Source organism: Copadichromis virginalis, linkage group LG23 (genome assembly GCF_057382275.1).
Source record: "Copadichromis virginalis isolate Kocher_CV1m ecotype Utaka linkage group LG23, C_Virginalis_male_GT1.1, whole genome shotgun sequence".
In the NCBI taxonomy this organism is placed as follows: domain Eukaryota; kingdom Metazoa; phylum Chordata; class Actinopteri; order Cichliformes; family Cichlidae; genus Copadichromis; species Copadichromis virginalis.
The window spans coordinates 41,858,701-41,930,789 of NC_140639.1; the positions used below are offsets into that span (position 1 = coordinate 41,858,701).

The 72,089-nt window shown below is 38.5% G+C and overlaps 2 long non-coding RNA genes across 4 annotated transcripts; one reads left to right on the forward strand and one right to left on the reverse strand.

Moving 5' to 3' along the window:
• Nucleotides 1-13,449: 13,449 nt before the first annotated feature.
• On the reverse strand, nucleotides 13,450-16,871 carry LOC146681654 (uncharacterized). 3 transcript variants are annotated; one of them, XR_014918144.1, is made up of 5 exons: nucleotides 16,771-16,871; nucleotides 16,006-16,071; nucleotides 15,500-15,655; nucleotides 14,955-15,047; nucleotides 13,450-14,656 (listed from the first exon to the last, which is right to left on the reverse strand). It is a non-coding gene; the product is annotated as an uncharacterized LOC146681654 (long non-coding RNA). The 3 variants fall into 3 exon arrangements; XR_014918145.1 differs by lacking the exon at nucleotides 16,771-16,871 and adding an exon at nucleotides 16,615-16,735; XR_014918143.1 differs by lacking the exon at nucleotides 16,771-16,871 and having other exon boundaries at nucleotides 16,006-16,735.
• A 16,712-nt stretch (nucleotides 16,872-33,583) lies between these two features.
• Nucleotides 33,584-34,997, forward strand: LOC146681655 (uncharacterized). The gene is made up of 3 exons (XR_014918064.1): nucleotides 33,584-33,711; nucleotides 34,627-34,719; nucleotides 34,850-34,997. It is a non-coding gene; the product is annotated as an uncharacterized LOC146681655 (long non-coding RNA).
• The last annotated feature ends 37,092 nt before the right edge of the window (nucleotides 34,998-72,089 follow it).

Genomic DNA, 72,089 nt, shown 5'->3' on the forward strand with positions numbered 1-72,089 from the left:
TCTAAAAAATATTTTTTAAAAAAGCATTTTTAGGCCTGTTAATAAAATTTATTAATGTCTGCTCTTTTAATTTCTGAAAAAAATCAACTGGCGTGGTGTCCAATTGTGTGCCAAAATTGGACATTTTTGTACAACGTCTGGATATTCATGTATTGACAGGGCTGTAATTTTTCCACTGTTTCACTTTAGAAACATAAATCTTTGCACAGATGATGTTTATATGTTGGTTACTGAATTTCTGGAACCAAATGTGATCTGAGGTATATTTTTAAAAGGGTTATATGCTAAAAATTTAAAAATGAATTAGGTGAGGATAAAATCTACTTACTTCTTCTGTGTTCCAGTCTCAGTAACTTTGACACAGTAATATCTGCTTCAATATTTACACCTCTGATGAAATATCACAAGTGTTAGCTTTATTTTGATACCAAGATTGTAAGGACAGAGTTTGTAATTGCAGAGAAATAATCAATTAAATTTGGGCATTACATTTTCGAGCAGGAAGCTCAGAAACCCCCTTGGGGCTTAAGAGGTTGAAAAAAAAAACCAGTTTAAAGGCCCTTTCTGTTTGCCTTCCCTGCTCAGTCTACCATCACAGACGCTATCTTTAGAGGGGATATTTTAAGGAATGCCTGGAATTTAACATGCTCAACTGTAAGTGAGTCTAGCAGAGATCTGTTACATCTTTGTCCGTCTAAGGTTAGGGAAACATGATCCACCACTGATTTATCATTTATAGTCATTGTAAAGGATCTCCTTGTGGAATACTGGTGAGTAAAAGACAAAAAGTGAAAAACAATGACATACAGTGTTTTAATCAAACACTGTATGTGGATATACAATGTGGCAAAAAGAAACAGAAAACAAAGAATTTTTGAAGAGGATTTTAACATAGGCCAAAGTCAGTCACTGCTTAAATTATGACCTTTAAGCCCTACTTAAGCCCTAGTCAAGACAATCAGATATACATGCAGCAGACTATGGCTATAATACCACTTCAATATAAATTCTTATTTTCTGTTATAATCCACAGTCCAGAATTGTTTCCGTCTTTGTATCTGACCCTTACTTCATGTGTGTTTTCCTGCAAGTTTTTCTTTGTCCTTTTCCCACATAGTTCCTGTTTAATTTAGTAGGTTAGATCTTTATATGGCTTTTTTTTCTTTACTTTCTTTTTTCTCCCTTCTCCCATCCTCATTACTGTCTTGATTGAGTTCACCTCTGACTTACTATTCATCTCCCTTGGGTGTATATTTAGTCTGTGTTCTCCCTTGTTCTCTGCCATCTAACCTGCCTTCTATTTCTGTGTATTTTCATGGTCTGCCTTAGTTGGTTCCCCCTTTTGGTTCTTTACTGGATTTTGTTGCCTCCTGTATCAAAGTGCTTTTATTTTCACCACCTGGCTGTTATTTTCTATCTTGTATCAGCTGTTGGGTCAGTCGTCAAAACTTTGCCCTTAATAAGGAAAAGTTCTGTGCTCTTAAAACCATGTGATCAAACAACTACTGTGATCATTCTGTCTATCTAATGGGATGACCCTACAAAGTATTTTAAGCTGATCTGGCTGCAAAATTATTCCATTAACCTTTGAAAAATGGAAGTTGCTTAAATTAACGCCTTTAAATAAGAAAAAAAAAAAAACATGTCTTTTGTCCTGTCTTCCTCCCCTCACCCCTGCCCGGTCATGGCAGATGGCTGCCCCTTCCTGACTACAGTTCTGGTCGAGGTTCTTCCTGTCAAAAGGAGTTTATTCTTCTCACTTTCACCAAGTGCTTGCTCGTAGGGGGGTTTCTCTGTATTATTGTACCTTGCAATACACTTTGAGCTGCATGTTGAGGTGTTGTGATAAATCAGCACATGTGATAAATTCCATGATCCTCATGCTCACATGTGTTTAAAGAAAAGTTGTGCTGAACAAAAAACAACAAAAAAACCCAAAAACCATTTGGTACTCTCTAACTTTGAAATAATTGTTCTGTGAAGAAGTTAGTTACAGTATCATGGTCAGACCTGGGCAGCAGAGTGTGCCTAAATCATTCATGGCATTTGTTTTAACCTGCCTAGAGAACCAGATGGCTGGGATTTACCTTGTCAGATCATGTCAGGTATGGTGTCAATCACATGCATGTACAAAAGTAGCTGCCAAATGCTTCCCCTTAAATATACAGCACTGTGTGTGGTGAAGCCTTCACAACACAGAAAGCAAATCAAAAGAGGTTTATATCAGGATTTCAGCTGAATATAATTTCCTAAAGAAAGAAAAAAAAAAGAGAGATAAGATAGCAATGAATAACCGTATATTAATATTCTCTCCAGTACATCTTTGGCTTTTGATATATAGATTTAATAAAGGAAAATGTAAAGGAACAGTGGCTTTTTCCATCTCATCAGTGTATTTTATCAAAAGTGGTTTTTAAATTTTATGCATTCACCGTATGATTTATGGTTATAATAGCAGAGTGAATAGAAAGCTTTAACCACAGCTGTCCTTCATTTGTGCCACATGACTCCGAGTGTAACTTTTCTGTGGGCTAGAGCGTCGCTGCATCAGCAGGGCTGCTTAATTTAAAAAGGAGGTCGGAAAAAAAAATCTGAGCTTCCATTACTGTATATCCATTCTTTCGGTCGACATGATAGATCTCCCTGTTGTCCTCGTGTCACCCCTACAAGATGATGGTCCTGCACTGGATGCCTGAACCTGTTTTCCCCATGAACAAACTCTTGGCAAAGGGAAGAAGGTATTGATCCTTTGTTCCTTTTTAAGGCTAATTATCCACTCCACCGCCAGTTCCTGTTATCGATGTCCTGCTCTTCATCCCTGTTCATCACGCTGAGGGCTAACTCTTAAAAAAACACTTCTGATGGTCAGCTGCCCAGAGGAAAGAAGAAGGCTCTTCAGCCATTTCCGCACTGCAGCTATTGCCTCTGTTTACGTCTCGTATAACGTAATATCATGCTTAATATTGATGTGAAAATGCATGCTGACAAATCTGGTGAGTAATGAGCAGCCAGGCCTGCAGTTATAGAGTCTGTGTCTTAAAATGGGGGTTCTGACCTGCAATTAATGAAAAGAGAGCCAGCGGCTGTCACATTCATCATGACGTGCGCTTTTTGATCATTCTTAAATATATTTATATCCTGCTTTTGAAAAAAAAAATAGGCTGAACATAGTGCAATGTCATTGAGGAGAGACAATGGCATGATTGATTCAGGATGTCAAATAACCTCACAGCTATAAAGGCACATATGGTCAAAACGTCCTTGACACAACCTTTTTAGCAATAAATTGGCAAGAGCTTTCATAACAAACAGCTGCATTATTCACGGAAAAGGTGCGCTGTGAATTCCGACGTGACCCTGGCACGAGAGTGGACTGGACGCTGTTTATTGAAAGTCCAGCCGTGATAATGAAGGAACATTCATCTATTCCAATAGTTTGATAAAGCATAGCCAGAGCTCGCCAGCCACACTAATGGATTAGAATTTAATATGGGGCCTGTTTTTATTAAAACAAGTGTCCCTCAGGAAAATCCTTGGCAGAGGGTTGTTGTGGTAAACAACACCCGAAGACTGACGAGCTTTCTCTCATGTCACATCTCTACTTCCCTCAGTTTCTCTCTCTCCTTGCCTCCTCCCACCCAGCCAATGCTATGCAAGGGAAGTGATTGATTTGCTTTCTCTTGTGACTGATGATAAGCTACAAACTCATTAAGATGGCTGCCGCCACGTCCTAAGAGCATGTTGCACAAGATCCAAATCATACACACTCCATCCTCTTTATGCACAACTTCCTAAATTATTATTGAAGGGGGGTTATTTAACTGAACACCTGGCCTGTGGAATAAATAGCACCTTTAAAGTGGTGGATCGGGACGCACGTTCATAAGAATTAAAATGTTTTGATGCTTTTTGTGCTAGAAAGAGTACAGAACATAGATTAAATCCTCAGGGGGAAACGATGAGTGGAATCTCTGGGGACTGAGGGAGAATAGGTGGATGCTGATATCGCACATTTAGCAGATTTGCTAAATTCACAGAATTTTTACAGTGGCCAGTGATGTACCTATGGGGAACTCACTATGTGTTTGAAAAAACAGAAACAAGATAAAATAAATAACCCTACCTTCAAAAGAAGATTCTAACAAATAGGTATCTTGGTGGGAATGATAAGGGAATATGGCAGCTAATAAATTATCTAGTGAAAGTGACAGCATCTGGGGTTGGAAAACGAAGCTGCTGTCAAAGTGCCAAAACTGCAGTTCCTACAATGGCTACCTGAGGCCAATTCCGAAAGTAAATCAATCCACACAGAATCACATTTTAAAATGCACATCTTTACAGCTTGGGGTGTGGGTGCTTTGAACGATGGGTGTCTTGACACAAGCAGCTCTAGTCAATCAGCCAATTACCTAGTTCTCACCTCTGCTAACTTTCTCTGACAAATAATGTAGTTTTGTTTGTGTTGTTTAGACAATTCATAAAGTTCCTTTAGTTTAGTGTCCTGTACACTAATTAAAAGGGATGTGTCTCTATGCTTTGCACCTGAAGAGTTATTAGAAGCAGCTTGCTAGCATTAGCTGGTAACTTGGACCTTCCACCCTCTAGTCAATAGGTGTCAAACTCTGGCCCGCGATGCCATACCAAATTATTATTAGAGCTGGCCTACTGGTATTACACAGCTAATATATATATTGTTTAGTATTAAGCTTTGCTTGTTCCATATTCAGTTTTTCAGCAAAACTTGTTTGAGTCCATAAGAAGAGATTCATTCATAAATCTGGAGGAAGATTTTTTTTTCAATAAATATTAATGTTAGCCCGCGACCTTGTTCCAGTTTTGAATTTTGGCCCACTGTGTATTTGAGTTTGACACCCCTGCTCTAGTCCAAAGTGTACCTAACCTGGCTGAAATGCTGATGTTTGGGTTTTAAAATGCCAAAACCAATGGAATTCTTTTTACAGGCCATGGTCTGTACACAGCCTAAAGGTCCTTTTACATACAACACAACTGTGATTTCAAATTTCTGGATTACTAAGTGTGGGGATTATAAACTTTTGTAGATCAATTCCAATTCAATCAATTTGAAACTTGAAAACTAAAAATCACAGGTGCAATCAAATCATATAAGTCTGGACTTGGAGGGTAAAGTAAGGTAGAATAGTTTATCAGTCAACAACGCCCTACTCTTTGATTAGCTTTGCTGTCAATTCATTGGTTAGGTTTAGTGAAAAATGTAGCTTTAAAGAGACAACAGAGGTTCCCTCTACAAACATGCACATGTGATGTGTTGGGACTGAAAGCAGTGTTTTCACAGCCTGATGCATCATGGCATTGTGATATAACCACCTTCATAAATGATAAACTGGTGAGTCAGTAAGTAAGTGGCTACAACATATCCTGTAGTTTACTGTTTGGATTGTTTTCCAGATCACCTTCAGCCCCAGTCTACTTTGCCAATTTAAACATGGAAACTAAAGCATAATCATTTCACTTGAACATAGCACTGACAATAGACCGACAAAAGAGTTTAAAATTGATACAGCAGACCTGAAATCACTATTCTGACACTCTTCCTGATCATCAGTTCAGTTGGAGATTCCAATATGCCATGCATCTTTCTTCTAGCTCCATACCCCTAGATTTTCATTTTCATTTTCAAACTTGTAGTCTTCCAGTGACATCCCTCTGGAGCTTTAGAAGGCTTTACACAACTTTGTTCACATACGCAGTAGTACTATAAAAGGACTTTAAACAGACTTTGATGTGTAAACTCAGATTAGTCAGGTCCCCATTTTACCTGAGTGGCTTATTCATATGGATGTAGCATGCACTGCTTTATTACAATGCAATTATGTTTTATCAATCAGCTCTAATTACAAAAAATTACAACACAAAATCAAAGGCTCTGCAGTTGTGCAATAATAAAATGCTCCCCAGGTTACCGTATCAGTGTCATCTCTTTGGACTTAGAGTGCTCTTGAGTAGAATATACTATAAGTCTGTGCTTCCATTAACATATGCAAATGTGATTAAGTCAAATTTAATCACACTAGGCATCATTCAACTCAGTATTCATTGTGTCCACCACTAAGTCGGCATCGGAATACACAGAAAGAACCACAGAATCCAAGTCATTTGGTAGACTTTCATCGGAGATGACATCAGTGTCAAAGGATTCGACATTCCCCATGGTTACTTTCCCTGATGTTACCTCTGCAGGTATATCCCGGGATCATGTGTCACCTCTTTTATGTAACACACCATTACTCCTGAACAGCCTGTTGAGGGAAGTAGCTACAGGCAAAATACTTTGAGACTCTTCTAACATTCTTTTCCCATTTGCACCAAGTCAAGCATGATTATTGAAATGGCATGGCAACTCACAAGGAAATGCAGCGATACAGACACAAAATGCCACTGTAGTGCACTAGTACATCTGAACCTGGACTACAAAGTATGCTTCAAAAGAAGAGAAACATAAAAAAAACAAATTGCACAATTTAATATTAATAGTGAACAGAAAATAACAACAAGAAAATCCACCAATTCAGCTAGTGCTGTTCCCATCATTAATTTTAACAAGTTACCACACTTGCCCTGCTCCATAAGGGTTATTTCTAATTACGTCTGTTTTTAAAAAAGTAATCTCCTTTTGCTCTATCTGTGGATATGGCCTTCCAGAAATGAACGTGTTCACTCATTCTCACTCTTGTATTCCCTTGGTGATGTAGCCAGCGAAGATTATCAAATATCTTCTTAGAAGCATTGGTCGAATAGCCCCTATTGTCAGAGACAATCCTGTGCTCGTCAGTTGAGTAAATTCATGCAAATCCTTCAAGAGTTTAGGACATCTGAATTCACTGTATTAAGGTAATTTATTGGGCACCACTCGACTTTGGCCTTACAGCTCTACAAGCAAACAAACCTGAATGGTGGTGAAAGCAAGTAGTAGCTTCAGCGAGATGCACTGCTGAAGTGGTAAATGCACAGCAAAAGCTTGGGAATATATCGACCCTGATTTGAATATTTCACAAAATACTTTGGACACTTGATAATAAAGACGTGACTTTCAACAGAGAAACAAGGTAACCTCCCCATGTAGCAGTGTTTCAGACTAATCTTCACTGCCTCCTGTGGAAATCTGTCAAGCAAATCACTAGTCATTTAAATTTTTCTATCAATTATAAGTCAAATCTCACTATAGGAGATATTTTAGTCTCTTTTGTGGTCACGAACAATATGCTAACAAGCTTTTTTCAAACTGCTTGGTGGCCCTGAACTTTTCTAGACTTTATCCAAAAGAGATCAGAATGCAAATGCACAGTCATGGCTCTTTTCTATGCAGTCTTTGTGGCGTCTGATTGGGCCTGATTGGGCCTAGAACATAATAGAAATTCACATGCCAGTGTACTGGCATTGTGTTTCTTGACTCCTCCCTGTTCTCTCCAAATATTCCCCTTCACCTGAATCTAACTGAATATTTCCAGCATCAGCTTTCTAAAGCTGATTTCTGTCTCCTATGGAGACAGGTCCAGAGCTGAAATTTCATTTCAAGTTAGTACATTTTTTCCAGCTTAGCTTTAAAGCTTTTTCCAAATTGCTGAACTTAATTTGAACACTTTTTTTCTTCTCTACTGCTATGCTGGCTGCTTTGAATGACTGCTTTGAGTTACCATGCCAGTGATTTAGCTAGCAGAAACAGCTGCTTGTATAATAAATGTGCACAAAACAGTGTACACTAAAACAAAAGTTTATCAAAACACTGAGTCATTGATTGGAATGGCAGGTTCATGTGTCCCAGCGTGACAGATTACAGCATAATATAACACAGTCTTTATAAGGTTTTTCATTGCTGAACATATAATTGTTTGCTTGAACAGATTGAAGCCCTAAGTATGGTAAAAAATACATCTCCTAGCTGAATCCCCCTCAGAGGCCTGTGGAAAGACGCAGATCTCTTATTGCACTGTGTAATTTAGGTAAATCAATGCTCAGAATCCCTAAATACCCAGTGATTGTGATTACTTGTGAAGTTTGCTGCTTTTTTTCCACTTGTGAACACCCACGTGTATCTCCATGTGTGGGAGCATATAAGACAGAGAGACAAGCAGGAAGATAGAGGAGGAAGGCATGCTGCTATATGCATGAAGACACTCCAGTAACGTTACTTACAGCATAAAAAAACCCCAAAACACCTGAATAATGACTGACCTTTACCCTTTACATCTGCTTCCTCCCTACCTCCCTACTGTCTTTGGATCAGTGCGTATATGGGTCTGCAGTTTCAGATCATCCCATAAGTGCTGTGTTTTAAAAGTGAAAGGGCTGGGTGGTATAATCTCACTCTGGTGGCTGCTGAACATTTGGATAGGTTAATATGGTCATAGGTGCACATATGGCTTCATGCTCATAGCACTGCACTCCAATAAGGCACGACTCTGCAGGAAATATTAGGCTACTATAGAACTAGCAAGGCAGGACTGTTTGCTACAGCAAATTCAAAGATGTTAGGCCAAACAAACACCATGGTGGAATTGTAGTATGGCCTTATAAGTTTCTAAAGGTCAACTAGATTACAACTAAGGGCTTCAGGCGTTCATTATCTTTTCAGTTAGATCTTTCCTTCCTTCACCAAATCTAGCCTTTGTGATCACACTCACTACATATTCTAAATGCATTTCAAAAATAATAAGACATCTGTTACAGTTAAAAAACTCGCTATGGCTTAATTGCTATGGGGCTTAATAACACATATTAATAGTCGTACAATTAAAGCTTAGATTAAAGGGGACATGAAACACTATGGATACAAAGGCTAATTTACACCACTCTGCCCTGCTCTCAAAAACTGACATAGATGTAATACTGTCTGTGAAGCACGATTTCAGAAATAAATGCTTAAAGTCAAAGTTTTTAATGCCATCTTGTGTCACTACTGAACGTTATGTCATTGGGTTGGTTGGTTGGTTGGTTATGATCAATAGACTTAAATGAGTTTATGTTAGCTAATTAGTAACAGAACCAATGAACCAACTTAACTATGAGCAACAAGGAGTTGCTCATAGTTAAGTAACATGGGACAAGACCTACTATATGCAAATTTCTGTACTTTACTGATCATTTGAAACCAGTAAAGAATTTATATTTCTCACTGCTCATCGGGGAAATGCAAATCATTAGATAATAAAGAAAACAGTGTTGATGCTATTGAAAAACCTACTGTGCACAGAAGTTCAAGGATTATGGCATGGTTAATCCTGATGCTAGATGAAATCCTCCACTGTAGTACAGACATCTGGTAGGAGCGCACTCTTCTACAGTAGTTTTGTTGTTCAGTGGTTGCTGGCAAACAGCCGCTGGGTGCTTTAGCTACTGTCACATCTGCAGGGTTTAACCTCTCACATCACACACGGTGAAGGTATGAAGAAGGAAAAAAATAAAGATTAGTGTTAAGTGTTAGTGCAAAAACATAATTATAGCATAAATTGGTGTCACCTTTTAGCTGAAATGCTATACTTGTCTTTCTCCCATAAGCATTTGTTTTAAATTTAATCTCCTTACATTTCACATAAACTTAATATGACCTCCTTTTAAATCAACTTCCAAACTGGGTCACAGCAGTAATATGCAAAATGGCAGAAAACACAACAGAGAGACTGAAAAAGCATTTAACAAACATTGTTGTGACCTGCATACACAGCCCGTTTTCAATATGTATTATGACTCAAGTCACCAGTGATCTTCAATGGCTGCAACAATGATGGTGAGTGACAGGCGACACATGTTGGGAGGGTTGGATATAATGCTCAGACCTTGACAGAATGAGTCTTTAAGGAAAATAAAAAACAGCTCCCCTAATACTGACATACATTCTTCACCTTCAGTGCCAGTTTCCTTCTACACTCACACCTGCTGAGTTTTTATCTGGGTTCATCGCTCACTGATAGTGAGTGACAAGTTTCAGTGGGGTAAGAGAGATACAAGCGGCAGCTGGAAATAGTGATTTGACAAATTTGAGGGCTAAATTCAGCAAATTTTATTCTGGTTTACTTTGATCAGATCAGTGGCAGACAGTGAGGAGTGACTCTCATGGGAAAACAAGATAAAAATCTCTGGGGAGTTTCACTAGACATTTTCTGTGTGTGTAGGTGTGTGTGTGTGTGTGTGTCTGTGTACATACTTGTCCCTTTTGACAAATGTCTGTCCATATATGTTTGATTATCTGCGCGCTTGACATGGTGCCACTTTGTCCACAAGAAGGCATATCTATAGTAAGAGTACATACTTGTAAATATGAGCAGTTTCTACAGCAGATGACTGACAGGGGAAAAAAACAGGTTGGTGCAAACATGTGATGCCACAATCATCTACCACGGCAGTCAAATCCAGCTTCCATTATCTCCTTCCTTTCCATGTGATTGTCTGCTTGTTGGTTCAGATCCCTGCTGGACTGTTTGTCATTCTCGCGAACGCCTCCGAGCACACAAAACAACAAACACGGCCAAAGAATTTCGCCTGAAAAACAGAATCGCTGAGGATTTGGTCTTTACTTTTAATGATGCCCATATTAGAGAGCTTGGTGGGAGTTTACCGTCACTGTCTCCTCTTGCCTCTGCCCAGGACTATTCCCTTGCATCAGACAGCCAGTGATGGATGGCTTAATTAAGGTGAAAGACAATGAGTGAGTGCTTTTCATTGTGTTTGGTCTCTGTGGTTTGTGAGAAAAAAAATGGATTACTCTTTTAAAAGCGGTCTCCTTGGGGAAATGTCACATATATCATTGAAACACATCTATCTGGACTGAGTGGAAAAAATGTATACATGTACATTTGTGGCATTAAAATATAACTGAAGTGTCTCTCTGAAACTACTTCTAAAATACTACATTAATTCATTAAAAAGGACATATTATGAATTTTTAACCTCATTTTGCCTATTTTTAGTATCTGTTTAAAATGTTCGCCTTTTGGTAAGTTGCTCTCTACTCTAAGTCTGGATCAAAGTAATCTCAAAATATCTCTCCAAACGTGGAAGCCAATCATCTTTGAACCAAGCTGTACGTTTCCAAGAGGAGGCAACTGATTGCACCAGAAACTTAGAAGATACCGCCTGACAAAAGCTATCATTTGGGACTAAATTTGAAGGATATGGCCAAGTTTAACTCTTAAGTCTAATTTCATTGAGAACCCTTATATATAGATGGAAAGATGGAGCAAATCAGTTGAGGGAACTGGCTGAAAAGGGGCACTGTAACTGCCTTTAAAAGTAAGTAAGTTGTAAGTTTCTAAAATTCTCATTCTACAATTAGTTATCACCCAGGTTTTTGGTTTTCTTCGTGCCATTTTGTCAGTCTGTAAACACAAAGGCTCGAACTGTTTTGAATGGATTTTGAACATTTTGTAGCTGCGTAGTGGGGGTCATATAACAATCCATTAAAATCTGGCTCACACACACCAAGGTCTTCAAGGCCAACTTAATGATTTATTGGCCTAAAAGTGACAAAAAAACCTTAGAACTTGTTACAAGTTTGGTGTCAACATATAGAAAGTCCTGTTTAAAGACTTAAAATAACATGTCACATTTGACATCTGACCTCTCTTTCAAGGTCAAGACATTACTCTGAAGGTCAGAGTGTCTGCCATTGCATGTATTGACAACACACTTAAGAAATAATATATATATAGATTCTAAATATTCTGTTACTTTGGTCCTCTGACCTCTTATTCAAGCCAAATAAGGTCAAACTATCACTAGATCATGCTTCATGAAATGTCTTATATCTTTAAAACTACTATGCTAAAAATTCTACTGCCTTTATTTGATATAACACTGATATATGGGGATTTAAAATATCACATTATAGTTTGCATTCGCATATATGTCACATTTGACCTCCGATCTTTTACGTCTTTTCAAGATGAGCCAAAAACGTGTTCTATCTCTATTCCATCTGCATAATATCATATAATAAGCTCAAGTTATTCGTGTCCAGTATTTACAAATCAATACCCATCATCCATTACCTACTACTACTTAATGTTTGTGTATGTCAGAGTCTAAGTAAAAATCTGTCATGCTGCCCTGATTTTTATTGCTCTACAAACTTCTTAAAGTATGTTTAAAAAGAACCAGTAAAAGCAAATGAATATATACAAAATTCAATACGATTCCCTGAAAATTAAATACTGCTCAGAGAGTGAGTGTTTGTTGGTTTTTGTTGGTTTTTGAATTGTTGACGTGTGTGTGAGAAGCCAATAAGGGATTGTTTACTTTATGTGGGTGGAAGGCTACAATTAAATATATGTGAAATTGTGACTCTGAGTGACACAATAGCAATTGCCAGTGATTACTACAATGAATAAAGGTAGGTTGTATTAAACTTGGATACATTTAACACAATGAGGAAAAAGATCCTGATTCAGACTGCTCTACGTGCATAGTTTTCGGCTTATTTCGTTCTACTAATTGGCCTTTATAATGCCAGTAAGAGTGGATATCCCCAATATGGTGCTGTGTGGCTAAGATGCCACACCCACTTATGAGGAGCAGCCAATCAAAAAAAGTTGCCTTAAACCACAGGAGAAGGAAGCTAAAACAGATTGTATCAGGCAGTGGATGTGCTGAAGATTGCACAAAAGCTCAGTATGAGAAAAAATAAGGATTATTTTGATCTGTGAATTGTGGAGAGCTACTCCTACAGAGAAGAAGAGTAAAAATGTGGAATTTGAAAGGACCACAATAGATTCCTTTACACTCAAAAAAATGAAACGTTGACTTTAATTAAAATTATTTTGTCAACAGGTTCCACGAAATTGAATTATGTTAGTTTAAAGCAAAAATCTTTAGTTCATCTAATTTAAAAAAAACTACTTAAGATTAACAAGACATATTTAAGACTAACTAAATCAAGTTATGTTGTATGAACATAGATGATATATTTTCAGGTTAGATAGTTTAGATTAGTTACTTCAACACATTTCTTATTTGTGGCAGTAAAATGTTAAATTTAAGTTAGATTAATTCAAATATTATATTTTCAGCCACCTTGTGCTTTATTAATTAGTTTTACCTAAATCTATTTTGTCAACAGGTTCCACACAAATGAATTAAGTACATCCAACTTATTTTTTAAAATTTATTTTATTGCCAACACATTCAGTGAGCATTTGTGTAAACCCAGTCCAAAATAAAACACAACAGCTCATTAGGGTTAGTAATTAACAGTATGTAGACAGATGCAACATCAAGACTTTAAATTAAATGTCTGTATCTACCAGAAATAGAAGAAAAAAAAAAAAAACGCATTGAAGATCACATAACACATTGATAAGATGACACTTGAGTTATGCACATGTGATGCTAGTAAGGTCTGTGAGTGTTTTTTTTCTTTTAGTGTCTAAAATGGATAGCAAAGTTGCTATTTGCAATGATTGCTTAGGGTCAGTCCAGTAACACAATGCCAATGAAGTGCTTTCCTTTAACAATGCAAAGTGAAGTGTCCACCTCAACAGCCACAATTTAAAAAAAAAAAAATTATGTAACAACAACAACAACAACAATAATAATAATAATAATAATAATAATAATAATAAATAGTCCACTGATATTAGCAATCAAAGAAAATTACATCACCATCCCAAATAAAACTTTAACAAAACATGCCAAGATTATGGTCTAACAATAAAACAGCTTGTCAGCGTTCAGTTTTTTTGCAACAGCACAGCAGTAACCATTTAACACTTGCCACTGTCAACATTTATTTTACCAGTGTTTGGGCAAAAAACTTCAGATGTAAACATTTTAACATGGAAACAATTGTTCGTCTTTAAAAGTCCACAAAATATACATTCATCCTGCATTCCCAACTTGGATGATCTGATATCCTCGTGTTGGTGTTGTTCCCAGACCATCATGAAAATGTTGTTCCAGGTTCAACATTGCAAGTGACCAATCACATTGTTGTGACGTTATTCTATTCCAAGCCATTTGTGCATTTATGAAATTCCAATGTTGCAAGGACAATATCAATTCTGCTTACTGTTTATTAAAGGGTTAGGGTTAGGGTCAGTTGATCGGCGGACAGAGGCGGTTTCACGCAGCTTAAGTACAGTTTTTTGTTTTACGCTGGTTTTTCCCGAAGTCGCAAAAGTATGACGTCACAACATTCTGATTGGTCACTTGCAATGTTGATCCTGGAACAACATTTAGTATGATGATCTGGGAACAACACCAACACGGGGATATCAGATCAACCTCCTAACTTACCCTTATTTTTAGTATGTATTGCAATTACCTTTACAATGCACACAATGTAACACAAACTGAATATGAACATATTTCCACCTCATAACAATATGCCTTGAACGCTAATATACACACCACCCTTCAACATTTCTGGTGCAGTATCATCTCTCAATTAAATCCTTTAAATCTCAATACTTTTGATTGTCTCTTAGCTTTCAGTCTTGAGGTTAACTGAGATTCAGTGCATATATCCCACCCATTAAGAGTGCACATGCAGAGGCCAGGTCTTCCAGGTCATGCAGGACACACTAGATGGTTATACCCACATCGGCTGGAGGAGTGCTGGCATCAGCTCTTTCGATGGTAAAGATAGCAAGGGTAATTTGTTCCAGCTCCCTCTGAACAGCTGTAGCTTAGACACAAAAACATAGAAAAATGGCATCCAGTTTTAAAAAAAAGAAAGAAAAAGGGCCAAAGCTACCCTTTAATGACGTAAACACAATATTAGGAACATGCACCCCAGTGCGCCACTATTTCAGACTACAGATTCAACGATAAATATAAATAGTTTGGGTATACAAGAAGATTTCCCAAAACATTTAAACAGGTTCCATGCAAATTACAACAACAACAACATTACAACATGCAACAACATTAGTTATTCAAAATTTGGTTTAATACAGATAAAAAACTAAACTAAAATTACCAACCAATTATTCTTTGAAGAGGATGCTTGGGTCTTCATTCAGGTAAAAAGGTAGTGCCCTGAGGACACACTCCCTCCCCTTTTCAATGGTTTCCTTCTGTAGAGAGTGGCAGAGATACAGGAAGAGAAAACAGAAATACTTTAGGATGACAGAAACTCACATTATACGCAAAATGAATGACATAGCCACTGCACAGATAGACATGTACACAAGACCAACTAATCATCACATGGACATGAATAGTTAACCTGTTGGGCAGGGTTTCCACCACATTATATATGTCCATAATGGAGGTAAAGACAAACTAATACATCATCTTTTTTGCATTCAAAACATAACATAAAAACATTCACTTCTGGTTTAACCTAAATCAAGGGATCAGATTTTACATATGTTTAGGTAATTTAAATTTTCCAACGTTTTGAGTACCAAACTTTGTCTTGCTTAATATAAATGTAAGTGCACTGTGCAGCTACCATACACTAGCTGTTTAAATTTGAAAATGATCTTATTAGCCATAATATTTTGCTACCAACAGAATAACGCACCTGTGTGGCTGGGGCCAAAGTTTGTCTAATTTTCTTCCCTGCAACGCCTCCTTTTTTCTTGAAGACTTTTATGAGCTGGTCAGTGTATTGGTCAAGTTGTGTAAAAAGCCTTGGAACATGTGCAGCAGTAGTAATCCTCACATATTCTGCTTCCACCTGAAAATATGTCAACAAACACAACATACTGTACTGTAAATATACATACTATATGTACACATATACAAACTAAAACTAATGTAGTAAGACCTCATTAAAGCTATAATTTTAACACAAACATTTACACAAAATGCTAATGGAGCCATTACAGCTTTTATTGTTATTTATCAAGTTCCAAAAAATATTGATCACAGCTGATCTGAAAAGAATTTCATGCCTCAGGCCCTTGAACTGCAACCTTTACCATGGTTCAGATGTGGAGACGAAATAACAGGGGCATGGGATGGGTCACAAAAGAAAACTTAACTTATAAAACAGTTTTGTTTTTAAAAGTATAACAGTTCACATACCACATACAAGCTCAGCAATACCACATACACCACATCAGTATAGGAGGGAGCAGGTAAAGGCAGGATCTGAGATTTATAAAGTAAAACAAGAAATTCATTACTTAATTTCAAGAAGCAAATTATTGTTTGAATTACAACTAAATAAAATACTACTCAGAAGAAAAGCAAGAGATTGACACTGCCATGTGCTAACTTTCTATAGAAGCAATTATCACCAGGTCTGTCGTCCTCCATTGTCTGTCCACTCATATGTCTTGAATAATTTTATTAAAAAAATTAAGTGTGTACTTTCACAAACTGTAATTTATAACTACATTGATATGTATAACTCCGCTAGGAAACATGCTGTATTTACAGACCATTTTTACATAATACAGATTACTGATAGAGCAGAACAATGGTGTCACAGTGGCTTTCGCCCTTGACTTTTTGGATTTTAAATGTCACTTTATGCTATCCTTGCTATCCTATTCGATATTTCCGACTCTCGGATTACAGAAAAGGAATCCCAAGAAAGCAAATGGAAAAATAACCCCTTGAAAGAATAACCCCATGAACCCCTGTAGCTAATCCCTTAATAAAACAAAAAACAATAAAAATGTTTCTTACACAGTCCACAAAATAAGCATGTCCAGGACCCAGTAAAACTAATGTAAAACAAGCACACGCAAACGATATAACATGTCTTGTAAGACAAACGCAAAATATAACCATGCTGGACATATAGATACTACACTACATAGTCAAAGAAAAAAGTGGTCTTACCTCTCAAAGAAACAGCAGCTTGGCGCCAAAACAGCCTTTTTCAGTTAAATTTGAAGTCTTGCGCATGAGCAGGCACAAGCCGTGAAACCTTGTTCTGCGCGGTTTCATTACAACTGTTTTTGCATTACTGCCACCTTGTGGATATACAAGGTATATCGATCCTCATTGACTTAACTTAAATGTTATGCGATCAAGTAACACATTAGTATTATGTACGTTGAATAATAGACACAATTACGTAGACTTGATTAGAAAAACATATGTTAACTTAACAAAAACATATATTTTAAGTAAAATGAAAATAAATAATTAATATACACTGAACAATCCACCTCATTCATTTTTTTGAGTGTAGGTTTACTCACAGTACAAAGACAAGGAGATTGATTTTATCTTTTCACTCTCGTATTTAATGTGTTCCTTTCAGAATTATAACAAACACCATCAAGCACCTTGTGCAAAGACGTACTTTTCATCACGATTGTCTAAGGAACACATTACCCGCACACAGCCAAGCACGTTATGCCCACACAACCTTTCAGTGCCATTATGTTCTGCCTCTATCCCCTTTCCACCCACTCACTCAAAAACACACTTAACTCTTTCCTGATCAGATAAGACTACTGATGCTACACAACCCAAAGATTCTATTTTGAAGGAATTCCGACCAAATTTCCCTTTGATCTGCTCTGACATGATATAGATCTGCTGATCCAAAAATAAATTTCATTTTAGAAATGATATGCTCCCTGATGATAAATCACAGCCCGAGAGGGAATTTAAAAAAAAAGTCCTCAACAGACATCAAAAGAGACTGAAATTGAATTTGATGTTAAAGAATGCATCTCATCATCTCCTTCCTACCTTTCAACACCAACACCAAAGTGAACACGACATCTTTGTTAATGCACATACAAATGAAGTTGACGTGGTCTAGAGTTCTGCAGGTGTTCTATAGGCCAACCTGGAATTCAGCATTGCTGTGGTTCACTTAACCAAAAACCAACAGGACTTTCTCTTCTAAAATTAAATGTTATACATTTGTTTTGTTCAGCAAGGTAATCTTTTCACGTTGACGCCACTTAACATTTGGCTATAAATAAATCCACGCACACATGACTTCAGTATCACCACCACTTAGTTTTACAGCAAATAGGAAACCTAACAATTCTTTTCTTAGAGGGACTGTAGTGATAAGTAAAAAATTGCAAATCCTTCCATTGGTCACAAAGAAAGTAAAGCAAAATCTTACTTTTGATCTCTGACTTCAAACGCTTGCAAACTAACCAAGTGAAATTTGAAAAAGTGGGATGCAAACTGAAAGTAACCATGTTCATCTTTGATATGGGATAGGGTCTTAGTACAGCAACATATAACCCCCACTTTCACCTAGTGACCGCAAACAAGATCTTGCAACCACTCAGCAACTGGTCAAGAAACACATATTTTTCACTAGCGATCTGTGGTTGCCAATTGGTCTCCCGGCCTGTGTGGGTAGGACTTTAACAATTGATTTCACAGTAACCACTTAACTAATAAAGGAAATACAATTTTATCTTGAACGACTGATGGTTGTCAGGAGGTCAGTCTTATCTTAATCAGACTTTAGGCCTGTGTGACTGTGGCATAACACACTATTTTCTTTCAGATAAATAATGATGCAGTATATGATGTATACCCAAAAAATAAAAAGACGTGCTCAAAAAATGAAGTACTTTATTGTACTGAACAGTTTATAAGGGGGTAATTCCTTCAAAATACTAAACCCTTGATTTGTAGCCTACCTTACATTCTTGGACATTTGTTCACAGTTTTGTACCTGAATGTTAAAGAAAGAAAAATAGAACTGACGCCCATTGATCATATTTGATACAATAGTTTTTGTAAATGTTTTAGACTTCTACATTATCAGTGGGATTTTTCTCCCAGCAAATATGATAAAAAACTTCAGTCTTGTTAGAAGTTTTAAAAATATTAATTAAAAAAAGGAATTTTCTGGCAATCATTTCAGAGTTTAGATTTTAAAATGTTAAAATATATTAGTCCATTTTATCATTCAAACTCTGAAAATGCACCGATGAGTTATATGCAGATGTAACATAGATAAAGTTTTAGTGTTAATAGAATTTGAAAAATGCTGCACAATCATTCATGGATGTGCCAGGACTCTATGAGGAAACTAGAGCAAAATTCATCAGCCGCAGGCTACAATAAAGAATCAGAAAATTCAGACTCTGGACTTCCTTGCTGTGAGGCAACAGCTGTGCTAATGCACAACTGAAACTTGTCACAATGTGTTAAAAGCTTTTCATTGAATTTAAATAAGGAAATGGTCAAAAAAAAACCTTTAGAAAAAATCCAAGAGGAAAATTAATATTTTACTGAATTTTATTGTGAATTTGGTTGAACACAACAGTGCATCTGAAAACCTGGAAGTATACTTAATATGTGCCTTTGTACTGCCTGGTTTGATTTCCATGTACCTTTCTGGCCTCAAAGGTGCATATAGTTACTTTAAGGCCCCTTAATTAGCCCTAGAGGGTACATTCATGTAGTTTATAATAGTAGGGGCAGAATGGACTTTTACTACACCCCTAAATCTAAACGTGTGTGAGAGTTGATCTTTTTTTTCTTGCCTTGAGAAGAAGAAAAAAAGCAAAAAAAAAAAAATGCAATAGTAATTTATCAGCTCTGAATGGAATTACACAAGACGTAATCTTATCGTTATTCTACAGATTTATGGTAATGAATCTGAGTAAAAGCTGTAATTAAAAGCTAACAAAATCTGTTATTGAAATCCAAGTATAAGCTCACTTAACAAATGTGTCCACAGTTGCTGAAAAGCATACATCTTTCCACTCTGCCTGTTGGTACAGCTTTCATGCACCACTTCTTTGTTTGCTGCAACATGCTTACATTGTTGTCTCTGGCCTAACCTTGATGTTACAAAGCAGCTTGCTGCACCCATATAAAAGCTCCTTAATAAACCTTGAAATCCACCAAATAAACACAGACACATACACACACGTTGATAAAGCACCATTGCCACTGGAGTTGCATACTGCAGCTATAAGAGTATATCGTTATTTACAGCCATAAAGCCTGGAGGGGAAGCTGCTGCAGGGGGAGGCATCCACTCACATGGGTACTGCCCAGCACAACCACAGCCTTGAGCTGTTGGATAGTGCACAGCACCAGAGTGCCTTGTTTAAGGGCAACACCATGGTAATTATCTAGCAAGGGAGAGGAGCAATTCAGCCCTTCCCTGTACTGCCCTACATTTTTCCATTTTTTACTCCGCAACCTCTTTCTTTACATTTTATCTGCCACTCTTCATCAACATCTTTTCTTTCCTCCCACTTTTTGCTCACATCTTTCCCCTTCTCCACTATTCCCTGCCCCTTTTTCTCCCTCTCAGCTTCCTTTTTTCCCTTTCCATCTGTATTATCCTTTAAATAATTCCCTCTGTATTGAGTCCGATTTCTACTTTTTTTTTCTTTTCCTCTATCTGAAGGCATAAGCCTTGAAGCTCTAGTTACTGGCAGCGCTTGTTTTCCGCCAGTGCTCCATCCTTCTCTTTTTTTTTTTTTTTTTTTTGTTTTTGCTTTTCCTCTGCTGTCAAGAGATTCTGCTGCTTTTTCTTCTTGGTGACTCTATGCGGGATTACAGTCCTCCCACGTTTGATCTGCTGCCAATAGACGCGTGCCGTGCTTGCTTGTCTCCTTCGGACTACGTATCTGACCATTTGTATCCACCTCTGTCCCCGTCATGTTGCTCCTCAGACTAACACCCACTACTGTAGCCAGACTTATATTTGTAAAAATGGGTTTTCTCTACACATGCAAGTATAAGTTCAATGTGACATTTGCAGCACTTGTTTGCTTCTCCATAAACAGATCTGCACTGTCTAGGCTGTGATGTTTAGAAGCATGAAAGGATACATATGGAATGAATATTGCAACACCTTCCTATCCTTTCATACTACACTATATGTACTGTATATGTACAATATGAATACTAGTTTCTAAGTTGCTAAGTTACCTGGAAATGTGAAGTAACCTCTTTTGAATTGCTTTTGTTTATGCCCCCAAGCAAGCCTCCAGAATCCTCTGTCATGTGTAAAATCCTTCTCATCATGGCAGTGGGGCTGTAAACATGCTGCCTTCTTGTTATACAGAATATAAAATAAGGGTAAAATAGTCCATCTATAAAAGTTTTACTATATAAAAACCTGGCAAGAATAATGGCTGAGGTTTTCTGCCTGCCCCCAACTCGTTCAAAATGCAGCATGGCCTTGAGCTGGGCCCATAACCCCAACTGCTCTTGTGGAGCTCCTCAGTGGAAAGCAGGTCAGACTGTGGTTGTACTGGGCAGCTTACAAGTGTGAATGTGTGCAAGGAGAGAGATAACTTCCACATTAAAATACCTTAATCCATAAAGTTTAAATAGTGACACAAAATGTGAGGTAAAAATGGAAACTAATTGGGTAAAATTCCACAAGACATGTGACGTAAGCATGAAACCTATATAAAACAGAATTACACGCTGATGGCATGTAATATCTTAAAATTAAATGAAAATGTTCAGAAAAACAACAAATTACCAATTACCTAACCAGGCTGAAACTGAAAATAAGTAGTATTAATATTTAAACATAAAATAAACTAAAACACAGGGCCTGAACACCAGTCACTTGGGTGGAAGTCTTGAACTTCATCAGTTCAACCAATACATTTCATATAAAAGTTTATGGATTCAAGCATTGTGGCCAAACCCCTTGAGACTTTTTGTATCCAGAAGTCTAATCAAGAGGCCTGAATGACAAGATGAAGTGCTGTTATCAGCAATTGCCAGCAAGCTTATTTAGCAAAGTCCATCAATTGATTCTGAGTGCATCACACGCACAACCTGTTAGAACAATTAACCACATAGCAAGCTATGTTATTTGTCAGGTAATTTCTTAAAATATGTCTGAAAAGGTACCAACAGCAAACACAGTCAAGAGGTCCAGAGTACGATTGGAATTACCTGTGAACAGGCGTACAGCATTCAAACACTCATGGCAGTTATGCCTTTAATTATAACTTTAAGCTTTAATGAAATCTACTCTGATAAGTTGTAGAAAACTTACCCCTTGTTTGGTTTCTGTGTAGATATAAAGCTTATGCATAATTTTAATAAGGAAGATCTGCAATCAGTCATCTGCCTGCTTTTCTGGATGTTAGTCTGCTTTTTTGTTCTCTATATCACTACTGCTGTCAATCTCAGTCATTACTCCACTCCAGAGTTCCCCAACCACTGGGTCATGTGGTACCGGGCCTTCAGAAAGGCGGAATAAAATTTTTTTAAATTTATTATCCGTCTAAAGATCCTTTATTTTGAAAAGCTGCTAGGCCAGGCGACATCAAAAATGCAACCCACAAGCTAGCAAAAATTTGTAAAAATGAGCAAAAATTGGTAAAAGACAAACGTCTTGCTAAGGCAAAGAAACCTTTTACTGTCAGTGGGGAATTGATCCTGCCGCTAAGGACATTTGCCATGAACTTCTAGGACAGGCTGCTGTTAAATAGATAGACATGGTCTATCTATAGACATCTATAGACACATTCCTCTTTCGGTTTGCACCATCACTTGAGGATATAGCAGAGGACATTGAGACACAGTTGCTGAAAAGGACTAATAAGTCACCATGGTACGCAATTCAGGTTGATGAGTCTACTGATATTGGCAACAAGGCAATACTATTTGTTTAATATATATATACGTGTATATATATATATATATATATATATATATATATATATATATATATATATATATATATATATATATATATATACAGTGGGGCAAAAAAGTATTTAGTCAGCCACCGATTGTGCAAGTTCCCCCACCTAAAATGATGACAGAGGTCAGTAATTTGCACCAGAGGTACACTTCAACTGTGAGAGACAGAATGTGAAAAAAAAATCCATGAATCCACATGGTAGGATTTGTAAAGAATTTATTCGTAAATCAGGGTGGAAAATAAGTATTTGGTCACCTCAAACAAGGAAAATCTCTGGCTCTCACAGACCTGTAACGTCTTCTGTAAGAAGCTTTTCTGTCCCCCACTCGTTACCTGTATGAATGGCACCTGTTTGAACTCATCATCTGTATAAAAGACACCTGTCCACAGCCTCAAACAGTCAGACTCCAAACTCCGCCATGGCCAAGACCAAAGAGCTTTCGAAGGACACCAGGAAAAGTATTGTAGACCTGCACCAGACTGGGAAGAGTGAATCTACAATAGGCAAGCAGCTTGGTGTGAAAAAATCAACTGTGGGAGCAATCATCAGAAAATGGAAGACATACAAGACCACTGATAATCTCCCTCGATCTGGGCTCCACGCAAGATCTCATCCCGTGGGGTCAAAATGATCATGAGAACGGTGAGCAAAGATCCCAGAACCACACGGGGGACCTGGTGAATGACCTGCAGAGAGCTGGGACCAAAGTAACAAAGGTCACCATCAGTAACACACTACAACGGCAGGGAATCAAATCCCGCAGTGCCAGACGTGTTCCGCTGCTGAAGCCAGTGCATGTCCAGGCCCGTCTGAAGTTTGCCAGAGAGCACATGGATGATACAGCAGAGGATTGGGAGAATGTCATGTGGTCAGATGAAACCAAAGTAGAACTTTTTGGTATAAACTCAACTCGTCGTGTTTGGATGAAGAAGAATACTGAGTTGCATCCCAAGAACACCATACCTACTGTGAAGCATGGGGGTGGAAACATCATGCTATGGGGCTGTTTTTCTGCCAAGGGGACAGGACGACTGATCCGTGTTAAGGACAGAATGAATGGGGCCATGTATCGTGAGATTTTGAGCCAAAACCTCCTTCCATCAGTGAGAACTTTGAAGATGAAACCAGGCTGGGTCTTCAGACATGACAATGATCCAAAACACACCGCCCGGGCAACAAAGGAGTGGCTCCGTAAGAAGCATTTGAAAGTCCTGGAGTGGCCTAGCCAGCCTCCAGACCTCAACCCCATAGAAAATCTGTGGCGGGAGTTGAAAGTCCGTGTTGCTCGGCGACAGCCCCAAAACATCACTGCTCTCGAGAAGATCTGCATGGAGGAATGGGCCAAAATACCAGCTACTGTGTGTGCAAACCTGGTAAAGACCTATAGTAAACGTTTGACCTCTGTTATTGCCAACAAAGGTTATGTTACAAAGTATTGAGTTGTATTTTTGTTATTGACCAAATACTTATTTTCCACCCTGATTTACGAATAAATTCTTTACAAATCCTACCATGTGGATTCATGGATTTTTTTTTTTCACATTCTGTCTCTCACAGTTGAAGTGTACCTCTGGTGCAAATTACTGACCTCTGTCATCATTTTAGGTGGGGGGACTTGCACAATCGGTGGCTGACTAAATACTTTTTTGCCCCACTGTATGTATGTATGTATGTATATATATATATATATATATATATATATACGTATATATATATATACGTATATATATATGTGTATGTGCACGAGGAGATATCAGGAGTATGTGCACGAGGAGATGTCATGTGCACTGTCACTGGATATTTCTGCACCAATGGTGTTTCCTGGCAAATCTCTGAATGATTACACATCAGGAAAACTGGATTGGTCCTTTTCTGTCGGCATCTGCAGGCACGGAGCTGCTAGCATGACTGGACGGATTTCTGGTTTAATTGCTCGGGTTCAGGAGGTTGCACCTGAATGTGAGTCTGCACATTGTGTCATTCACAGGGAAATGTTGGCTAACGAAAAAATGTTACCTGAGCTTAACAGTGTATTCAACAATGTCTTTAAAGTCATTAACCACATCGAAGCAAATGCCCTAAACTCCCGTTGTTTGGCTGTAGAGGCCAAAACAAATGTTTATAACAACCAGTAAACATGATGTTTTCTGTTAGCATCTGTTAGCTAGTTCATATAGGTGTTTTCCTATTTTGCTCTTCAGGACTGTATCTATCCTGTGCAGACTATGAATGTCAGCAGAAACTTCATGACACTCTAACCAGTTATTGGTGAGATATTTCAGCAGTAAACTTACTGACTAACAGACTGAAACGGTCATCTCTAGAGGCATACTGCTACATTTGAGCATGATGTTTCAGGTAACTGTGTGATGTCGAAATAAGATCTGGGAAGGCCGTGCAAGTAATAGATTGTTGAGCTCGAAGGCTTATCAGGTGCCACAACACAGCAGAGTGGTATATAAATAGGATGAATTGAAATTTGACATTTTATAACACCGGAGATATCGCAGCAGCAGACATTTCATTCTGCTTTCCAACAATGGTGGGATAAAGTCAAAATACATCTTTCATGTGACAAGGTGATGTGTTGTGGCACTTCGACATATGATCCACCAACACGCATTACCGGATCACAATATATTTCTTTTTCTTTTTCTTCTGTTTGTGTCTTTTTGTTTTGGAATTATTGGCTGTATTTTTAGGTTGTTCAGCTTTCAACTTTTTCTTTCTTTTAATCGTTATTTTTTTTTAATATTTCTGCCTTTCGCTCAAATAGTAGGAGCCGTATTTATACACATCAATCCATCAATGCCATATTTTCTCCAAGCAATTCCCCCTTTAAAAAGCCTGCCTTCCAGAATTTGTATAATGACCAACTAGGACTTTATTGCATTGTCTTTGTGTATGCCTGTATACTTTGTTGTGTATCTGCAGTGATCATTTGACCTTTTTTGTGGATTCAGGGTTCCAACTGAATTCGACAAGATAGACGCAGATGTTTTATGAGCTATGTGTCTGATTTTCAGCCCCTAGATGATGATGCTAATATAAAAAGGTAGAATTAAATGAGTATATGTAATATTTAATAATATATATATAGAGAATGATAATAATTTATATTTAGACTATATATATAGTCTGTTCTGTGCCAGTTAATCAATGTAAACGCCATCACAGTACTGCAATACTATACTATAATACTAGTAGTACTACAGTACTACGGTATTCTCATATAATCATAATAATGTGTTAGTCCCCATAGGGTAAATTATTCCTCTGCATTTAACCCATTCACCCAGTGAAGTAGTGGGCAGCCACCAATGCAGCGTGTGTAGGGACGGTACCTTGCTCAGGGGTACCTCAGGATAGTAGTTCAGTGGAGTCGAACCCCCGACTTTCTGATCATGGGGCAACCACTCTACCTACTGAGCTATTCCTTCCAAGCAGTCCTTACCTCTCCTGTCCCTCTGTGTTTGGTGATATATTTAAACCATTACTCCATATATATATGCTCCCCTTCTGTGGTGCTGGACAGCTGCTGAACTATGTCGACTAACTGTATTTACATTCAAGAAGAATACGATGCAGAAGGTGTAAGTGGGGTGTCTATGTAGTTACTGGAAGCGATGCCTGCTTATACCCCATCCCTCTTTAAAATACTACAGGTCTTAATATCAGTGTGTCACATGAAAGAACAACAGGCAGTGAAGGTTTGAAAGGATAAGAGCTGATGTGCAGCTGTGCATGTGACTCTCTCATGTTACTCTCCTTGCATCCTTTTCTACTTTTGCTTTCTGTCAGATATGGAATTCATACCAACTGTAGTCCTGGCTTTGTCTTTATACGCTCTGAGCAAAAGGCTCTGCCATGGCAGCATGACACAACACCGTGTTAGTTTTCATCACTGGGGAGCAGTATTCCTCATATGACTCTTTTCAACATGCTGCTGGTCGTGCTGGCCTTGCTTGTCAGGATAACGTACCGTATACCACTGGGGCAGTGGTGAAAGTGAGCCACTCTTTGACTCTCTGGCTGTGACACAACATGTGCGCATTTGATTTATTCCAGCTCATCTCCCTGCATGTTGTCAGTCGGTGCAGGGCATGACATATCACCCACTTGGCAAAGAAAATAAGAAATATCTATTTGGCAGCAGAAAAGGATATGTCACTTTCAAGTTGAAATACAAATAAGGATCAATCCGAATTAACTCTAAAGTGGGTAAAAGCAGGCATAAACTGTAAAAACAGAACAAAAATTTGTCCCATACTTCTAAAAATTGAGGACTTTAAATCCCACATGGAAAATAAGAATTGAGTACAGCCAAATAAAAAGACTGATCATCACCAAACTGTGCCACAGTACATGTAATGTTAATGCTTAGCAAAAAAATCTGGCACTGATAGCTAGCTAGTTGTCAAACTATCTAAAATTTGATTGGTGCTCCCTCCTCTTTTGCTCTGCAGAGAAGAAGACAAACATCAAGTGATAATTTTTGCACTCATAAATACAAAACAACACAACAGTACATGCAATTATAAAATGTCCAGGGGAAAAATAATCTGATACTTTCTTGCTAGCTATCAAAGTTTTGCTAAATAACAAAGCGGGAAACCACTGATGTATATAATTGTATAACATTTTGTAATGTTTCTTAATGTCCACTTATTCTGCATTCCTAGTGCAGCAGAAGCTGACGCAAGAGTTAACCTCCAAGCATGATTCGAAAATTATCAGACAACAAACAAGTAACAGATGTGGGTTGTTTTTTGTTTTTGTTTTTTTTTAATTATTCAAGTTTATTTCAGTGCATGTGCATACTTTAGTCCCCTGTCCCTTCCCTGGCACCAGAAACCAGCTAAAGCTACCAAGCGCTGGTGGCTCCCAGCAGATTTGGCTTTATCATCTCAGCTTTCTGGCCTTTTCATGGCCAAAGCAACTGCAGCCCCATCCTTTGCATAACATAACTGTAGACAAGATAAGTTCCTTAAAGTAATCCACTGGAATTTGGGTGTTAATTTTATCTACCACTTCCAAAAATATGTAAAAGTATTATGTGCCAGCAGGAAGAGTATACAGAATAGTCATGCTTATCTTGGTTTTACTGTATATTAGTTGATTCAAAACACAATAGATTCAAGCAGGAGTTTACTATTGTAAAATATTGCACAAATGATATGTTAGCTTTATTCATTTATTTTTAAATCACAAATTATGCCTCCCTTTGTTACCTATATTACTGCAAATTCTTACAGTTACAGTAAAAAGAGCTTTAAGAACTGCATGAGGATTCCAATTGAAACATCAGAGGTCTCTGTTCAAAAGAGGGCACACAGCAAATCCAGCATGTCCAAATTAACACTGTCAGATTTGATTTCAACACTATTAAAGTGTCTATATGGGTCCACACCAGAGAGTGTTAATTTAACTCTTTTTGGAGAGTTGGTACGTTAACTCTGATTTAGTGTTAAACACCAAATCTGTCTGGAGTTGATAATTTAACACTTGGTGTTAAGAGTTTATATATTAACTCTCAAAGAGTATTTTAGTTTAACTACGTAAGAGTTATCTTCTAATTCATTCTAAAAAGCGGGAATTTTACTGTTCTGAACTTCTAGAAATTTCTTTTGGAAATAAACATTTACTAAAAAGATGCAATGGTTTTTGAAAAACATTTATTCTGAACTGTGCACCACAATTTCAAAACATTTTCTGAAAGATGTAACAGTATACATGTTCTCACTTTCATTAGAATTTTGTTTATCAAAGGTCTGACATGGTAAATGCAAATAACAGCATTCTCATCACTTATTTCTTCAATACAATATGCATGTCCTTCATTCATCCCTTTGTGGAACTTCAACGCACTTCTGCTCTCCCCCATATTCCATCTTCACAAGCATATCCTGTGCGGAGATTGAATAAAAATTAGTTGACACTAATTAATGGCACAAATAATCCAGTAAACAATTGCAGCACAGTAAAAAAAAGAAAAAGGAATCCTCTTTGAGCCATTACTTGTGTAAAGTATTTTCCCAAAAGACAAGGACACGGGAAACAGGTAATACTGAACTAAATGTAAAACCTCAACCTTTTTCATTTTTACCTAAACCGTGTGCACAAAAGTCTGGAGGGATCTATGCTAACGTAGAACCCAGTCAGGACGTCTGCTACTGATGTTTGCTCGTTTTTTTTGTTTTTTTTTTGTTTTTTTTATGGGCGATCGGTTTCAGGCTTCAAGTAGCACCATTATACCAACATTTCACATTCTAGACATTGTTTTAGGTGTATTTGACCAAAAGTTTGACTGAAAATTCACATGCAAGCTTTTTTCCAAGGCTGTGGTATTTTCCTGCAAACAATACCTTTCAGCTAGCTAAAACAGAATATTATGCTATCACCGAGCAACATGGCTAATGCCTTTCACACAGCTTTGTCTCAACTCCAAAGAGCCACAGAAGTAAAAGCTCATAATAATAATTGAAACAATCTTTGAAAAAATGACTTACCAAGCATGGCAAACAACTCAAATATGTAGAGCAAAATGTTCTGAAACGGCTTCACTTCAGCTTCGATTGGAGCCGTGCTGGGGGCGGAGTCTGTGAATTTACTCTATTGGTGTCATAGCCCCTGTTAGAGTTCAGAGTTAAGAGGTCAAGAGTTAATGTTTCCATTGTAACACCTCCAGATTTGAAATAGAAACACTCATTTTTAACACTCGATTTTAACTACTATCATTTTACACCTCAGAGTTACATTAAAAGAATGTGACTCTACTTAGAGTAAAATTAACTCTACTTTTGCAAGAAGACTATTAACACCAAAACATTTAACACTTTTGAATTTGCTGTGCAGTGCTAGATATGACACAGAACCCTCAAACTCTGAGGTTGTTGGTAGAGGACCTGAGCTTTACCAACACTCCCCTGGAGTCATTATCATTTCACAGATACCTTATCTTACACATAGACTCTCTGATGTAAAACCTCTCCAACATGTTGCTTTGTGATGAAAACACATGGAGATGACAGGACAAATCATTGTCATGGAAAGGCTTCATTTACTGTAGTGCCGGTAGAGCTGATGCACCAGCTGTGGCAAATAACAGACACCAAGAGATAACAGTCCTTTTTAAAGAACAACAAACATGGCAAAGGTTAGAAGCGTACCAATGATGTAGTTCTTCCTGTTTGGCAGGCGATAAGGGTTCATGTCCTGTTGGGAGCTTTGAATTTTGAACTGCACTTCCTCAATTTTGTGTTCACTCCCTTTCTACTTTCTTGGTTACTCGCTGGTTAGGTTTAGGAAAAGATTGAAGGGGTGTATCTTAACCAAAACCACAAATTACTTCATCTACACTTAAAAAAAAAAACAAACCCTAAACAATCAGGCGTTCTTTACAGGCATCATTACCTGACCTGCTAAAAGTGAAAGATACATCTCAGTATTCTCTAAATAATCCAGTACATCACAGCATTGATGACTCTTTGTGCGTAATTTCCAGACGCCCGCAGTTTTGACAGAATGGCAGCATTTGACCCCCAAGGAATGAGAACGAGCTGGCCTCTCAGTTTGAAATCTGCTTGCTGAAGCAACTGATTCCTTTGATCAGTGCTCTAGTTGAACAGCACGAGCTGAAAAACTTGGCTGCAGTCCTGTCAAGGAACCTAACCAGGAAACCTTTTCCACACAACATGTTCATGGACAACAGAAATCTGTGATTTTGAGAGACTCTTAATAGTAAGAACTCTTTTGAGGTATTTTTCTCTTTGGTAATACAAAAATATCGTTCTACTATTGTTTTCTGTTTAAATAGTCAATCACCATGTTTATACAGCACTTCTTATCCGTTTCCAAACTGGACCAGTTCATATTTCTGTCAGGTCCTGTCTTTCAGGTGACAGTACGGAGTTACTATGGAGGCCGTCCCTGCCCCAGTGTCTCCTAGAGTAATACCTGCTTATTTATTCCACCAGGCGAATGAAGTGTTTTCGGATTGCTCTCTGGTTTGTTGATTTTTCCTTGTTATGAGCACAAGCTGCATGTGACATGTCGTACCTTGGGGAAACCGAGCTTGACGTTTGGCTCCCACTGCGAGACAAACTAAGTGTGTTTGTCTTTGCAGTTCAGTAAGTCTCCGGTGTGTGCACAGACAACTGAGTGAGAAAGACAGTATGATTGCAGCACTTTGGCTTCCTAGCTGCATTTCTTCTGAGTTTATTTCCTTTTGGTTCCAAGACTTTGAATAATTTGCGGGGTGTCTGACTTCTAATCTTGCTGTCTATTCGAGATAAAACAGGTGAGCTGTTGCTGTTGCTGGTTGTCTCACACACTGTGACAAAAGTGACATTTAAGAAAGGTGCCGGCAGAGGAAAATAATGTTGCTCAGCGGTGTCTCCCAAACAGTTGCTTACTTTTCATGAGAAAAAGACGGTGCAGCGTGGCCTCTTTTTGTCAAAAATCCGCTTTTCCCTGTTATGTCTGGGCAGTAGAAATGAGCTCTGGTCATACAGCTTTAATACTTCCTCTCTGCGTGACACAGAATGTGTCTTCGGATAGTCTGACTCAACTAATGTTTCACGGGGGGACAGTTATTTCTACTTTCGCTGCACAGCTGGAGGACTGTCAGCTCCAATTGTTTTTCTCTCCCATCTTACCGCTGCACCTGAACTTTTTTTTTTTGCTGAGCCAATCAGCATCTGCGTGTGGTGTGACTGCAAAAGCAGTCAAATGTTAGTGACGGTACACGCTAAACCTGTTGGTTTAACAAATGCACTCTTCTTTTTTTCCCATCCATCCATTATTCCCTCCTGACAGTGACACCACCTAGGCCCATCTGGTGTTGGCAGATTCATGAACAAAGTGGAACAAAGAAGAAATTTGTCCTGGATACGTGAGTCAAAGCTCTGCAGAGTCTGACAAATCAAACGGGAAAGAAAAGTGGAAAAAAAAAAGAAAAAGAGGGAGAAAACCTGGTTTGACAGACATCACCGTGATGAAAGCCTTCTCACTTGTTAGAAGCATGAAAACGAAACTGGAACTAAAAGGTAAATTTGACTCTAGAATCTGGAACTGTGTTGATTGCATAATACAAACGCATTGTTGAGGATATGCAGATGAATAGGATAAAAAGCAGATAAACAGCTCTCCACACTAGCAAGCAGCTATGGTGTCCTTGAGACCCTTTGCAGAGCCAAAAGAAACAGCGTCATACAGAAGACAGGTCATTGTGCTCGGTGTAGGCCTGTGTAGGATCTTTTTGTTTAACAAAACTCTTCTCTCCACATCGTTCCAACAATAGGGCTACATGTGGCGCGATGACAGCTGTTAGACAACAATTATTTCTTAAGAGAAAAAACAGCTGAGCCCCATTTTTTTTAATTTTCTGAATGACAGATGACGAGGGAGAAAACAAACTTGCAAATCAAGCCCACTTTCTTCTACCGCATTGCAGTTCTCTGAAGCGATGACGACTTTTGAAGACGTCAGTAAAGTGATTTGTATTATTCACTGTGCGTTTCGCCCCTTCCCCCTGCAGTTTTACTTTCTAAGGTCTACTTCATTAAAACAAACAAAAAAAATAAATAAATGTTAAAACAGCTGAGATTTTGATTACAACTAAAAAAGAAAGTTCTTATATTTGAGTAAATATAAGATAAATTATTTCCCAGCCTCTTGATTCACACACAAGAGACAACATCATCCATGTGTGCACGCAGACACACACACACATAAAAATACTGCTTCCACTGAAGTGGAAATCCAGCCTCTAATTGTCTTATAGATCTTTTCTCTCCCTCCCTCCTTCATTCTCCTCAAACCATTTAAAATAGATGGCTGCTACTTTTACTTCTGGCCTCGGGAGACCAAAGTAACAATTGCCACTCTGGTTCAAAACTGCCGAGACGTCTGCTGCCTTCATCAACATCAAGGACTAACTGTGTTTGGATTACAAAGACCATTGCTGTCTACCATCAAGTGCACTTTTAGCAGATGTTGCATTCGGTTTAATTTGATTTATGTGTCTATAAATGGAGTGAAATGGCTAAATCCGTATTTATGGCTGGTGAAAAAAGTGAATGGATAAATGAACAAATTAATAGATTGCTTAACTGTCAGAATCAAAGCACAGGGTTGAATTAATTGTTTCTATTATCAGCTTTAATCATCTTTTTTTCAAATAATGGCTTTCTAAAGCACAGTAGAGATCTCTAAGAGGCTTTGATTTAAAAAGTTTTTACACCTGTCTAAGATTAACTGCTGTATAAAATATACTCATATTTTTTTAGCCGTTACAATAATTAATTACAAACTTAAAATCTCCTGCGTTGCTACCATGTGGGGGATGTGCACTCATGTTCTGTGGTAGTGGATTGAAGGGTGGGTCCTCTGTGGAGTGGGCTTGTTCCACTTGATCCATTTCAATTTGATCGGATTGGGATGAGGAAAGTTTTTAAGAACAGTCAATTAATTTCCTGAAGATTCCCCTGGAGAATTTGTTTGGTATCAGTAAGGTTATTTTCTACTGTAAGAGAACACTGTACCATTGTCACATCATTTCAGAAGATATTTTATAGTCAAAGCTTTTTAAGTCCATAAAAGTAACACACTATCCATCCTCTTCTGCTTATTTTTATTTTTTTTTATCAAGATCAGGGAGGGGAGCACGAACCAATCCCAGCTACCATAGGAAGGGGGGCTCACCACTCTGTGGCAGGGGTAACACTTAGAGACAGACAACCATTCGCACTCACACTCTCATCTGCAGCCAATTTAGAAGCACCAGTTAACCTAACCCGAATAACTGCATGCACTCTAAGAAATGACACACTGATGTTGGTAGCATTATGTAAATGCTTCATGTTAAAACTAATGCCACCAATTGATTTTTAACTTTAAACACAAGTATGTTGTTTTGAATTTAATTAACAACATAATATTTCAATACAACAAAATGCAGTAAATTAAATCCAATGTAAAAAGTTCATTTAAAATGAAGAGCACTTTAATTTAAAGAGGATTGTCCTAATAGGCTCTCCGTACTTCTGAGTTTGCACATGTGCAGTGTGGAAGTTTGATCATCCGCCATTTTCAACTGAGACTTGCATATGCTTAGCATCCTGGATAGAATCCATCGCCATCTGAGGATTATTTGGTAAGTTCAACAATTTAAGGATGACAAATTTGATTAATGTATACTAACTGATACACATCTGACACTTTTGGGAATACTTTTGCATTTTTTTTAAACAAATGATGCCTGGCAAATTTTTTAACACTCTAGCTTGTATACCTCTCTCACATGTTAGAAGTATGAAAACATTTAACAAATATTGTTGAACCTGCTTCGGTGTAATTTTCCAAAATCTTTTGCGATTCTTGTTAAGATGAGACTTGCCTACTAAGACCGACAGTTTTAAAATTACTCCCAACATCTACCGCACCTGCTCCCTGACATCAGTAATGACCACTGGGAGCGCCAGCGATCCTGTAGTTTGAAGAATGAAATGAATGTGTAGTGTATTTTAGAAATGTGCATCAATTAAGTTGCTACATTGTTTGAAAGAATTCGACTCCATGTTGATTTCTGGTTTAGTGTCAGAAATCTTCATTGAAGAAGCTTCACTTTTCTTTCCAAGCTCCTTAGACTACGATGACCTGGATGACTGTGAACCTTCACAGACTTATTGTTATCCACAAAATGTCATGATAGGATTTTAAGTCCATATTGCCCAGTTCTAATCTTCTATTTAATTTTAATATTTTTAGGGGCACAATTATTAAATATATTGTTGAACAATCTAGAATTGATTAAAGCAAAAATGAAAGCTTTCACGTAATGTCAAAATTGAAAAGCTTCGATTTTTGGGTTCATATATTTGTTAATCTGACACAGAGGAGTCAGTGCCTTACCAATCATGAACCTCACTGCACATCACTGATGTGAGTTATGAAACATTGCTTAATCACATATCTGCTATGTGTTAATATTTTTGACTTTGTTTTGTAAAGAGGTTGAAAGGAACCAAAATAGGAAACTTCTCTCATATTGAGTTCTTATCTCCACCAGAATCCCAGCGTTGATGTTTGACAGGAATGCATTCTGAAAGCTGTCTGTGTCTACTTAAATGAAAAGCCAGATGACCTGTTCAAGGAATTCTTGGTAAGTTAAAAAAGGAAAACGATCAGTTATTTTCCTTTTTTAAATTTGGGATTGGAAATGGAAGGTGGACTTACTTGTCCATATGTATATGTACGCAATTAACTTATCTTTTTTTAATTTTTATTTAAAGGATGTGGATCTTGGTGCAAGCAGAGAAACAGAGCAGCTGACTTTGGGAGTCTATGTTGTCAGACATGAGAGCAAACTCTGCAGATACACCTGAGGACATTGGTGTCATCATAGAAGGATGCACTGTGCTGCAAGCTCTTAGTGATGTGGCAAAGGGTTGTACCCTCCTGCTTGGACTAATCTATAGTCTAAATCTGAGCTACCCAAAGCACCTGAAATACACATTTGAATTTCTTCAGAAGGTGCTGATGGAGTTGGATGGGAACAACCTATCCATGAAGGTGCAGGTTCTGAAAAACAAACTGCTTGAGTGAAACAGCCTGCAGTGAACTATAGAGGACACTGAACTTTAAGGTTCTCGAACCCTTCTCCTTGCACTTCATAAACTGTTCAGTTTGAATTGCCACAAGAACTTCTGCAAGGCCTTTCACTTTTCTGCGTTCTTTGTTCTTGAACCTTTACCAACATCCAACTACACTGAAAAAGACTGCTCCTAACTTTGGACTTCAGTTTAAGTTTTGAAGCAAAGGTTATTTTTCTAAATATGGACAAAAATGACACAAAAGTAATTTCTACCTGCTGTTTGCAGGGCTGTATTGTGGGCTTTTCATTGTAGCCCAATCAAGTTTAAATTAAGTCATGTTAATGTTAAAAATGTTGGAATCACAACACTTTCCAGTTTTAATCATTTCAGTTTAACATGACATTCTGTATCTTGTCTTCCTGCACCTAAAATGCACTTGAATATATGTAAAGATTGTTTGGGGGAAAAAAGATCTAGAAGCATTTGAATTGCTCAAAGTGTGCTTCAACAAGTTTTACACAAAGTGTTATTAAAGTTAGGTTAACTGAATAAACTTGTGTTTGATTTATTTAATTTACAAACTTAAATAGACTAAGTTGCAATTCTGTTAAAGTGATTTAATCCTATAGTTTCAGTAGAGCGTGTTTTGGGTGAGTAGATTTATCAGATTTACTTAAAATTTGTTGTTCAAATTAAATATATCATACATTTTATATTTCACTAACCCAGTTGTGTGGAACCGGTTGACATAACTGGGTGGAGTAAATACAACATGTTATTTCTCAAAGTAAGTAGAGCTTGTTTTGGTTGAGTAGGTTTTATTTAGTCTTCTCAATTTAAATCAACAAGGTTAGTTATATCAACATTATGATATTCAGCTAATACAACATGATTCTTTTGATTTGCATTTAATTATCCAAATCTTATCAGATGTACTTAAAATTTCTTGTTCAAATTAAATGTATCATACATTTTATATTTCACTAACCCAGTTGTGTGGAACCGGTTGACATAACTGGGTGGAGTAAATACAACATTTTATTTCTTAGAGTGTGCATTTGGATTGTGGGAGGAAACCAGAGTACCCAAAGAGAACCCATTCTTTTCACTCCACACAGAAAAGCCTTGGCCGGATGGTGGAATCAAACTCAGGACTTTCTTGCGGTGAGGCAGCAGTGCTAACCACTGTTAGTTATTACAGTAGTTAAAAAAATAAATTAATTAATAATAATAAAAAAAAACTCCATCCAATAATCCAAAGTACTGCAACGGTAATGTCTCATTAAAAAAACATGGTAAAGAGAGAAAAAGTTTCATGTAAGTCAGATTCAGTCTTCTGGATTAAATCTGACATTGTGGCAGCTGTGGCTTGTGTCTGCCCATGAGCAGGGTGGTAGATCATCCAGTCCACATGCTGAATTATCCTTCAGGCAACATTAAAATCCCAGTTGTCCCGATGCCTCCATTGGAGTGTGAATGTGTATGCGGATGTTAGAAAGTATTTGTACAGTGTATGACTATGTGTTATTAAAATGAGACTTGAAGTAGAAAGTTCTTTGAGGGCTCTGTTAAGTACAAAGGTACTATAAAACTATGGAGAAATTTTTTTTTTTTGGTTGAAAAGAAGTATGAAGTTTAGCTAGCAATGGACCGCTGTAATTGCCCTACTGTGGTGATGAGAGACAACTGGCCAGTGTTAATGGTGGCTAATGTGTAAACGTTAAATATGATCAAGCTCTTGAAGGTCTATTGTCTTCAGTGTTCAGGGGCTCCTGAGATTCCTGTTTTATCGCAACAGGCTTGTCTGGGATCAGCAGTCATGCTGATTACAAAGTCTTAACAAACAAAGTAAATTTTTACACTTCCTTTCTTTATTTCACAAAGTGTATGGAGCTATATGCAGTTTTGGGGAGTAACATGTACCGTCGTTAGGTATTTCAAATACAAAGTATGAGTAACTGTATTCCGTTATAGTTACCGTTTAAAAAGGTGGTATTTAGAATACAGTTACTTTGTTGAAATAAAGGGATTACACGGCGGTCTTTTCCTGTTTCATATCTTAGGCCAGGGGTCAGCAACCTTTAAGACCCAAAGAGCCATTTGGACCTGGTTTCCACGCAAAAGAAAATACCGTAAATGTCGGGCTATAAGCCGCTACTTTTTGCACAAGCTTTGAACCCTGCGGCTTTTAGTCAGGTGCGGCTTTTCTATGGATTGTCCGTGATTTTTGTCATATCGTAAGACGATTTGTTTTGTGTGTTCCGCTGTTGTACGGCACTACGTTGCCTGGCGGAAGGATCGGGGTTCAAGAGTGGTATGTTAGTCACATGTCCGTCCGCCAGGCAACGTAGTGCCGTACGAAGTAGCGCGAAAAACAAAGTTCAAAGTAGCGGTACGCGTTCAGCGGGAGTCGTGGATGATGAGCGGCGATAAACTTGCAAGTTATGCCCAAAAAGCAAGTTATGCCCAACTCCACCGGTGGATTCTGACAGCGTGGAAAAGTGTGAAAACATCCACGATCACCAACGGATTTTGAAGGGCTGGACTGCTGCATGATGGAGAGGAGGACACCGCCACGGCCCTTCTGAGGGTGTTCGACTCTGACACTGACAACGAGGATTTCTTTGGTTTTGAAAGTGACAACGAAGGAGAGAAGAAGAGTGGATGACGAAGCCATCCTGAGCCTGTTTGTATCCGACACTGGAGAAGAGGACTTTGGTGGTTTTAGTGCGCAGAAGAAGAGAAAGATGGTGGTGAATGACTGACTTTTCTTCTTGTTAAAGCTGTGTCACTGCACCTGAGCCTAAAAGGTAGTCCGAATCTATTTTTCTGGTGTGCTGTAGGCTACTGTTATGTACTACATGTGCAAATATGTACCCATAACTTGTTTTTCAAAATATTAATAAAAGTGATGTCTCCAAACAGCCATCTCTTTCCTGACAATTCCCTTTGTGCATATTCTCTTACATATGATAAGTCAACATTGAAACACCTGCGGCTTTTGGTCAGGTGCGGCTAATGTATGTACAAAACAGGATTTTCCCCTGATTTTAGCTTGTGCGGCTAATATTTAGGTGCGCTTTGTAGTCCGGGAAATACGGTACTGGGAGCCGCAAATACTTTTTGATATCTAAAATGAAGATAACACTCCTTGGCGGCCGCTTATCGGGGCCTGGAGCCTGGGGCTTGCTCGGGCCACTTCGGAGGTGGGGTGCCCCCGGCCTCTCGGCCTGGGGCTCGGTCACTCAGGCACAGCTGGCTGCCGGCGGAGCTCACAGGCGCGTCACTGCAACTCCCCCTGGCTTCTGCTCCGCGGCTGCTGAGTGAGCCCTCATCTGGGACTCTCCTCAGCTCTTACTGGGACAGTGGCGCGGCTGCCCCTCTGTTGGTCTTCCTTGGTCTCTTGTGTTCTGGGGGCCTCTGGATGTCTGGAGTTTTGATCTCCTCCATACCTGCTTCATACCCTGGAGGACGGGGCTGTGGCTCCCCACACTCCCTAGCAGATCGTTACATGGAGAAACCTTTGGAATGCAAGCATGCTGATCCACACAGGTATGCACACAGGTGTACACACGGGTATTCACAGACGCGGACTACAGCTTTCTTGGCTGCTGCCTCAAAGCACATTGTGCGCTGTCTATCTTGCGTGCTGCACAATATCGTTTATTATTTAGTATCTACTGATATCTACTGCTAGCTAGTTTATTGTGATGGTGCTGTTTTTTTTATTATGTTGTTCTTTGTTGTTTGCTTTCTCTTCTGTTTTTTTTCTCCATACAGGTGACCCAGGTGTTTTGTTTTTTTGCTTGTTTTTTTTTTTTTTCTTTCTTCCCCCCTTTCTCACCGTCTCTTCTCCCCTTTGGTTTTCTTTCTCTCCCTCTCTTTCTTTCATTCTTTCTCCCTGTCCTATCCCCCAGTCATGTCTGTCCCGTTTGTAGCAACTGAAAATAAAATAAATTCATAATTATAATAAAGGTCAATCAAATGGACCAATATGGCAAGGCCATGATGATCCACTTGGTAAAATAAATCCGCTTGGCATCTTTCTTGGCCTTAAGACAACAATTCTGATGGCTAAAGATCCAAATGGGACACAAAAAAAAATAAAAATAAAAATAAATAAAATAAAATAAAATGAAGATAACACTGTATATATTGTTTTTTACCTTTATGCTTTGTGTGAACAACTAAGGTGTGTTGCTTATGAAATCCATGAAGTGCTACAGACAAAATTACATTTTATTTATGTAATTAACACATTTTGAACTCTTAAAGAAATATAACAAAAGGAAAGACACCCAGCTGAACTAAAATAATCCATGTAGCAAACAAAAACTGGTGTTACAGGCATAGCCCTAAAGAATGTAGCCTCATGGGCAGTGTAGTCCGTGCTGCAGGGAGAATGGACTGCCATACCCGTTATGTGTCTGTGAGCGAGGGAGGGAGAAAAAGGAAAAGTACGAGCTGTCACCGAGCGAAACGGGAGCTGGAAGCATGTAAATATAATAATAACCACTGCAGCCAAAAAGAGTGCCTGACGAGCCCAGTTGTAAGTAAGCTATTAAGACTCGACTGTACACTGTGTTCGTGTTTTCCTCTGAAACAATAAGTTCCGTTGGAGCAGCCTTTCAACGCCTCTCTCTGTCTCTCGCTAGCAAAGTTGACCCAGACAACAAAGTAAAGCTAGTTTTCCGCTACGAACCTGATGCAGAACCCGACGTATTAGCCAGAGGTCCCTTTACTATGGTTAGGAGCCGCGGACCTGTTTTATATACACTGAATAGTTTTCTATACGAGATCGCTGCAAAAAGTGCAGCCTTACCTAATGTCCACTCTACTGTTACTCATTTTATATTAAGATTTAAAAATCTAGTTGGTATTGGTATGGTGAGTAACCTTCAGTAATAGTAATAAATCACACAGCAATAGTACATTCATAGTTGTAAAAAAGCATGGTAATATATTAAGTAATCTAAAGTATTCAGAATACGTTACTGACATTGAGTATCGTAACGGAATACGTTACAAAATACATTTTGGGGCATGTATTCTGTAATCTGTAGTGGAATACATTTTAAAAGTAACCTTCTGAACACTGGGTATATGGTAACATAAAATACATATGAATTCCAGGACATTGGGTTTTTCAGCAGAGTATTGCATAATAAGGTGATGATCAGTGTCCTTTACTTCACCCGTCACCTGTTGTGGCTGATTGTTGTATATTAGAAAACCAAAGCAATCTGATCCCTTGTGCTATATGTGTATATGTAGAGTTCAAATCCATTAAAAATAAGTACAGAGATGGTCAAAAAGCCACTATTGTGGCATTTTGTGTCAAGATAAAATTCAGTAAAGTGGATGTTGTTTAGTTGATGGAGCAGACAGAAGGTTAGTGGTTGGATCAAAATGCTGCAGCAAGAGTACTGACAGGGACTAGAAAGAGAGAGCATATTTCTCCTGTTTTGGCTTCCCTTCATTGGCTTCCTGTTAAATCCAGAATTGAATTCAAAATCCTGCTCCTCACATACAAGGTCTTAAATAATCAGGCCCCATCTTATTTTAATGACCTTGTAGTACCATATCACCCTATTAGAGCACTTCGCTCTCGTACTGCAGACTTACTTGTTGTTCCTAGAGTATTTAAAAGTAGAATAGGAGGCAGAGCCTTCGGTTTTCAGACCCCTTTTCTATGGAACCAGCTTCCAGTTTGGATTCGGAAAACTTTCCTTTTTGCTAAAGCATATAGTGAGGGCTGGATCAGGTGACCCTGAATCCTCCCTTAGTTATGCTGCAATCCCATATGGAAAAGATATATATAAATCTTATAAAGTTTGTATCTGTCTTGTGTGAAACTTGTATGAAAAGCATACAAGAGTGAAAACAGATATAAGATCCCTTGAAAAATTATATAATGAAACTTGTATGTTTTGGATACTTACTAAAACAATATATGAAAGTAATGAGGAAGTGGCCACTTTCATGAGTAAATCATGTAATCCTTATATGATTTACTCATGAAAGTGGCCACTTTCATGAGTAATCACATAAGTTTTTACTATTTCTTTTCCATATGGGATAGGCATAGGCTGCTGGGGGATTCCCATGATGATTTGAGTTTTTCTTCTTCAGTCACCTTTCTCACTCATGTGTTAATAGACCTCTCTGCACTGAATCATACTTGTTATTAACCTCTGTCTCACTTCCACAGCATGTCTTTTATCCTGTCTTCCTTCTTTCACCCCAACCGGTCGCAGCAGATGGCCGCCCCTCCCTGAGCCTGGTTCTGCCGGAGGTTTCTTCCTGTTAAAAGGGAGTTTTTCCTTCCCACTGTCACCAAAGTGCTTGCTCATAGGGAGTCATATGATTGTTGGGTTTTTCTCTGTATGTATTATTGTAGGGTCTACCTTACAATACGAGTGCCTTGAGGCGACTGTTGTTGTGATTTGGCGCTGTATAAATAAAATAAAATTGGATTGAATTGAATTGGATCCTCCGCTCTACCAGTCTGCATTTAAGAGAGTCCTTGGGCAAAATATGAAAGCTCAAATTGCCTCCAGTCCATCCATCAGTGAGTTTGTTTGTGTAAAGCATTGTATTAATGTATACATATGAAAGAAAGGGTAAATGCAGCCTTTAATATGAAATGCACTTTGAGTACTCAGTAAAAGTTGAAAAACGCTAGTGCATTTACCGGTCTATCTGTCCATCATTTTGACTTTTCAAAAAAGAAAATGGCTTCAAGTTATTTCCTTTGCTTAGCAATCAATGAAGATGTAACAATACAATAAGCAACAGCATTTAGCAAAATGTCATCATTTGTCAAATACTTAATGGTCAACATGTAAACAGGATTCCTGTTGCTAATCTTTTCCTTTGAATCTGGGCATGCTATAGCATAGTCTGTACTGTATATGTAAATACTTCTTTTCAACCTTATGGCTAAAGGACACATCCAAAAAGGCCACTGGACATAAATCAGGGAAAGTGTTTGTGTAATATATGTTTGCTAGGTGACACACATGATACATAATGGTCACTGAAGGAATTGCCAATACGGTAACTTGCTAAAGTGAGAGAATTTCACATATTTTCGTATGTAGTATTGCCAAACAAAGCTGCCATATTAGATGGAAGAGGTGGAGAAAAGAGGGAGAGTCAGGCTCACATGGTCCCCCCCCCCCCCCCCTATTCACTGAAGGCCTTTGATTCTCTTCTTTGATCCTTGGCTTTTAGAGTGGACAGTCTCATAAATACAGAAGAAGGAAACAGCAGGTGTGAATGCATAACTTATGACCTGAGCCTCACCTCAATCATCTTTACCTCCGTCATTCCTTTACACCTCCTGCCAGCACATGCTGTCTCCTCCTCCTCCTCCCCTCAACTCTTTCTCTCTGTCTTCCAGCTATCAGCCTGTGACGCAACCTTGTTGCCATGTCGTTGTCATTCAGCGTGGCAAAATTAGCTCCCGTTCTGTGCTGTATGCATGTCGCCGGTGTGCCCATGTGTGCTTTTATGTGACTGCATCCGAGTGTGGCGCTGTCGCTCCCGCTTTGAATACGTGATTTGTAGCCGCTGCTGGTGTGTGTTGCATGCATCTAATTTATTTGCATGCCTGTGTCAGGCTGTCTCACTGTGGGCCTTTGTCAAGGTTTGCCTGACATTGATGCTCACCTCAGTCTTAAAGAGCTGAAGGGAGCGTGGCTGCTGAGTCAGGCTCTCCCTTCAGAGAAGAGAGTCCAGAGTGGATTGGGGGTGAGAAAGACGTATATAGAGAGAATGGCTAGAAAAGAGTACAGCAAAACAAGATTGCGGGCTTCAACTATCAGCCAGTGTTTTGATTTCATCACCCTTTTTTCTCAGCAAGGGAGATAGTGCTGCTAGCCTCCCTCGCTAATGAATTACACCCTGCTTCACACCAGGTAGCAGAGATCTAGACAATGACTGACTGTGTGTGGTGAAGGGAGGCGGGGGGAGGGCGAAGTAAAGATGGAGAGGTTGAAAGGAGAGGATACAGTGGAAGTGAGCAAGCTAGAGTCTCATTACTCTCTACTCCTGTGATCTCTCCACCGTCAAGGATGCTGAGTAGGGCTTTGTTGAGTCAGTAAGAAAGATAGAGAAGAGGGTAGAGGAGGGGAAAAGATACAAGGAAAGAAATCCAGAAGAGAGCAGTATCCCAAGATGTACTGAGCAACAGAGCCATAGTCAAACGAATAATTTACCACCTAGTACTCATCTGTTCTCTTTTCCATGTGCTCCCACCCTCCTCTTCCTTTTCTGGTGGCAAAATGGAAGATAATCCATCTTTGAGGATTGGCTTTGAAGGATAAGACAGACAGGCCAGAATAGGAGAAGCGAAAATGTTTTTGGGAGTTTGATGGCTCAGTTGGAAAAGTCTTCAAAAAGCCCGACAAGGCAGAGCGGCTTCTTAGCTTTGCTGGTATTTGCAGTATACAGGCTTACATGTGCACCACAAGGGAGTGAGCCACATTATGTCAAATCGTGTTACACTTTTGGTAGACTTGCTTCTGTATATCAGCATCATGTGTTATAAGGCAGATTTTCTTCATGAGAGCATGTTTGGTATGGGCATGAATGCATGCTTTAAGATCCCCCAGCAGGTTTTCCTGGAAGAACGCAGTAGAGACAGAGACATACTCCACACACTGGAGCCTTCAAAGCTTACAGTAGTTGGCAGGGGCTGACTCTACTTTCTCAGACAGTTCCAGAGCTCGCCTTTCACTTCAGTTTGTTAGCTGGCGTCGTAACAGCCTGCTGTTTTGGCCCGTTCTCAGCTTGCGGCCCCACTCTGGCTATCTCCACGTCTCTTTGTGAATGGTTTTCTTGTCAGCACCTTTTCAGTTGAGGCCTCGGATGCCCTCCAACAGTGATACTTGTTTCTGCATGTCACGCTGGGCTGCTGTGTCGAGGTAGCAACATGTCAGTCTCCCCTGTCCACTATGAGATGCTGAACTTGGCAGTAGGAGTCTTCAAGTTCAAGAGGCAAAAGGAAAATGGAGGGAGGATAGGTAACAGTTTTGGCACAGCGATGTAGCAGGCATGAATAAACTCACTGTTAGTTTCCCTTCATGCCTTTCGCAGTCACCTCAGGAAGTTGAAATTGGTACATATTATGTAGACAAACAAGGCCCGGAAACTCTTTTATGATGCAAATGTTTCTGCTAACCCTTTGAGGGTACTTGTTGTCGACCCTATTCCTGTAAACCTACTGCTACCCCTAAACCCTGACCTTGCACTGTTAGATTATGTGATTTTTGGCTTTTAAAAAAGGTCTTGGCAATCAGGGGAAAACTCACTGTAAGAAAATTGACAGAGACAACTAAAATAAAACAATATCTGATAAATGGGAATTGTGAATATCTTCCTGCTTAACGTATTATTTTACTAAGCATTAATTGCTTCAAATCAACCATAACTGTTAACTAAGACTTCAATCAAAGTCTCACTGATTAGATGCTTATGGTTGATGAGAGCATCATTTATTTAACTTAAAATGAAAAAAAGAGGGTACAGGATAGTAAATCAGAAATGATCCTTTTTCATTATTATAAATTATTTATAAACTAAGGGAGATTTTTTTTTCAGTATATTATTTCTGAGTGAGATTGAGCCAACTGTCCGCTATCATGCACCCAAGAGAAGAGCACTATGAAAGCAGGGCACTACAAAAGAAAATGATGGTAAACATTACCCTGTTATAATTATTACCCTATTATTGCATTAAATATGCATTGCATTACACCAATATTACAACAGAAATCTAAACTTTGGATTTAGCAACACTCAATTCGAGTGGCATAGTTTGTACAGTGGGATTTAGAAACAGGATTTTGGGGAAACTATAATAATCCTTCAGATGATGTAAAATAAAATAACAACAAATAAAATCTAATAGGAATAATGAGAAAGATGGAAAAAACAACCTTTAGGTAATATAAAATCTGTACTTTAGACTGCTGAAATGTTAATGAATATGGGTTTTGTCAGTCTTAGACAATGTTCAGAATTAATCAGAAATATCGTCAATTTTGAACTTATGAGCTTATATTCAGTCACATTCATATCTTTTGCAATTCTGGCTTTACACTAGCTACGAGAGACGTTTGACTGTCCAATGTAGTGCGTGACAGAACAGACATATCAAGAAAAGTCACACATTATTATCAAGTGTTAGGTTACATGATTTTAGTGTTTTCTTCATCTTCCCTGTGTTATCCCATGAAACATTTTATTGGTTGGTAAATATAAGTGCTGTGTACTTTTATTGGCATAATGTTTTATGTCTTTGAGGTAATCTATTTATGACATCTTTCAGACAGGTACCACTCAATACCGCTGGGGTGTAAATGTGGCCTATTGTAACGTTGAAAATTTGCAGATGTGGTCAACCATGCTCTCAAATGTCCTCTAAGCTACTTCCTAAGAATATATCAGGTCAGAGTTATTTAAACAGATGTTCTTTGGCCAAGTTTTTTTTTTTTTTTTTAACCTGTCCCGTTTGGGTCTTTAGCCATCAGAATTGTTGTCTGAAGGCCAAGAAAGATGCCAAGCAGATTTACTTTACCAAGTGGATCATCATAGCCTTGCCATAGCGGTCCATTCGATTGACCTTTATTATAATTATGTGTTTATTTGATTTGATTTTCGGTTGTTACAGACGGGACAGACACGTGTTCAAATGTTGTGAGCGCAAGAAGCACATTGCAAGCAAGCGCAAATGCAAAAACTGAGCAAGAGGGGCTGCTATTGTGAGCCTTATTTTTAATGAATTTGAACTTTACATATGCACATATAGCACAAGGGATCAGATTGCTTTGGTTTTGTTTTTTTTTTGTGATCAACATTTTATTGATTTAAAACGGGGTTGGGGGGGGGGGGGGGGGTACAGACATATACAGCACAACTGAAAACTGCAGTAGCAAAGCAAACATTAGCAAACAAGGCATAGGGACAGCAAAGAAAAGACACAAAAAACACAAAGTTAAAACCAATTATTGCCTCTTCCAGGAGATAACTCTGGACGAGAAGAGATTGCTTTGGTTTTCTAATATACAACAATCAGCCACAACAGGTGACGGGTGAAGTAAAGGACACTGATCATCACCTTATTACGCAATACTCTGCTGAAAGACCCAAAGTCCTGGAATTCATATGTATTTTATGTTACCATATACCCAGTGTTGGGAAGGTTACTTTTAAAATGTATTCCACTACAGAGCCTCTAACTAGGTCATGGCCACAACCCCTGGGTTAGGCCCTCCAGGGAAAAATTTTTTAAGAGAACCTAAGCTGGACTGGGTGTCTGATACACTGGCGGTAAAGGTTCAGTCAGTACATCATGATGGTCAAGATCAAATATGATTGCTCCTAGATAATTTATTCCAAGCATGTTTCAGACTTACCTTACACTTTTCTGCATAATATTGAACTGAAGCTTTGATACTGACTGAGATGCTTTGACTTTGTTGTAAATAGTAGAAAGCAAATCTAGGGTGTAATTTATCTGTGACTAAGGGCTTTGATTATGCACGTAATTAGGCTGGTTAGCATATCATCAGTGCAACATAACAACATGTATCTAATATCAAAATGTATTTAATTTAAAAAAAAGTTTGGCTTAAACATGCAAATTAACCCTTAACAGCCGATCGGAGCGGGCCCGCTCTGTTTTGCGTAACTATTTTTAAATCCCGGTAGCTCTGCAACCACGTAAGCTAGCGCAATCATTTTTTTTGCATATGAAACCGGAGGAGTTGTACTTACATCTTATGCCATCAGCTTGTCCTAGGTCACAGTTTCCTTCCACATATAGCTTTGCAAAAACTGCATAAAAATCACTTGCAGCAACAAAAACACGATATTCCAGAAACACGCTTCGCCGATCCGATCAGCTGTTTGTAAGACTTCCTACGTCCATCAGCGCGAACTATCACATGACCGCATGACCTGCCCGAAACCGGAAGTGACGTCATTTTGCGGAAATGTAGCTTTTTACGATCGGGGCCTTATGAGCCTATACTTATGTTTTAAAAAGTTATGTTTGAGTTTATGACTTTCTGTGTCGTTTCTGGGATGCTTAGGACTCATATTGCACTGCTGGAAATAGTTTATTTTGATGCATATGCTGTTATTTTCCAAATTTGCACTATAATATTTATTTTCGTTTTTCCTGCAGTATATAAAAATTGGTGTATTTCAAAAATAAAACTATGAAGACACTCAAAATAAATTTCCTGTGGTGGGAAACTAGTTTGTGCAACTTTTTTGTATTTACAGTTTTGAGGGATGAGCCTCTTAAATTTCTCTAACTAGAAATATATGTTAAAAAAACAAAAACAATTTTCAATTTTTTTGTAGTTTATTGCACTTTTTTGCAATTTATGTAATTACTATGCACCTAATGCAGACATATTATTAAAGTTTGGGCTATAATGGTTGTATTGATGTATAGCAACTTGAAATGCTCCCAAAAATGGCTCCACAGCATGTAAAAATATAATATAAGCTCTGGCGGACTTGGTTCTATGGTAGGTCTTAAAGGGTTAAAAAGTGAATGCAATGATTGGCAAATCTCATAAAACCATAAACTCAGATGTTTAAAATGATACCTTTTATTATTCCATGGACAATGTTGGATCATTTTGAATTTAATGACAGCAACACATCCCAAAAAAGTTGGAAAAATTAAATGGTCCTATAAAGAAACAGATGGAGGAACACTTTGAGCTACTCATTAAGGTAACTACGGTAACTATCTTATAGAAGCAGAGATTCTCAGAAGTAAAGGTGGGCAATGACAAATTGGGAAGACTGTAAATATCTAACCATCTACAGTAGCGGTCCCCAACCCCCGGGCCTCGGACCGGTAGCGGTCCGTGAGTGATTTGGTACTGGGCCGCGAGAGTAGAGGCTCAAGTGTGAAAGGTTTGGTTTTCAGGGCTTTTATCGGTTTTCAGCATTATTTTGTTATCGTTTTTATCGTTAATTTGGTTTTCCTGGGTCTTTTCACGTGTGTTATGAATAAATCTTCTTTTTATCGGTACCGGTACTAGTTTTATTTTGTTGTATTTATCCGACACCTTAAAGGTCGGTCCGTGAAAATATTGTCGGGCATAAACCGGTCCATGGCGCAAAAAAGGTTGGGGACCGCTGATCTACAGTACATAATAATGTCATGATTCAGATACTAATCCAGATACTGAAGTTCTCAAAACAGCATGGCTTCATAGTGGAAGAGTCTGAAGTGGCTTTTCTGCGGTCCAGACCTTTCAGCAATTAAAAATCATTTGGTGCTTCATGAAATTAAGAACAAGACAAAGGATGTTGAGCAGCTAAAATTGGACAAAAAAAAGGAGACAATGTTCTTCTCCCAAATCTCCAGCACATAGTTTTTTCAATTTCCAAACATTAACAGACTGTTGACCACTATGAATAAAATATGGATTTATGCAATTTTCAAAGTATTGCATGTTTTATTTACTGAATTTATTTAATTATATTCAGCATTCAAACTTTTTCAGAACTGGGTTTGTAAGAAAAATTGACGACTATCGATTTTTTTGAGTAAAACGCAAGACAAATTGCTTCATGACATTGTGGAGCATTTCATCACTTAACCTGAAACAAGCTCAGAAAGGAACAATGTCTGACTGCCTCAGAATCCATTTTACATTACTAACACTCCAGCATGACTCACCATTAGGCCCAGTGAAAAATTTACAATTCATAATTTAAAAGCCTAAGAAGGAACTCTTGTGGGGTTGCTCTACAGGCTAAAAAATAAAAGCATGACATTTCTTTGGTGAACAACTGCCACTGGAATGAATGTAAATTTTCACAGCAAGTTATCCATAAACATAAACCTTGTTTCAGACTCCTAAGAAGAAAAAAGTAAAAAAAACAAAACAAAAAAAAAAACTTTTATATTTGCCAAAAAATATAAATACATTTTCTTACACCTAAATGCAGAAATGTTCTAATAATAGTAATTATGAAAAGAATGACCACAAAAGGGCAAGGTTAGCTTTTGTGTAACTAGCTAGTGGGCACTTATCCACCATAAATAAAACACCAAACTCACTCTGAGAAGCAAAGGTCCATTTCCCTTCAGATACCTTAAAAAAATTTTTTTAAAAATTAAATAAACAAAGTACGAAATGTATAATTAGTTTAACCCTTTAGAGCCGATCGGAGCGGGAACGCTCTGTTATGCGTAACTATTTTTAAATCCCGGTAGCACTGCAACCACGTAAGCTAGCGCAAAAATTTTTTTTGCATATGAAACCGGAGGAGTTGTACTTACATATTGTGCCATCAGCTTGTCCTAGGTCACGGTTTCCTTCCACATAAAGCTTTGCAAAAACTGCATAAAAAGCACTTGCAGGAACAAAAACATAATATTCCAGAAACACGCTTTGCCGGTCCGATCAGCTGTTCAAAACACTTCCTACGTTGGAATAGACATCAGCGCGAACTTTTGCATTTCCGCCATTACCTGGCCGAAACCGGAAGTGACGTCATTTTCGCGGAAATGTAGTCTTTTTTGCGATCAGGGCCTCAGGGCCTATACTGCTCTTTTTAAAAGTTATCTTTGACTTTATGACTTTCTGTGTCGTTTCTGGGATGCTTAGGACTCATATTGCACTGCTGGAAATAGTTTATTTTGATGCATATGCTGCTTTTTTGCAAATTTGCAGTATAATATTTATTTTCGTTTTTCCAGCAGTGTATAAAAATTGGTGTATTTCAAAAATTAAACTATGAAGACACTCAAAATAAATTTCCTGTGGTAGGAAACTATTTTGTGCAACTTTTTTGTATTTACAGTTTTGAGGGATAAGCCTCTTAAATTTCTCTAACTACAAATATATGTTAAAAAATCAAAAACGACTTTCAATTTTTTTGTAGTTTATTGCACTTTTTTGCAATTTATGTAATTACTATGCACTTAATGAATACATATTATTAAAATCTGGGCTATAATGGTTGTATTGATGTATAGCAACTTGAAATGCTCCCAAAAATGGCTCCACAGCATGTAAAAATATAATATAAGCTCTGACGGACTTGGTTCTATGGTAGGTCTTAAAGGGTTAAAGGTTTAAAGGTGTTTTCTAGAGATTATGAGTTGTAAACAGTGCCATTTCCACAAGTGTGACAAGTGCGATAAATTACCTAAATAAGTCGATAACTGTCACGATCCTGGGTCATTTGACCCAGCGTTTTACGTTTTAATATATTTTGATGTTTATGGTTTATGTTTAAGTTCATTAGCTTATCTAAGTTCATTTCTATTTTCCCTATGTTGCCCTGTTATAGCTCATTGTTTCGTAGATTCCCCTTGTGCCTTCACCCTTTTTTTTTTTTTACACGCTTACATATATACACACAGTTACTGTCCCTCCATTTTGATTTTCTGCACAACGGTGGTGCCAAAGTAGGTATTCCTGTCAGAATTAGTTTCCCCTGTGTCGGAAGCACGCACTGGGCTATCCAAATCACGGACAAACAGTATCCCACAGTTGTTTATGTTTTTGAACCCATTGTGCATAGAGAGGCATTTTTTGAAAAATATATTGATAGCAATGTTGAATACATGTTACACAAGGGAAAAAACAACTACACGTAAAATACTTACACCATGATGCCTCTGCCTTTCAAAATGGAGGGACAGTAACTGTGTGTGTATATGTAAGCGTGTAAAAAAACAAAAACAAACAAACAAAGGGAATCTACGAAACAATGAACTATAACAGGGCAACATAGGGAAAATAGAAATGAACTTAGATAAGCTAATGAACTTAAACATAAACCATAAACATCAAAATATAATAAAACTTAAAACGCTGGGTCAAATGACCCAGGATCGTGACAGTTATCGACTTATTTAGGTAATTTATTGCACTTGTCACACTTGTGGAAAGGTGGAAATGTTACCTGTTAAGTACTACACTGTACATCAGTTGTAAATTAAGATGAAAAGGAAAAGCAAAATATTTTGTGGTGCTTCTTGCACACATATAAAGGTGTCATAATTAACTAAATCAAAAGACCGGACAGCATTAAACACGCAGAGGGGACCTTACTGGACTCTTTAAAGCATAACAATGTTTGGATGTGACAGTATTACACGGGCTCCTTATAATTCGATAAATATGTAACTTTGTGGCTTTTAGCACTTAAGAGTGAGGATCTGAATCATATGTCTCGGTGGTTTCCCAGTGTTCAGCCTTCATTTTTGGCTTTCTAACAGTACAGCAGGATAACACTGATTACTTTCTTCTCGCTGCCTGAAGGCGCATTAAATGGCACAAGGTTTGACAGCCTGACTTTGGGTCTCAACTCTAATGAAATGTTTTTTAAAAAGCCTAAATAGTCAGTAGTCACTAGGTTAAACAGCGCAGCTGTTTTGCAGTCTCAGGGCTCAATGTTTCTCATTTTGTACAGAAATGTCCCTCTGGACTGAAACCTTTCATTTGTTTCTCTAATGAAAGCACTTTGTGAATTGAACCTTTTGTATTTTACATAGCCAAGGTCACATTTCATTGCAGTTAACGTTCCGAAATTCAGCGCAGCTTCCTGCATCCATTCACATTCAATTATGGTTCTTCCTCTTTAGAGATGTAGGGTATAATATAATATTCACAATACTTAGTGAAATTGGGCCTCTGTGCTTCTCTCCCAAAAAGTGATGAAAGGACAGAAACACAAACTGTAGATTAAAAACTGCTTTGTGTAGACTTTTCAGCAGGCATGCAAAAAATGCAACCTTAATTTGAAGAGTTTTAGTCACAAACCAAACAAACAAAATACAGCACAGCCTCCAAAAAGCTGAATGTTGGCTGCTTTCTTCTTTCAGTTTTGAACCAAACTGACTGCTCCTTGTGGCCAAATGTTAAAACACTGTCTGCTCGTCTCCATTTAAACCCATATAGGATTAAAGCAAAGGGGATTCTCTCTTCTGACTATTCCTCTAATCTCCTTAACAATATGTTGCTCCTCTCTATGTTGCTTCTCTCTCACTGAAATTGCAAACTAGATGACTCAACCTTGCAAATGTGTCAGTGTTTGTGGTGTAGATGAATTTTGAATAGACCAAAATGCCTTCCGCTTAATACTTTACCACAAAATGATTGATAAAATTTACTAAATACCTAATTGACTTTCATTCCACAGCTTTTCTAATAAAATAGTGTGTTAGCTATACATTAAATATAGGTTATATTTAACTCTATTTATATATTATAAATACAACCCTGTATGTGGCAAACACGAAATTAACTTTGGAGCATTCTAAACCATATTTATGGCTTGGCATAAAGAACTTTTGGAATTGTGAATTTTATTTATTTATTTATTTATTTATTTATTTTTTAATGAATATTCCTGGAGGTTGGGAGGTGTACCAACAAGGGAGCTATGTTTATACACCTCTCTGCATTGAATCATTACTTATTATTACTCTCTGGCTCTCTTCCTCATCGGTTTTTTTGTTCTTTGTCTAACTGTCTAACCTCCTTGAGCATGGTTCTTCTGGAGGTTTCTTGCTGTTAAAAGGGAGTTTTTCTTCCCACTGTCCCAGAGTGCTTGCTCATAGGCGAACATATGATTGTTGGGGTTTTCTCTATTGTATAATTGTAGGGTCTACCTTATATAAAAAGCACCTTGAGGAAACTGTTATTATGATTTGATGCTGTCTGTTAGACCTCAAACAGTTTGTGCATTTTGGAGCAATTCCAATTGAATTATATGGCAAATAAAATGACAATTCAATGCCAGATTTGTTTTTTAGATTTTAGGCTTGAAAATGTCCAAAATCAAAGGGAGACATTCAATTTATGTCAATTTATGTCAGCACCTCACCTGTTCCTTGTTTCCAGGGTAATCAGCAGGAGGGTTCTTAAGCCAGCACTGCCTAACACTCTCCACCAGTTCTGTCTGCTACCACTGGTGCGGTGTACATTTTAGGACATCGTCAGGTCTCAAGAAAAAAGTTGTCAGGTATCAGACAAAAAATTGTCAGGTCTCAGTTCTCAAGAAAAAAGTTGTCAGGTATCAGAACACAAGGTACCAGACAGAGAGAAAATCTTCCTGCAGGTGGCGGTGTTGTCATGTCCCACCCAATGACTGTATAAAAGATGGACGACACGACAGCTCCCCAAAAATGAAGCCAAAACGTCTCTATCGCCCCCTGGTGTCTGGCTGCAGTATACGTCATAAAACCCGCCTCCTCCGTGTTAGCGGATGGGACTGGGGTCAGACTAAAATAAAGTTATTCTCCTCAGATAATTTTTTTCCAAAGATTCTTTCTTTTGTCATCAATAGTTCTCATCACGCTGATTGATGTTCAAGGGGTCTCCTCTCCCATAAGTTTGATTCTAATTCCTACCGCGGTGATGTTAAATTGGGGTGAAACGTCATCATAACAGCTTTGACTGGCAGCTGCAGTCACGGAGAAACTTGCGTATCTCTGTTCGGGAATAGCAGATAGAACGTAGGCTCTGAGAGGAGGGCCAGCGTTTACGCTACGAAAACACGACCGAGTGTTTTAACCTGACAGCCTGAGGTGTTCTTCAGTAAACTGGACTACCCGACAGAAGGACCCAAGGCCCTGCTGCACTTTTTTGGTAAGTTAAACATGTTTGTCAGCTAATCCATAACCAACGTCCTTAGCTCGGTCCTGAGACCTAGCTAGCTAAGATGAGGACTCAGCTGTCAGGGTTCGTTTAGCTAATCTGTGCAGGTGAATGAATTTACACCGACTAAAGAAATCAAGAGGGTGAGTGTTGAGTGTTTGTATATGTGTGCATGAGGGTGGGAATGCATGTTTGTGTCTGTGTGTGCCTGTTTGTCTGTGTCTATATGTCAGGTCGGGTCTTAGACTCCACCTCTCTGGGAACTCCCAGGCCCTCCAAGTCCTATCTCCCCTCACCACACTCCCTGCCGGTGACTGATGCCCTCAGGGGTCGGTGCATTGGTGGTTCTTGGTGTCTGGGGCTGGGCGCTCAGGTATGTACCAGCTCACTCCCAGTGGCTACTTGGCGGGGTCTGGTGCCTGTTGCTCGGTCAGGCCTCCTCCGGGGTGTGGGGGGCCCTCAGGCCTCCGGCCTCTGGGCCTGCGGCTCGGTTCACTCTGGCACAGCTGGCTGCCGGCAGAGCCGGTGGCTCAGTGGCTACTGGGTGATGCCTCGTCTGGGGATCCTCAGCCCTTCCCATGAGGGTGGCACGGATGCCCCTCCGGTGGTCCTCCTTGGGCTCTCGCACTCTGGGGCCTCTGGATTTCTGGGGCCTGGATCTCCTCCATGCCTGCTTCATGCCCTGGGGGACGGGGCTATGGCTCTCTACATCCTCTTGCAGACCATTACATGTGGAAACCATTTGAATACAAGCGCACTGATCCACACAGGTATGCACACGGGTGTTCACTGTTCGTAGACTTAAATTACACCTTTCTTGGCTGCTACTTCAAAGCACATTGTGCGCTGTCTGTCCTGCGTGCTGCACAACAACATTCAATATTTAGTATATACTGCTGTTTACACTTAGCTAGATTAATGCGATGGTGTTGTGTTTAGTATGTTGCTTTGGGTTTTTTTGCTTGTTTTCTATTCTTTCTCTCTCAACAGGTGATCCAGGAGATTTTATTTTATTGTTTCTTATTTATTTATTTTTTCCCCTTTAGAATAGAATAGAATTTTTTTTTTTTTTTTTTAGAATAGAATTCAACTTTATTGTCATTGCACATGCACAGGTACAGGGCAACGAAATGCAGTTTGCATCCATCCAGAAGTGCTTAGTGATATAGATATATTACAATATATATTAGCAATAATATAGATATGTAAGTATATTACAGAAATGGGTCTATTATGTTATAATGTACACGGTATGAAGTATGTTGTGAATATTCTATAACTATAAGTATGTACAGGCTGTAGTGAGTACAAGCTATGTACAGGATATGGACAGGATATAAATATGAAAAACTATACAGAATATGAAATAAATAACTTTACAGGAATCTGAGATATACAGTTATACAGAAATGGGAACTATGCAAGTTGTAAACAGTTGTAGGGTTAAAAATTATCGTATGTACAGAATGATTGTTTACACAGGGCTATACAGTAGTGCAGTTAAGGTAAGTGAGGGTGTGGATAATTTCTACAGAGGCTATATAAAGTGCTAGTGGTTGTGAGTGGTGGTTCACTCCATGTTATTATTGTGTGTTTGAGGGTACAGTTGTCCATTGTGTGTGTGTGTGTATGCTCAGTCCATGAGTTAACGTGGGTCAGATGTCAGGAGGCAGAGTTCAGGAGTCTGACAGCTGTGGGGAAGAAGCTGTTCCGGTACCTGGTGGTCTTAGTCCGGAGGCTCCTGTAGCGCCTCCCAGAGGGCAGGAGGGTGAAGAGTCCATGTGATGGGTGACTGGGGTCTCTGATGATTTTCCCAGCCCTTTTCAGACACCGCTTCCTGTAGATGTCTTTTATGGCAGGAAGTGGTGCTCCGGCGATGCGCTGGGCAGTTTTCACGACCCTCTGCAACGCCTTCCGGTCCGAGGCAAAGCAGTTCCCGTACCAGACTGTTATACAGTTGGTCAGGATGCTCTCGATGGTGCAGCGATAGAAGTTCACCAGGATGTCTGAGGACAGGTGGTTCTTCCTCAGAGTCCTCAAGAAGAAGAGGCGCTGGTGAGCCTTCTTGACCAGCTTGGAGCAGTTGGTCGTCCAGGTGAGATCCTCGGAGATGTGGACTCCCAGGAACTTGAAGCTGCTCACACGCTCCACAGCCGTCCCCTTAATGTGGATGGGTGGATGTGGGTCAGCATTCCTCCTGTAGTCCACGATGAGCTCCTTGGTCTTCTCGGTGTTAAGCAGCAGGTTGTTTGTGTCGCACCACTCAGCCAGACGATCCACCTCCTCCCTGTAGGCGGCCTCATCGTTGTCACTGATGAGGCCAATCACCGTGGTGTCATCTGCAAACTTAATGATGGTGTTGGAACCATCAGCAGGTCTGCAGTCGTGGGTGAAGAGGGAGTAGAGGAAAGGGCTCATCACACAGCCTTGTGGTACACCGGTGTTCATTGTGATGGTAGATGAGCAGCGGTTATCCAGCCGGACATGTTGGGGGCGGTTGGTCAGGAAGTCCAGTAACCATTTGCAGATGAGGGAACTGATGCCCAGGTCTGTCAGTTTCCTGATGAGTTGTGAGGGGTGGATTGTATTGAATGCTGAACTGAAGTCTATAAACAGCATTCTGGCGTAGGTGTTGTTGTTGTCCAGGTGTGAGAGGACAGAGTGCAGTGCGATGGAGACTGCATCCTCTGTGCTCCTGTTCTGGCGGTATGCGAATTGGTGGGGGTCCAGGGTGGGGGGGAGACAGGATTTGAAGTGTGCTAGGACCAGCTGCTCACTTAGTGATGATGGGGGTGAGTGCTACTGGGCGGTAGTCATTGAGGCAAGATGGGTTGGAGTTTTTGGGTATCGGGACGATGGAGGTGGATTTGAAGCAGGCCGGTACCACAGCGTGGGCAAAGGACAGGTTGAATATGTCTGTCAGCACTCCTGCAAGCTCCTCAGAACACGCTCTGAGAACACGCCCGGGGATGCCATCGGGACCTGCAGCCTTGTGGACATTGATCCTGCTCAGCACCGCTCCTACATCGGTGGGGGAGAGAGTCAGAGGTTGGTGGTCTGGCGTCACGTCTGCTTTGGTTGTGGTTGTGGGGTTCCCTCGCTCAAAACGAGCATAAAAGTTGTTGAGCTCGTTGAGGAAGGAGACATCAGAGGATGCGGGGGAGGGTTTGGTGGTCCTGTAGTCTGTAATGGTCTGGAGTCCTTGCCACATGCGTCGGGGGTTGGAGTTGGAGAAGTGTTCTTCTACCTTCTTTTTGTAATGGTGTTTGGCTTTTTTGATGCCCTTCTTTAGATTAGCCCTGGCTGTACTGTAGGCGTGTGCATCTCCTGACCTTTCTCACTGTCCCTCTCCCCTTCTGTTTTTCTTTTCCTTCCTCTTTCTTTCTCCCTTTCCTATCCCTCACTCATGTCTGTCCCGTCTGTAACAACTGAAAATAAAATAAAATAAATAATAAAAACAAAGGTCGGTCAAATGGACCAATACGGCAATGCCACGATGATCCGATTGGCAAAATAAATCCATTGGGTATCCTTGTTGGTCTTCAGACAACAATTCTGACGGCTAAAGAACCAAATGGGACAGGCAAAAAAAAAAAAAGAAATCAAGAGAAATGCTCCGGGCTACTCAGTCACTAATTACTGTTACTGTACTCTTATTACAAGTATTATACTGTAAAAGCAACAGGCTGCATCCTGCTTCAGCTCATGTGCAGAGCGGAATATTAAACATGTGCAAACAACAGCATGTTTTCAGTCTCTTGCCACATCTGTAAAGACAATAACTTTAAAAAAAAAAAAGCTTGTACCTTGTAGCTCCTCATTAGTCAGGAACTATGGATTAAAGTACTGTAGTGTACTGTAGTACTGAAAAAAATGTAAGAGAAGAACTTCAGATCCTAAGTGTGTGAGGACAGAAGAATCAGCTTTATTTCAATTTTGAGGGATAAAATTTATATCTGAGTTTGATGGTTCTGTTCTCTTTGTGATTACAGGAGCTGCCCTCAGATTCAGACCTCAGCACCACCCAGTGACAGCAGACAGATCATCCAACATGTTCACATGTTAACTGCAAAATGAACTGATGAAAACAATACAAAGGTTAAAGTACCACATGTGCTGTAGTGAAAGCTGCAGCTGTTTTATTGTGTGTAGCCGATCTCATCGCTGTCTAAAAATGGATTAAAAAAAACATAAGAAGTGCTGAATCCTTCAACAACACAGACTATTAGAGTAGCAGCTGTCTGTGTGAAGCACTTGCTGCAGGGTTGCGCCATGAATGTATTCAGCTGCCAACAAAAAGCAGGACTCAGTGTGGGCAACTGCCATGAGTCTGACGATGTTGGGGTGAGACAGTCTCCTAATAAAACAGAAACATCTCCGAATAAAAAAAACAAAAAAATCACATTTCACCACTGTCGCTAGCTAGAATGAATTAGCCAGACAAAAATAGTATTGATTTGGTTTCGTACAAAACTAGCTTTCCTTCTCTGATATGTAACTTTCACAACATAAACGCAACTTAATATAACACAACTGTGGCAAAAATATGAACAAAACTACCTTGTGTCGTTAGGAGCCTGAACCGCGGTAAAACTCCGGTGAGGTCACTGACCTTACACTCTCCCACTGTCACACGTTGATGACGTATTTGGAAATCAATTCGGGTGGGACGTGACAACACCACTACCTGCAGGAAGATTTTCTCTCTGGTACCTTGTGTTCTGATACCTGACAACTATTTTCTTGAGAACTGAGACCTGACAATTTTTTGTCTGATACCTGACACCTATTTTCTTGAGAACTGAGACCTGACAATTTTTTGTCTGATACCTGACAACTTTTTTTCTTGAGAACTGAGACCTGACAATTTTTTGTCTGATACCTGACAACTTTTTCTTTTGAGAACTGAGACCTGGCAATTTTTTGTCTGATACCTGACAATTTTTTGTCTGATACCTAACAACTTTTTCCTGACAACTTAGACCTGACAATTTTTTGTCTGATACCTGACAACTTTTATTTTTGAGAACTGAGACCTGACAATTTTTTGTCTGATACCTGACAACTTTTTCTTTTGAGAACTGACAATTTTTTGTCTGATACCTGACAACTGTATTTTTTGAGAACTGAGACCTGAAATTTTTTTGTCTGGTACCTGACAACTTTTTTCCTGACAACTAAGACCTGACAATTTTTTTGTCTGATGCATGACAACTTTTTTATTGAGAACTGGGACCTGACAATTTTTTGTCTGATACCTGACAACTTTTTCTTTTGAGAACTGAGACCTGACAATTTTTTGTCTGATACCTAACAACTTTTTCCTGACAACTTAGACCTGACAATTTTTTGTCTGATACCTGACAACTTTTTTTTTTGAGAACTGAGACCTGACAATTTTTTCTTTTGAGAACTGACAATTTTTTGTCTGATACCTGACAACTGTATTTTTTGAGAACTGAGACCTGACATTTTTTTGTCTGATACCTGACAACTTTTTTTTCTGACAACTAAGACCTGACAATTTTTTTGTATGATACCTGGCAACTTTTTTCTTGAGAACTGAGACCTGACAATTTTTTTGTCTGATACCTGCTAATGCAGTAGTTCCCACCCATGTAATTTAGCATTGCGTGGCACATCCGACATACTGTTTTACTTTTGTCCATGACGCTCTTACCTTCAGGGTCATACTTCACATGAAGACCAGGAGGTTCAATTTGCCATGTCGCAACGAGCTTAGCTTCTGTCTTGCTAGCTTGCGCTGCGCTCAGTGGATCTGCGCTCGACAGTGCAGCCTAGGCGGAGTAGTCGAACGCAGATCCACTGAGCGCTCCACACAGACAGCATCGTCAGAAGAAAAGTTGATAAAATAAATTAAAAATTTTGTATTGTTCGATACATATGCGTACCGAACCGAAAGCACTGCATCGAACGGTTCAATATCGATACGAGTATCGTTGCACCCTTAATATATATATATATATGTATGAAGCATCCCATTTAGACCTGTATGTTTTGCACTTCATTTACTGATTCATTTAATTTTCATTAGCTTTATACTTTTACTTTCTGGTTAGCTGGTTAAAAGTCAGCTAAATCTTCAATACATATGGTCTTCGATGATGAAACAGTATCTAAATTTCATCATCTGTAGTACAATACTGAACCCTATTGCTAGTATGGGTTTATACAATACAAGCTTTTTCCATAGAATTATGTCTTCATTAATTCACTGTCTGACTGATGGCTATATATCTAATAATAATAAAATATAGCTTAATATGATATTAATATAACGTTAATATTATGTTTTTGTTTCTTTCTTTAAGCATATTGGCAACTGTGTGTTGTTTAATGAGAAGGTCATGCAAAAGCTAATGGAGGATATAATTACATATTGTCAAGTTAACATAATACTACATATTTATACACTCTCCCTCTCTCTTGGCAATAAAATTATTGCAGCAGAAACACTGTCTGCGTGGAGAGCACTTGATGCAGCATTTCAGAGAGTTACCTGGTTATGTGTAGCTTACCTAGTCCCTCCCTATTTAGTAGGTTTGATCCCATTTAGTAGCCATCACAACAGCCTTCCTACATTTGACATTTTTAATGGAAAGAATTTTAAAGTGATCACTTTGGTAAACACAAGTTAGCATAATGACATGAGTGATGGCTGAGGTTCATTTATATGCTTTTTATTTTTGCAATGTTATTTTGTATGTAGGCTGACAGTGATGGTTTACTGAAATGGTGTTTTTTCTTAACATGTAACAGATGTTGAAAAGACAGGTGGTCAGTATAATTCCATCCATCTGTTGGCTTCTGCTTATCATGGGGACAGAGCAGAGTTGCAGTCTTCTAAATCTCTCTGCAGCTTCTCACTTCCTGTTATTCCCTCAAACCTCTTCCCCACAGAGACTGGGCCTGCTCCCCAACCGTCAAAACACAAAGCAAAAATCACAGCACAGAATTTCACAAAGAAAAAACAATATGATATCCTCAACTTCACCAAATAATAAAACTGTTTAATGTGGACTATTAAACATTAGGTCTCTCTTTTCCAAGTCACTGTTAGTAAATGATTTAATAATCGATCAGCATATTTATTTATTCTGCCTACAGAGACCTGGTTACAGGTCCAAGAAGCTTCTTCAGTTTGATCTTTACTGAACTGAAGAAGCTTCTCGGATGAGAGGTGAAACTTCTTCAAGCAACTTAAAAAAGTCCAGATGCTTTTCTTTCCAAGCTCCTTAGACTACCACTACCACTACTAGCAGGTCATCTTCTGATCGGAAGGTTGGTGGTTCGATCCCTGGCTTCCCCAGTCTGCATGCCAAATATCCTTGGGCAAGATACTAACCCCAAATTGCTCTCCGATGCATCCATCGGAGTATGAATGTGTGTGTGAATGTTACTTAGAAAGCACTTAGAAAAATGTGCTTGTGCAAATGCGTGTGAACGGGTGAATGTACAAGTTGTTACAGCGCTCTGAGTGCTCAGAAAGAGTAGAAAAGCGCTATATAAGAACCAGTCCATTTACCATTTACTACGATGACCTGGAAGATTGAGAATTTTCACAGACATACGTCAGTGTAAAGAAAGCAATTATGTCTACATGAAACATGCCATCTCTGGAGATAATGTCAGCATATCTGTATCCACAAGAACCACATCAGAGAAATGAATCCTCTGAATGTTTTCCTACTGAATAGGTTAATAGTTTTGATGTTATTACTGATATTAGTCAGCATGGTGAAAAAAGATTTGTGTTGCTAAAATCAAAGGTTATTTTAGGACAGTGGTCAGTATGCACTTTGGATTTATTCATGCTTTCAAGTGTCAGTGCACTACTGATGTGTTGCTACTATCACAGAGAGACCTGTGCAGCCTTGTTCAATGGGTCTCTGTTTAATTATAGAACAAGAGTTACCATGCATTACATTAATGGTGCTCAGTGTACTCTGCTTTAATCAAGAATCAATGCCTTTGTTGCCGTCTAAGACATATTAAAACACAGAGTGGAGATTCATATACCAGCTGGCCAGATCTTCATTTCCATTTTCCTAAGAAAAAAAATCTCTCTGATGTTCTATGATTACAGTAATAGCCACATTTTCACCAGAAGATTATGTAAATCTAATAGCTGGACTAAGTCCCAGTCTGCCATATTAATGATTTTGCTTCCACTGGCATCTACCAAGTTTAGCCTCTATCTAACTTTCACCTATCTCAATTAACATAATAATGCCATTTTTGCTAATGAATACATTTTGGTTGGTATCAGTCAAATTAAAACATTTATGAAAAAGCAAAACTGGTTTATTAAATTATTAAGGGTAATTATCACTCAATAGGTCAAGGTCAGGTCAAGGTCAAGGTCAGATTTATTTATATAGCACATTTCCAACAGCCGATGCTGCACAAAGTGCTTAACAATAACAATAAAAAAAAACTACAGTGTAATACAATAATAACAATAGAAACAATAAAATAGAAGAATTGAAACAATACTAACTAATTCAGATGAATCCAAAATGCTTGGGTCATAATGTGTTAAAAGCCAGAGCGTAAAAGTGTGTCTTTAGTAAAGATTTAAATTGCTCAAGAGTTTGAGCAGATCTAATATTAAAGGGGAGACTATTCCAAAGTCTGGGACCTGCCACATGTATGTATGTGTTCCAGTATAAAATAGGACATTATAGACAGATGCATGCATAAAGACAGTGATTGGTGATATCTGACTTATGATAATGTATGGCACATACAGTAAATCAGTTATTTGCTGACCATGATACAGGACTTTGTTAATTACTGTTTTGATTTTGAGTCCCACCAGTTCTGGCTTTGAAGTATCTATTTCTAGAAGGAGAATATTGATTGTTTACCAAACCCAGTTGCAAGAAGCAGCAAGTTCTGAATCCTTAATTAGACATGGAAACCTGGATACTCGAGGAATGTTTCAGTTCTTTGAAGAAAAACCACTGGGATGAGGGGGAAAAAAACTGTTATTCTCTCTCTCTCCTTTTTTTAATGGACTACTTCTCGGAGGAATATAATACTTCCAAGTGCACACAATCTTCTCATTCCCATGTTCTCAAGAGCCATCGGGGACTTGCTTAACAGTATATAATTACTACAACCTCAAGCTGTGCAATACTGTGTGAAAGGTAAAGTTGCCTCACATTCCCTGTGAGAGGCCATCTTGTTTTGCTTCTTTGAAAATGGGAATTCTTTGATGATGGGAACGCCATCATCTCTGCTGCAGGTATCCTGTTTTAGCAACTTTTTATCACTCAAATAGAAACGCATGAAAGTTTAACTTGAGGCAAAGTCAATGGGAATGTATGTATGTGCTCCAGTATAAAATTAGCATGGAATAATTGGAGAGCTCCTTGTATAGGTGAGGAAATGTTTACTAGAATACAAGCCAGGTACATCACACTAGCATATACCAAAGCAAATTGGATATACTCAAAGGCAAAACTAATAAACAAAGATAAGAATGTCTTTAACAGTGAACAGTATATCTGCTAATGTTCTTATGAGGTCCTAATACACTGTTGTATGTGTGTGTGTGTGTGTTCTGTTTTAGAAACCCATTGCCTTTTTAAATTTTGTGATGTAGCCTTAAGGCTGGATTCATAATTATTGCAAAAAAGATTTTTGCGAGAAACTGTTGTCAGCTTTTGCCTGCTCCTTTGGGATCCTTCGGGGTTCAGTCCTTGGCCCGAGATCTTGTTTCTTGGCTTTTCCCATGTACCATTTCTATGCCAGCAACGCTCAGGTCTATTTTCTCATTCACCTTGTAACACTCAGGTTGAGGTGCATGCCGATGTATGCCTTGGAGACAGATGGATGTTTGGATGAGTACATTTCGTACTCTACCTCAACAACACTAAGCTGCTCCTTTTTGAAGGGGTTCTAGACTTCGACAGGTCTTCTGTGCTACACTGTACTACTAGTTTATACCAGTAACTATGATTCAATAGATTGTGTTAGACTTGTGTTTTTGTGGCTTTGGTTCAGCAGACTGATAATGGTTATATTTTAGAAGAGGGTTGGAATCAGTTAATTTGTCATTAAATTCTTAAAGCGCTACCATTACTTGGTACACTATTTGAACTTCAGCCTACCTCTGTTACTTGTTTTATTTTTATATGAACTGAGCAGTAGTTTTAATAAAGGTTTTCATTTTTATCCACACAACATTCAGTATGTATTTGTTTGGAGGATACTATTAAAATGTTTATACAACCAAATTTTTGCAAACAACTTTCTAAAGGACAATCTCAGCTCAACAGAGAAAAACTTGATTTTTAGGAATGTCCAAATGTGAGTAACTTCCAAGTTCTGTCTTTATCACCCACTTTTCCTCCTTGCCCCTCCAGCCATTCAAGAAAATGAGTTGGTCTCACCTTCAAATTCTCAAATTGCCCTTTATATCCCCCCTGGCAGCCCAAGTCTGATAATATCAGATTCAGAACTCTTATGTACAGCATACTGCACTTCCAAGGGGTCCAATCTGTCACAGTCCTGACTTGCCCACCAGTGATTCTTCTGCCACTCCTGGACACTTCATACTTCCTTTTCCTGTGCTGACCTGTTCACTGAGTCAATCTGTCTTGATGTGGTGCCTCTCCAGGCTTTGTAGCACTGAAATGACCCTCAAGACTTGTGTGACTCAGCAGAGTCACACATTTTTCAAGAAGGTCTTTCCATCAACTGCTCCTCACCCAAATCATTTCCTCTCTCCTCTCCACTTACTAATGGCTCTCAAAATGCATTCTCTCTCCCTCCTTAGCTTGTTAAAAGTTCCTTCTCTACCTCTTCTCACTAAAATTGTTATTGTGTGTTTTCAGGAATAGTTTCAGAGTAGTATAAAGGTAAGATTACTTTTGTGTTACTCACTGATCTTATGGAGTGAAAAAACAGCATTTGTCAAAAGACAATCTTTTTAGCTTTTTAAAAACAAACAAACAAACAAAAACAAACTACATCTGCATTTATAATCAATAACCAGTAACCAACCAATAACTAGTAAACATACTGATTCACATATAGTGCTTTTCTACTCTACCTGAGCACTGAAAGTGCTTCATATAACTTGCTTCATTCACCCATATGCTTTTTCTACATAAGTGCTTTCTATAACATTCACACCCCAATGGATGGATGGATGGATGGATGCACCAAAGAGCAGCTTGGGGTAACCCAAGAATATTTGGCATGCAGACTCAAGCGGCCTGAGATCGAACCACCAACCTTTCGATTAGTAGATGACCTGCTCTACCTCATAAGCCCTGGGAGACTTTAATGGCTTTCCATTATCTGCCATCCATATAGTTTATGCTGGAAGTGCCGGAAAATCCCAAAAGCTGAATCAGCAAACCAGCAAATGGGTTGGTGGTTGATGAGTAGGATACAAAAAAGTTTACAGATTTTTTTTCTTTAATATAAATACACATAACCTTTAGCTAGCCTCACCTTTTAGTTTACAGAAATCTTTCCTACAATTTTATTGTTGTTTCCAGTGTGAAATTGACTTTCAAAATTTTGCATATTCTTTGCTGTCTGTGCTGATAAAGTGTGCTGAGAACATCAGTGAATATGTGTAATCCTGACCACTGTCACTGACAATACCCTAAGCTATTTAGCAGAAGCCAAAGTTTGGTGCAAATTATAAATCTGTATAAAAAAATAATAGAATAACAAAATAAGAGAGCGAGATATCCAACATGAATTTTCATCTCTGCGTCCTGGCAGGTCTTGACAGTCTTTGTTCGTTGTGCTTATGCTTTGAAATTAAATGTGTGAAGTTGCATTCATTTCCAAGGCAGTTGCATCACTATTCTGTCAAAAAAAAAATGCAGGAAAAAAAATGAACAAGTTACTTCAGGGTACACTCTTGAATACCAGGTATATTTAAAATAAAACTGGTTGTGTTAAATCATTTGGTGACATTTTTGTAAGACAAGTGAAAAGAGCTAGATGTGCTGGGCAGAGAGTATAAAGGGTTTGTAATCACAGTCCTTTATGTGATATGTAATATGAAAATAATAACAGAGCGATAATTACAAGGCCACAGCACTTACAGGTAATTGCAGTTTGGAAGCTTTGAGTTCAGTACCTATATGAACATTTAATAATTAGCACAAAACAATTGTGCCGAAACATGAAAGAGTTTTGGATCTACATGAACTGCGACTTGGAATGAATGAATGAAAGAATGTTTCTTTTGCAAAAATGGATTTTAGTCTCTTTTTCATGTCTGTATGTTGTGAATAAAAATTGTTGTGAGATTTAAATTATTAAGCTGTCCAACATTTTCTCATTCGTGTCCCTTTGATGTCAGGATACTTCCTTGTTTGTAACCTGTTGATGTACCAGCTTCTACAGTTTTTGCTTATCAACCTTTTTTTTATGAAGGTTTTGTTTGCATTGCTGACTCTCTTCAGTCTCTTCATGCCTCACCCAGTAACTAGTATTAAAAGATTTTTACCTGGTTTCTGGTGTCCCTTTTGATGCCCCCTTGCTGCACATTTTTACAAAAACCACCACTGTTTTCAATACTATTTAATCACTGTAATGAGAAATTGCAAGTCACAATGTGTCCAAGCTGTACTCCCACAACAGTCTCTCTATTTATATTCAAGCATTACATAAGTTGTGCATGAGGTGGTCAGTCATAATAGGGTCAGTCATTAGTGGAAAGACCAGACATTAAACAATACTTATTTGAATAGAAAAAGCAATTTAGCTTCCAATAGTTTATTAATTGGGTTTATATTTTGTGAGCACCAAGGACGATAGATAGATAGATAGTTTGCAGCAAAAAGCTTACAGGGACTAATTTTGTCATTGCCATTCAGATATTAGAATTTAATGACTTGCTAGGCTTTTTCATGAGACTGCACTCACCCAGCATCTCTGTACTCAAAATTTCAGAATAGAAAACATTCTTTCAGTGGAAGAGTATTCTGTCAGCATTATTTCTCCTTGTTTTTACCAGCCAGGAGGACAGTGTCAGACACACTGGAGTGCAGAAAGGAGTCAGAAGCTAATGTAAGCCATTGTGATTGTGACGAGAAAGAAAACAGACAAAAAAAAAATGAGGCATTTAGCTGGATCTTTGGAAGGAGTGTTTGAAAAAATACAACAGCTCAACAATATCTCAGCAGCAATAGAAGCTCACAAAATGTGCTTGGGGGGGGGAGGGGGGGGGGGGTATCAAACGGATGAGGCTGCATTTAATTTTCTTTGAGGTGGCCCTGGCAATAAAGTGTGGCTCATGGTGATAAGCAGGGAAGAGCTGAAGCACATCATTTCAGTTATGTAAACCATTGGAGGGATACAGTGGGCATTCTCCTACACAGTGTGTGTGTGTGTCTGTGCGTGCATGAGCTCAGAGCAGGTGTAGTACATTAAAGCAGTTTCTTTGCTTTAGTAAGCTCCATAATTAATTTCCCTCTTCCAGAGGAATAATATTTAAGATTTTCAAGAAATATCTAATAAAACAACAGAACTATTGAAGGCTTTTCTGTGCTTGTTTTCTTTAAACTTTTTTTTTTTGTCAACCACTGGTGAGGTCTAAAAATGACCTTTCTCTGGTTTTAAAACCTCTTGCAACCATTTTTCAAAACCATAGCACGCAGGTCGCTGCACATTCAAGATGTCTATATTGCTAACAATCATTACATCAAGTTTTTCCCTCACCGCTGCTTGACATTGATACTGTATAGTAACTAAGCCCTCCCAGAAGTCTGTTTTGTCAGTCACTCGTCATCCTTATCTCCATCCTTAATCTAGAGTAGCAGTTATTCCTCAAATCCCATCACAGCCTTCAACCAGAACCCGCCAGCTCCCAACACTGAGTCAAGAGGAGACAAAATTCTTTCTGACAATGAGAGAAAAGGAGGGGGAGGCCGGGTGCAAGTTGAAAGCTGTCAGCTAGCCGTCAAATGCAGTTCACATCAAGAGTGTGTCCATGATTTAAGCAGATCCATGGTACAGTATCTCCAGTTACATATTTAACATAATGACAAAAATAATTTGCTTTTCTGTTTGTGTTATTTGTCTATTTCCCGTTCGTTTGACAGATCTCATGTGTTTATTGGTTCACTTGCAGTCTATGCTGACCCATCAAATGTCACTGACCCTGCTTAAAGTCTCCTCAATTGAAGCATCCCTGGATGTTTTCATAGAGCACCAGGAATGGGGGAAGAGCACATTATATTTGGGTTGCAGTGATAATAATAACAAGATGTTTAATTGTGTTACCTTAAATGCATAATGATGTGTTATTAATTTCCAGAGCAATTTTGCTAACTTATGAACCATATCGGGAGCACAGAAGCATAAAAATGGGTCAGCAAAAGCTGGTGTACAGGGGTATAAAGATTAAACACAAGTTGCATTTTAATAAGGTGCAACATGTTGTTGTTAATAATTCATGAATTTTACTTGGGTTACTTTTACTTACGTGTGTTTCTCTATGTGCAGTATGCTTAAACAAGGACAACACTTCAGTAGATGCTTAAAAAGACTCTACAGTTACGCTGTTAATTAGGCACAGTGGAATTTTCAGCCAAATGTTATCATTGCAAAGGATTTAGTAGTTGGTGATGATCTGTTGATAGGGAAAATGTGTATTGCACAACCAGTTGGCATTTTTTCTGCAGGGTAAAACCAGTTGCAAAGAGACAAATGCCTCTGTCCTGAAGACCTCTTTTCGATTGCTTTGGTCATTCGCTGGATTCACCTATAGCGGGCGTAGAATAAACTCATCCGTCTGTAAACAGCGGTGGGGCACAACTTTTACTTTGGAGGCAAATGTTCGCCATTTCCTGTTTACATTTCACTGCTGCTCCGTATTTTGGTAGTGAGTGTCTGCAGACAAGACATGGCAGGTAACCACAGCACTGTGCTATCAACGAAAACAATAATAAGGAGAGTTTTGACCTAGCACGTTCTTGACCGATTTCACCTAGCAACAGCCACTAACGCCCAGCTTGACCACTTGCCAGCTGGTCAGGATATACACACTTTTCCCAAGCAACACAAGGTAGTCTTTAGCCTGTGACTGGGGCTATAGGATAATGAAATGTTATATTGACCACCATGTTTACTCTTTTATCTTTGTTTGTTAGTATGTTTGTTGAGATATTTTTTTTTTAACATAAATGGCTTTAAAAGAAAAAAAAAAGAAGCCATCTTACAGTTGATGAGATCTAACATAGTGGACCAAAGTAGTGAAAGAGAACACCGGGCAGCAGTGCCATCTCGGGAGTAGTGGATAGTACGATTTTTGTTTAATTTTTTTTTTTTTAAGTAAGAAATTATTCTAATTAAGTCGACATTTAAAAAAAAAAAAAACACCTTGTCATCAATTTTAAAAAAAAATTAAGTAATTTTCTTCTGAAAACTGAAAAGGTCAAGATTTTGATCCTTTCCAGAAGCCATTAGGTAATTAAACACTAATATTCTGTAAAGTTCATCATCTTAAGACGTAGACAACAGGTCTCTTGTCAACAGCATTAGAAATTACAATCCCCTACTTAAGATGATCGTGTCTGGCCTTGCCTCTTTTGGAACACTGCCAATATCGTCTTTCCACAGTGCTTCAAGATTTCAAGGCAAGATGGATTTTCATGGATTTTATTCCTTTGAAGGTTCCAGCAGGGTGAAGCAGAACTATGCATGCATACACTCAGTCACAGACACGAACATGTAGATATTGTTTTTTACAAGCAGGGTATTTGAGCTGATGAACAACTCAGGGCAGAGGACTGAATATATTTAATTGGCTTGTTAGACTTCCCAAGCTTAGACCTGGAGATTAATTAAAAATGAAAGGATGTGAAGAGCCAGAAATAAAGTTTCTCTAACTATTAGCATCCACACACCCAAGATGTGAACCTTTTTATTTTCTTCTGCAGCCATTGTGACACTGCAGGGTCCAACCATGCCGTATTCTTATCATCTTCTACCTCTTCAACTCATTTTTCATAGAATGTTGTTAAAGGTTCTATGGAAAGTGGTAGATGCTTATGCAATATTTGTCTTGCTCGTTAGTATATATCCCAGTTGTACATTGCTTTGTATTCATACAATACCTGCTACAAATTATGCTAATGAATTCAGTACATCTGAAAAAGTAAGTAAAGTAATGAAGCAGAATGTGTAACCCAGGCTGACCCAGGTGCAATGAGCCAGGCGTGCTTCTTTATACTGTTTCTAGTCTTCAGCTTAAGTTTAGTTCACACCTTAGTATCACAGTTAGAAGTACAACCTCCAAATGTGTGTTCTTCATAACAGTGTAATTTTCATTGATTTTTTAAAAATTATTATACCTTTATCACCACCACACGCCATATTAACAACCCAAAAAAGATCATTAAAAGAAAAAACATTAGCACAATATGCAAAAAAACATAAAGACCAGAGGTGGGTGGGATTTTATTTAACACTGAAATAGACACAACAAAACTGAACTGAAATAAAACAAGAAAAAAATATGCTGAAAACAATTAAAAATGTATGAAGTTTGGTAACAATGACTGCTACGCCTGAGTCCTTGTTCAGAAAATAAAACTTTTTGTTATTTTGTTTTGTTATTTAAAAAAAAAATCAGTTTTATATAATGTATTTACATTTTCAGAAGAAATAAATTAGGGTTTTTTAATCTTTTTTTCTATCTCCCATCCAAATCAATTTAAATGCAAAGACAGAAATCTATTGCTTCCATCCTCTGGGCAAGCACTGCATATGTAATACAGTCATTACCAAAAAGCAACAGATGTAACCAATATTTTCTATTCATTAGGCCATAGGCATTAGCATGCAATTTCAGGTTTTACTGTGCATGACATAAAGCTGTCAGTCGTACACTATAAAATTAATTACTCAATGAAAACCTAATGATCAAAGCTCATTAATTTCTCAAAAGGGAAATTCAGACTGATTAAATGACTGTTAGAGAACTCAAAATACCATTAAAAAAACGACAATGTAGATTAACTTTTTATTTCTTCAATTGTTCTCACACACTTTAGCAGTAAAAGGAGAAAATTTTTTGTTTTCCTTTTGCTTTAAAGCTCACTCTTAAATAAGTTTTCTTTGTACTATTAAGAACATTCAGTGATTCCCCCCCAAAAAACGTAAACCGTAAGTCATAATTCATAATTCAAATAAAATTATTGGTGCTGTTAATAATAATATTCAACAATTAGACCTCTTTGTTCCTGCCTTGTATATTGAACTAAAACACTCTGCTGAATAAATATGGGATTTTGTACAGTAATGTATCAGTTTCTGTGATTACTGGAAAGTTACTTTGAACGGCAGGTTGAGTTGATGCCAAAGATCTCGATTTTGGTTTCATCTGACCACAGCACTTTCTCTTAAGCCTTCTCTGAGTCATTTAGATATTCACTGGCAAACTTAAGATGGGTCGCTACGTGTTGCTTCTTCAACAGGAGGACTTTGTGGGCACTACAAGTTCCCGATGGCCATTTTACAGCTATTTGGTCTTGCTAGTGGTGATGGAGAAAAGTGATTCCATGCATAGGTGTGCTGTATCAAGATAATGAGTTTAGATCAGGAGTATTTATAGTTGATTGATTTAATCGATTGATTGATTGACTGAAATCGCCAATCTATTGGAGCCAGAATTCTGGCCGGGTTGTAGGGGATCAAATACTTATTTCGCTCAATAACATGAAAATCAATTTATACATTTTATGTAGTGTGTGCTTTTTGTATATTTTCTTTCTGGTTGGTATTCCTTCTCTCTCTCTCTCTCTCTCTCTCTCTCTCTCTGTTAAAATAAAACTACCATAGAAGTTTGAGAAGTTCATTTCTGTGTAACTGAGCAAATTTAGAAATTCAGCAGGAGATGAAATGATCATTTCCCCCACTGCATATTTCTAAATTTCATTGTTTTCATTGGTTTCTAGTTTTCTTTTGTTTCTATGTGTGTTGCATAGCTTCCCCAAGAAACTCCCTACATTCCCCTTTCTTGTTTCTTCACTCTCATCCATTTATTGGCTTATTTTAACCACGAGCGCCAAACAGATGGGGCAACTGTGACAGCGACACACTGCTCAGGCAGCTGTGCAAGTGTGTAGACAAGAGGTAATGAATAATCAGCCACCAGCCTCCAACTGCTTCATATTAATAGCTAGGTGTTCTAATTACATTTTCACAACTTGTTGGGTCTATAGTGAAATGTGAGGCTGAGGGATAATGAAAAATCGCTGTTGCTTTTTTTCTTATAC